Source organism: Papaver somniferum, chromosome 6 (genome assembly GCF_003573695.1).
Source record: "Papaver somniferum cultivar HN1 chromosome 6, ASM357369v1, whole genome shotgun sequence".
In the NCBI taxonomy this organism is placed as follows: domain Eukaryota; kingdom Viridiplantae; phylum Streptophyta; class Magnoliopsida; order Ranunculales; family Papaveraceae; genus Papaver; species Papaver somniferum.
This window is the reverse complement of record NC_039363.1, coordinates 117,857,087-117,929,175: the sequence shown is the minus strand read 5'-3', so window position 1 is coordinate 117,929,175 and position 72,089 is coordinate 117,857,087. Positions and strand designations below refer to the sequence as shown.

General features: G+C 36.0%; 3 protein-coding genes across 5 annotated transcripts; all 3 read left to right on the top strand.

Annotated features, from left to right (window-relative positions):
- Positions 1-23,464: 23,464 nt before the first annotated feature.
- On the top strand, positions 23,465-24,052 carry LOC113291371 (ribonuclease H-like). Its single transcript, XM_026540909.1, has one exon. The coding sequence runs from the start codon at positions 23,465-23,467 to the stop codon at positions 24,050-24,052; it is 588 nt and encodes a 195-aa protein (XP_026396694.1).
- Positions 24,053-29,820: 5,768 nt separating this feature from the next.
- Positions 29,821-43,361, top strand: LOC113289013 (chromatin modification-related protein EAF1 B-like). Of its 3 annotated transcripts, XR_003330804.1 has the most exons (23): positions 29,821-30,110; positions 31,786-32,001; positions 32,089-32,143; positions 32,254-32,339; positions 32,437-33,856; positions 33,952-34,071; positions 34,290-34,565; positions 35,104-35,289; positions 35,764-35,844; positions 36,172-36,232; positions 36,313-36,887; positions 36,960-37,013; positions 37,598-37,652; positions 37,760-37,956; positions 38,485-38,538; positions 38,624-38,704; positions 38,871-39,008; positions 39,151-39,267; positions 39,721-39,821; positions 39,964-40,182; positions 40,277-40,652; positions 40,944-42,693; positions 42,889-43,361. XR_003330804.1 is itself a non-coding variant. In XM_026538173.1 (22 exons), exons 2-22 carry the CDS (start codon positions 31,859-31,861, stop codon positions 42,612-42,614), a joined length of 6,054 nt encoding a protein of 2,017 aa, XP_026393958.1. In that variant the 5' UTR covers positions 29,821-30,110; positions 31,786-31,858; the 3' UTR covers positions 42,615-43,361. The 3 variants fall into 3 exon arrangements, 2 of the variants coding, with proteins under 2 accessions (XP_026393958.1, XP_026393957.1); XM_026538173.1 differs by having other exon boundaries at positions 39,733-39,821; positions 40,944-43,361; XM_026538172.1 differs by having other exon boundaries at positions 40,944-43,361.
- A 330-nt stretch (positions 43,362-43,691) lies between these two features.
- LOC113289014 lies at positions 43,692-47,385 on the top strand. The gene is made up of 7 exons (XM_026538174.1): positions 43,692-44,109; positions 44,190-44,372; positions 44,712-44,783; positions 44,878-45,074; positions 45,484-45,899; positions 46,283-46,467; positions 46,771-47,385. Exons 1-7 carry the CDS (start codon positions 44,025-44,027, stop codon positions 47,142-47,144), a joined length of 1,512 nt encoding a protein of 503 aa, XP_026393959.1. The 5' UTR covers positions 43,692-44,024; the 3' UTR covers positions 47,145-47,385.
- The last annotated feature ends 24,704 nt before the right edge of the window (positions 47,386-72,089 follow it).

The following is a 72,089-nucleotide window of genomic DNA, read 5'->3' as shown; positions in this document are numbered from 1 at the left end:
ACCTTGATCGGTTACACATGACAATGTTTCCGTATCCATGGTTTATCCATTTTCGAATCCGGATCCATATCCAAATACAATATGGGTTTGGTGATAAAAATAAAGAAGGATATTCTCTCTTCTTTTTCTACCTTCTTCGGTTCCAAAAGAACCCCGACAGTTCAAGAGGGTTCGAAATCTCTCTTCTTCTAATTTTTGCATGTTTGATTCAAAGGGTGAAACGTAATTCAATCCACTCCTCAACTCAAAAGGAAACAAGGGTCGTTCTTAATTCGGTCGATTTCATCCCAAGGAAGAAGATTCAATACTCAACAAGTCATATCAATTGTAAGCGGTTCTTTACTTTGCTTGTTGATTCAATGGAGAATAGAACTGGAAGAAGTAGAAATTTTGTTAGAGGAGAAGGCTCAAATAGTAACTCCATGCTTTATTCCACTTTGAACATCAATCATGAAAATATGCCTAGCCTAGTTTATGATGTTAGTTCTCAAAACTATTTTGTGAATGATGAGTGTGCTAGGAAATTCGGTTCGATCAAAGAACCCATCATGGAAATGTTGTTTGTTGATGCTTCGGAAAAACATTATGTGAACTTTGTGAACCAACGTAAATGGGGTATCATTCATGAAAGTTCCTTTAGGGCAACACCGGACCTTGTCAAACTTTTCTTTGCTAGTATGCATGAGATGAATTTTGAAGGTTGCAGTTTTCGTACTATGATCGGTACAACATCGTTTGAAGTCAACAAACAAGTAATTTCATAACCAATTCTCTATCCTTACATGAATACCTTCTTACCATGTTCGGATGAAAGGTTTAGAGTTAAGAATGATATTATTTCATCGAAAATTGGAGGAGTATGGACAGGTAATTCATTACTCCTTCACAATGTTGAATTTCATCTAAAAGTATTTGGAAAACTTGCTACTGAAAATTTGTGTCCTAGTAACATGCATAAAACCAAGTGGACTAGAGATGCTGAACTTGTATATCATCTTGTCAATGGAGTCAAAAACTTTGACTTCTGTGGTCTAATGATTAGACAAATGATTACTATCCGAAAAGGTAGAAGAAGAACTCCTGGGTTTGCCCGTTTGATCACAAGAATATGCAGCTCCTTTGGAATTGTGTGGCCAAACGCCAGAGTGAAAGTACCAAAGAAACTAGGAGAAAGAATACTCAATCAAATGAGGGGACAAGTCTTCCATGCTCCTCCTCCTATCAGAATGGAAGGAGATCCTCAATCTCTCAGAAGAAAACTAGAGAGGAAGAAAAACTGCATTATCGACCCGACTGATCGTGCAACAGAAATACATCCAGATCTTACCTATGCTCTGAATGCTATCTCTAACAGTTACAAAGACACCTCCTCTGAAGAAGAAGCAGAAGATACTGATTTGGACATCTCTGACTAATGTCCAAAACTGAATATGTAATATTATGTACATTATTGAATAACGTGTGTAAGACCTATTTTTTTTCCTCGCATGTTTAAGTATTGTAGAACTTATGTATGTTTATGGGATGTTTTATTTCAGTTTCACTACCTTAATATTCGATCTCATAATATTATAAACCCTTGTGGTTTGGGTGAATTTTTGATTTAGCATGATTAAGTTCTATCCCATGTTGGTAGGCTTTATCAAAGAATCATGAGGGGTTCTGGTAGAAAAAATATGTGAAAAAGTCACAATATGTTGAATCGGTTTTGGTTTAGTATAAAAGCATATATGTTTCGACGGTTTTCAACTTTTGCTTGCAATGGTTAAAATCGATTTTCAACCTTTCTCTGGTAAAGGTTGGTTGTTGTTATTCTTTTGTTTTTTCATAAGAATGACAACATGATGAAGCGGATGCGAAATTTGAGGTAACAATCTTGTTAGTTAATTGTTTTCCTGTTTAAGAAAAGCCTAAGGTTTATATCATATATATTTATTGCTTTTGCTTAACAAAATTTCGGTTCAATTGATGTTTTATTCCATGATGTGTGTATGGATGTGTGTGATTCAATTGGTTCCGGTTAAAAAAAACTATTATTATCTTGCTTTATTGTGTGGTATCAATTGTTTAGGCTTACAAAATTCCGGTGCAATTGCAGTGTTTTAATGCTTATGTTGTTTCAATTGCTTCCGGTTGAGGTGAATAATTATGCAAGTTGATTTATGTTGGTTCGTATGAATTATTTATGGCTTAAAGAAATAAAAGGATTACGGGATGAGTTATTTAGTCCAATTCGATTCCGGATAAGAGAAACTAAGTTAATTCTGATCTTAGTTAGACTTATCGAAGTGAGGTTTCGGTTATTCAAGTCTAATCGAATGCCTTAACAAGAAATGCTAGTTTACTAACCTAGTACTTGTCTTGTTTAAAATTGAAAGGTCTAAATTTGTGGATAATTAGAACCTGATGAGAAAAATAGAGTTATCTTTATTTTGGTCTTGTCGAATTAAGCGGTTGTTTTTGAACAATCGGTTTAGCAAAGGGACTAAGGTGTTTAGTTGATTTTTGTTTTGCTAAACTAAATTGGAAAAATTGTTTCCGACAATTATTTCCTTAGTAACATATCAAAACAAAACTACTTGTAGTTTCGGTTTTGATATTGGTTATCAGAACATGATGTGTGGAACCCTCGTGCCTAACTCTACATATTGCAAGTCTTTTTTGAGATTTGTAAGATTCTTTTCGTGTTGTCCTTTATTTTTTCGTTTCTTTGTCATTTTGTGACAAAAAGGGGGATAAATATGGAGTAAACAAGTGATACTGTCATTAATTTTATATTGATTGGTATCGCTAAGGAAAAGAACATTGGTGCTTAAACATTTTATCTAAACGAAAGAGTGAAAGCACAGACTAAGGGGGAGTAACATGTCATATGAATTGGTATAACAAAGATGTGCGGATTGAATATCTACCTATCTTCCTTAGGGAGAGTATTTGCTTTGTTAATATAATGTTAACAACGACATTTTCAAGGATTGAATGTAAGCAGTTTACTGTGCTGTTGAATCGGGAATAAGGCGTATGTGTAATGAATTCTTGTAATTTATTTATCCATATGATGTAAGAGTTTTGTCACTAAAATTGAAAAAGGGGGAGATTGTTAGAGCATTGCTCGTTTGAACCCACCAAGCGTTGGTATGTCAAGTTTGGTTGTCATATTTTAGTGAATCAAAACTCATGTTAAGAGTCGCTTGATTATGTACTAGAGTCAACTTCGTATAGGTTAGCTTGAAAGTATTAGGATAATGAGACATTACAAGTATTGCGAAGACTTGAAGATGTGAAGAAGAAATGAGCTACAACGACAACAATCATCCTTCCACTTGAGGTTAGTGATATTTGACTTGTACTGTTTCATTCCCTAACGTATCTTTCAAGTCGTGCATATTGAAAAGAAAACTGCGAAGCATATTTGAACTCTAGATAGACATAGTATTAAGGAATACAATACGAGGTTTATTGCTTAACCATTAAATTTTATAGATAAGACATCACCATAATCATTTGAATGCTATTGTTATTATGTATGGGTATGAGGTGAGGATTTCATCCTAGGGAATAATGTTTTACATGTGTTCTAAGGAAGTAAGTTCGTAAACTTGTTTGTGAACCGAAAAGGAAATTGCCATGTGTTATTGTTTTTGTTATTCATTGCATATCTTATGAACAACTAATATGTGTGATTGAGTATAACCGTTCACGACTTGTTTATGTTCTTGGTATAAGAATTCACAAAGGCCTGACTTATGTATTGGTATGACTTTTATTAGTGAAACTGATCTTAAGTAATCACCTGATATGGTATGATCAGGTTTGTGATTTTATGTCTGACCAAATATGGGAAAGGAGAACCGATCCTAGTAAGAGGTGCAGTACATCACAAAGGGGAACCAATCCTATGAACATGTGAAACACGTTTTTAGGCAAAGGGGAACGATCCTATGGACATGTGCAACACATATAAGTTAGATACCATATATATGTGGGGAACTGATCCTAGTACCTAGTCAACCGAATTTTGGAAAGCTAGTGTGACTATGCACAATACTCACATGGAAGGTAGAACCGAAACTTGTTTTGGTAGAACCGTTTAGCCCACGATTGTGATTGAATGTTATTTGATCAATCGCATAGTTCTTGAAAGTCAGATGAACCAATTCTAAACTTGTTTGGAAGTGTGGCAAATCGGTTTCAAGGTTGTAAGTGTGAAAGAGAACTTACAAACTAAGGATGTCTACATACTTTGAACACGTGTTGTGAATGTTTATCTCTTTAATTGTTCAAAGTTATTCCTTAATAGCTAAGGGAAGAGAATCCCGGGATCGAAACATAAATAAGTTAAGAATCTTTTAGTTAAGGTGATTAATTTCATTTTGTAGGGAAATAAGAATTAGTAATGTGCATTTACTAATTAGAGATTTTCCGAGAGATTTCGATCATTATTTTTGGACAGAGCATTTCCAGGAATTATGAAAACCGAATCTGTGCTTTAATGAATATCTTGAGAATATTTTCGGTTTTGGAAATTCCTTGGTGTCCAATCTTCCTTGTCTATAATACTTGAAGTTTGTCTTTCTAGCCAACTAGTCCTTCGTAACAACAAGCTTCCTCTTTGTTGTGTTGTTACTGGTGTAGCCGCCTATTCGGAGAGGAGAGTAATCTAATTAGGCGAAATCTCTTACGGATGCTCAGTTTAAAGTCTTCTTTGGGATTGAGAAGCTCTGCCGTGTACCGTTAGTGGGAAACTAGATAATTGTCGTTTATCTTTTGTTTTCATTGATTTGATTGACTAACGGTGGTTGAACTTTGATTGCACCTAGTTTGTTTATGCTTGAGAATCTTCTCTTCTGATATAATATTCACTCAAACTAGTTCAGAGTTTCGATAGGGATCTTTAGACTGTTGTTAGTTCTAAAGACGATCTTGTGATAATTCATTGTTAACAGACTTCGTGCTGTGCGTGATTAATCACAAGAGATTCAAGTGATTGTGTGCAGGTTATTATTGAATATCTAAGAAGATTTGACGACAAAGAAGATATTGAAGATTTCTGATTTGTGGGTTCATAATCTTTGGTGTGCACAATACTTGTTTCCGTAAAACAGGATCCAATTAATAATCGGTTTATCCTTGTGATAGATTGGATTGATTAATTGAGTAGATCGGCATCAACACAATTCTTTGGATTGATAGTGCTGTTGGCTTAATCTTAAACGATTACTTCGGTAATTGAACATAAGATAGATCTAAGGACCTGACGAAGGAGTTTATGTTAAGATAAACAGAAGAGCCTTTGTCTGACTCATATCACTTGGATGAAGAGAGTTGATACCAAACATATTTGTTGTTCCTTTACTGTTTGGAATACGAACCAAAGGAATTTTTCCAAGTACGTGACTTATTTATAAGTTGGAGGCGTGGGAATACAGACGGAACTAGGTGAACTATAGGTTTAGTTGCTTGGTCTCAACTATACGAAGTTAGGTGTAATTTTTTGTAGCGGCTTAGTCCTAAGAGTATTCAATTCTGGACAAGGTCCCGGGATTTTTCTGCATTTGCGGTTTCCTCGTTAACAAAATCTTGCTGTGTCATTTACTTTATATTTCCGCATTATAATTGTTTTATTATAATTAAAGTAAATTACACAAACGTTAATTCTTATTTACTTGATAAGTGAATCTTATTGTGTTTGGTTAAGTCCGAACCTTTTTATCAAGTAACATACTTCGTTGTTGTATTGTTTCGATCTCATATCCATAGACGATCACTTGAAGTATGAACCGATTAGTTGTATTGTCTCGACTCAGTCCATAAACAATCACTTTCGGAGAAAGGACTTATAGGTAGTAAAAGTTTTAGGTTGAGGTATATTTGGGTACCACCGCCTTTTCACCAATGCATCTTGCATGCATCACTGGCTTTGCCTCAACGTAGGAAATTCAGTGAAGCTGACCAACCGTCAAACTGCCGAGTCTTGTCAAGGCAAAATTCATGCCTTGGGCTTACGCATAGGCCATTGCAGGACTCATGTCGTACTTTCCTTAGGCTTATGCAAGCTCCGCTAACTTGCATATCGATGTAGCTTACTTCTGCGGCCATGCCCAATGCACCATTGGTACATGCCTAAGTCGAACGCCTTGATAAGAAGTATGAGCATCCAAGGAATGAAATGCAACTTGCCTCATCAAGTCTGGCCACAATCATCTCTTGCGTCGAGCTACCAATCTTATATGGTATAAGGGTCCAACGTGCTGGACCGGCAATGCTGTAACTCATTGCGGATGCCTACATACCCTTCCCTACTCTAAAGGGATCAAGCACAGACCGTAGTTCATCGCGAAGGGACAACAACTTAAACCAACTCGTTTGCGGAGCCGTGGCTAAGCAATAATGGTAATATCCTAGTGCGTATAGGCCGTTTCTTCAAAATGCACAATGATTATGCATTATCGGTTCCGCGGCGTGGCATTATGATGCCTAAGTATCAAATGCCCTCTTGGCAAGGCTACACAACTATAAATGATTCTTTGGCATCATTTATACTCTTCCGGCTAAGCTATGAAGCTTACTTGGTATAAAGTCCGCATATGCACCTTCAACCAACTACCCCTCCCTATATATGTTAAACTTGCAATCTATAACTGGGAAAAGTGGAGCAAATTGACATGCTTGCTTCACTGTTCATTTGCAATGATTGCGAAACAGTACAATGATTGCGCATAATGATTGCGAAACAGTACAATGATTGAATGATTGCGCATAATGATTGTGCAACATTCTTTCTGGCGTATTTCACAATGGTTGTGCAATATTCTCTTGGACATCCCTCTCTGGCCTGATGCACAATGATTGTGCGATATTGGCTCTAGGTCAATGTTCCTCTTAACGCAAAAGAAGCTTGAGATGAAGCCTCATCTCATGCCATGGCGCATCCTTTTGCATGCACGATGTTAAAAACACAGGGTGTTACATTCCTATTTTGCAAACCTAACTTCCAAAATCACACAAAACTACTTATAAGTGACATCAGAAATCAGTTTTGATATGGGGATCGATCCTACAATAGATTTCTGATACGTAGGGACCGGTTCTGCTAGAGATCCCCAAGTAGGGATCGGTCTTGCTATAAATCTTCAACAGGCATCGTACCACCAATCCATTGATTTATTTTAGCTACGAAACAAGTTTCGTATGTCTACTTCCTTAAACTCATGTAAGCAAACATAGTTTTTTAGGCACGAAATCAAATCTAAGTTCATTACAAAATCTAGTAACAAGTTACAAATATTATATCTATGTTGCAATTACAAAGTTTAAAATATATGTGCTATACTTCGTAATTCAATATACACAACTTTGATATATGTTCTTCCTTGACACTTTGATCATAATAAGATGATCAAGTCTCTAATACTAGAGTTTTATATATATATATATAACTTCGCATGTTATATTTTCAATCTAAACGACTTGAAAGTAACGTAGATAGAAATGAAAACAAGTCAATTTTTGTATTACTAACCTCAAGTAGAAGGATGATGTCTTCATTGATGTCGATACATCTTCAAAATCTTCAGGTCTTCAGAGTAATACTTGTATGTATCAACCGAGCAATGCTCTAATAATATTCACAATATAATTTTGTTTATGCGTGGGTATTTTTTTTCCTCTAAAAGCAATACCACTCTTGATTGGTTGATAACCTTACCAGAAGCTCTAATAGAACTGTAAAAGGATTTCTTAAGCAAACTGTAATTCAGAGTGTGGAGCTTTAAGAAACAAAAGTGTTAGAGCATTGCTCGGTTGAACTCGCAAGCGTTGTTATCTCAAGCTTGTTTGTCAAGTTTAGTTGATCAAAACTATAGTCTTGATTTCTAGTCTACTTATAGTTATGTCTCTGATTATGATATAATGTGTAGTTGAGCTTTAGACTTCACGACGTTAATCGATTGAAGACGAAGATCTACCGAGGAGAGCTTGGAGGAACTTCATCAACAAAAGGTATGTGGAGGCTAAAACTTATCTATCACTCAGAAGTCTATTCTATTTTATCTCATAGGGAGACTAAGTCGTATAGTTATATAGACTTTTATATTATACACATTTGATATTTCGAGCCGAGTTTATCTTGCTTAGTTATTTCTCGAAATATGTGTTTGAAGCTTTTTTCTTTAGCTACGTTCATCATATTCTTGACGAGTTTATTTGGAAACCAAATTATTTGTTGGAAACTAAATATTAAGTCAAAAGATGATCATATGGAAATTGCCTTGAAACATCTTACATGATTTGTTGAGACAATCATTTGATGTCGACTTGGAATGGTTCGTATGATCATTCGATCACTTGAAAATTACTTGAAGCTAATAGTTTGTGGGAGACAACTATTGTCGTCTTCTAAGGATGTTTCAATGATTGAAATGAGAGTTTAGAACAAAAACCTTTATCTGGATACAACACAGTATGCGTACCTAGTATACAAACTGTTTTGGTATGATTCAGGTATGGGAACCTTGTTTGCATACCTAGTATGCGAACAGTTTAACCGTAAAGTCCAAAAAACCGTGTTTGCATACCAGTATGCGAACGGTTCTAGCTGAGTTAGTTCTGGGACGGCTGTTTGCATACCCATTTGGATACGGCTGGATAAGACTAAAATCCGGAAGCTATAATTTGTGTACCTGTTTGCAAACTTAGTGGTTAAAGTTATAAAATCGGTTAAGTATGATTTTTATACTCATGAACAAATATATTTATGAATTAAGGAATGCAATCTTTGCAAACCATGGCTTAATGTTCATGAATTGATTCTTACGAATCAATCCGATTTTGTTTCGATTGGATCATATATATTTATATGAGATAGTGAACAATTGAACAACTCTATTTGAAACACAATTTGATTCATTTGATCATCTTTCACGATTGATTGATCATCATAGTTGATCTAGATGTGTTAGATGAATGTTGTTAAGACAAGATTGTTCAAATGGCTAACTTCGATTAACTGTTATTGACCCAACTCAATATACACGTTTAGGTACGGTTACCCATATTTAAACGAAGGTATATTTCATTTGTGTGTAACAATCTAAGACTGTCTAATGGTGGAGATATATTGCTTTGGTTTTAAGCAAACTTAGCTTGAATCTTAAATCAGGTTTTCATCTGACGGTGAATACTTAGTGCTTTGTTACTGAGTTATCTTAGCTTTGATTGAAAGAAAATCCTGACTTGAAAGACTATATAAGGGAGAACTCTAGCACCTAGTAAACCTAATCTCGGAATTTCATGTGTCCTAGTTGTGACAAGAGTCGATTCTCCTTTAACATAGGTTTTTCCAAAACCATTATAGGTTACGAATTGAAGACTTTATTTGGGATCCGTAAATCCAGATCCAACTATTTTCTTTGTAGTTGCGTATTCTGATCTTACTTGTTATATCTTATTGAGTATTATCTTCTCTAAGACTTGCTCGAGATTTATTTCTGATAGGTAAGATATAAAAAGTAATCACAAAGCTGTTCGTCTCGTTCTTTGTGATTCCATAATAACTTCTTCTACTACCATATAGTTAAGTTATTGTGAGGTGATTGATATTTATAGACTGCTCATCGGGAGTATAATACCGGGTTATCAATTGGTTCTTGTTCACCTTGATTTATCAAAAGACGGAACAAAAACTTCGTAGGTACTTCTATGGGAGACATATTTATCTATCAGAATAGATTTATCTGTGGGAGACAGATTTTTTTATACGTCTTCTACTTTGGGTCGTATCAACTCTTAGTTGTGGGTGAATCAACTAATGGAATCAAAGTGCAGAGTCCGACGTGGTTTTAGAGGTATAAGGAACGCGACCGTAGTTAATTGGTGTGGGACTTGGTTAGGGCTCAACTACATTCTAGTCCAAAGTTAACTTGTAGTAGGCTAGTGTCTGTAGCGGCTTAATATAGTGTGGTGTTCAAATCTGGACTAGGTCCCAAGGTTTTTCTGCATTTGCGGTTTCCTCGTTAACAAAATTTCTGGTGTATGTGTTATTTCTTTTTCGCATTATGTTTTTATACAATTGAAATATCACAGGTTGTCCGTAGTTCAATCAATTGGTAAATCCGACCTTGATTGTTGGATAAGAATTGATTGGCTTTTGGGTATTGGTATTTAGTACCGTCCAAGGTATTTCTCATAACAATCGAGCTCACGGGTTTCTATCTGTTCGATTAAAGATTATATTGAGAAATTGAGATATAACTCTTTGATATCTTTCCTGGTTGATCTCGCTTTACAAGCTGGTGCTCCCAGAATTATATTGGAGTTAGTCCATACAGATTTCTGAACGAATTATTGGGTGTGGTTGTTATACCCCCGTTTTTTCAAAAAGAACATCATATGCGAAGAACAAATGCTTAAACAGAGCCAGTTACAACTTGCTTCATCCCATGTATTCATTTATGAGATTCAACGTGAAGTAAAAGCTTAAACAAAGCATCCATATACAAACTGAAGAAATATGGAGATAAATCATCTCCCTGTCTTAATCCTCTAGAAGGAGCAAAAAAACGACAAGGTGATCCATTTAATAAAGGGAAATAGTTGGAGTACTAATGCTGTAGTGAATCATTCTGCACTATTGATCAACAAATCCAAGTTGCTTTAAAACATTATAAACCAAAAAAAAAAACTTGATGTGATCAAACGCTTTAGACATGTCTAACTTAATTGCTATGTCACCAACCCTACATTTTGTTTTTCTTCATATTATCTAGCAACTAATATGATATGATAATGTTATCTTGAATACATCTAACCAGCGTAAAATCTTCTTGACAGGGGGAAATGATCTTAGATATAATTTTTAATTCCCTCAGCCCGACCTTCTGGTTATTATATGTGTACCGACAATATGAAAATCTAGGGATCCACAAATAACGATCTGCAGTCTAATAACAGCTTCAGAAAGCCATTTTCCGTAGGAAAACCTTAATTATAAGGATGACATCAAGCATCCAAAGATTGTTCCAAATTTTTATTTGTATATTAGAATTATTAATTTTCAGAGGATTAACATCTAGTTAATTGTAAAGAGTCTTGATTGAGAAGTCAAAGCCATTCTCGTTCTTATATGCATCAGAACAAACATAAATATATTATATTTTTCTTTATATAAGCATATACCCCTACATAACGGTCTCACATGGTTCATTAAGTTATAAAATGCACCACCTAATTTTAAAATAAGTAAATTGTCCAATGACCTTTGTCTTGAGACGTGATTTGAAGTTAACCGTTAGATCTTTGGAAACCAATCAAATTAGTGTTATATACAATAGTCGTCTAACTCTAATGTTCTGTAAGAAATATGTTCCATATAATCCTAGATGAGAGATAAAATCAATGAAACCTAAATCTAAAATTTTTATCTATTTTTTTGACTCCGCCTCTGTCAAATCCCCTCTGACTCGTATTTTCAAAAGATTTTTTCTAACTCGTTGTAATTCGAGTAAGTTGTTGAAGTTTTACTTCAGTTATGTATTTTTTTATTATTTTCGGTTTGATTATTACTATTGGTAACATTTAGCTGGTCGTAAAGAGTCTTGATTAAGAACTTAGAACCCTTTGTTGGACTCCATTTTAGTTTATCTTTTGTTGTTCAATTTATAAATATTTTATTGATGATTGGAACCATCTCATTAGATAAACAATCTCTTAGTTTCGATATGTCTCAGCTGATGGAGTTTTTTCTCCATCAAATATTTTACCTTAATATAGTAAGCAACATTTATTGCTCTTTTCGAAACAGAAAGAGATAAAGGTTATCCTTTAATACAGTTATGAGGCCAAAATATCAACATCGGAACCATTATTATTTCCTAAGTCTCATAGTTTCTTATGTTTTCAAAACCCTCAAAAATATCTTACCGTAGCCAAGAGTCGGTAACTTTGGTTTTGAAATCCGGATAAAGAATGTTTTTAGCTTGGCAGTATTTCAGCTTCAAAATATTTGCCAAAAGGGTATCCGAGAATATCATGTTTAGTTTTGTAATTAACATTGTACTGTAATTTTTTGATCTTGACAAATGAACAAATGTGCAATAATAATGTGTAGTGGTGATAAATCAATATGTTAAGTTGTAGTTTTTTCCGTTGATCACGATTCGATGTGTTAAAATATGCTCGTTGTTAATTTATTGTTTTTTTTTCGTTGAAAGTGGTTGAAATGTTACTTTTTTTTTAATGATTTTAGTCGTGTGTGTTATATTGATATTATTATATCCTCATAGAATTGTGCTATCTTGATTTCTTACTTGTTCTTGCATTTGAATTTTGCTTTTCATAATGAATATTTTGTTTAAAAACAACCGTTGAACTTTTATTTTCTGTCCTTGTTGATGCATAGGGCACTTTGATGATCAGATGGTTGATCATCCGAATTAAATTCTCCAATCTTGTACTCAAATAAGGTGATATACTTCTGTTTCTTAAGTTGCATCTATTTCTTTATTATCTGTCAGTTTAAGATTTTGGTCCATGAACAAACAATACAAAGTGGTAATTGTAAGAGTTGAAATTCTTTTTCCCCCTATTGCATTGATTGTTATTTGGTTATCTATTAAGTTTGGGGTATTGCGAATTTATGTTAGTAGTGGAAGCGAAGAAGAGCACCAAGGAGTTATAATTTTTAGTCGTGATAAAGTATCTTAGACGTTAACAGTGGATTGCATATTTTGCGTTTTCCCATTTTTATTTCAGGAGTATTTTGTCCGTACTAGTTCATCATTCAAAGGATGATACCGCTTCTGAGGGGTCATCATGTATTATGTTTTATTGATGTAGATGAATCAAGTCTCTATGATGTATTAGTTTATTACCAACTTAAATATTTATGTTTGTTCCCTTGCAAAGTAGGTGAGATAGGTGTGGATTCCATACCAATGGAAGTTTTTGATGATGATACGAAAGGTTTCGCATATATGTAGTGGAGACTTACGAGAAAGTTTCAACTTTGTTGGTAGCGATACAAAGTATAAGAGATTCTCTAAATTCATCAAGCATAAACTTGACATGCATCGACTATATAAGAAAACTTGTCTTCTCTTACAGTGTTTACATTAATGGTCATTGCATTTCAATTGTGTGCTTCAATAACAATCAATATATTAACACGTCACTTTTAAACAAAAAAAAAATTCACAATATATATTATTTATTTGATAGTGCGATCCACTGGTAATCAAGATATTAACTTGTTGGTTTCTTTGTCATGACTAATATATGCTATCAAATTATTTCCTTGTCAATAATTAATGACCACAAATGTGATGGCGGTGTATTTTTTTAATTCTAATATTAATTCGTTGTCTTTTTTTCATTATGCTTAAATGTATCTTTGTTTAATGATAATCAAAATGTTGACAACAATAAACATAAATGTCCTCAACTTAAGACCCTATTTACAAAAAGTTTCCCATATTTTTTTTCTTTTTTAAAATATGTTCCTCCATCCGTTACAACATTCATGAATAATTATACCGATAAATTGATATTTAAAAATTCAAAATATCATAAAACAAGGAGAAATTTAAGGGTTATTTGACGTTCATACCCTTTGATGTCCTAATTGTCTAATTGTGTACTGTTCGAACAACAATTTCACCACTTTTCTTTTCTCTCCCTCCCTTTATAACTCATATTTTGAGAAGATTCGAAAAACTCTAAAACTCTCAGGTGTTTTTTGACAAAGATTAAGCTAATGCACTGAATACACAAGCTATCTTGAGCATGGACATAACTTATAAGTTAAGTGTTCTGGTATATATGTTGTAGTGATATACACTACAAATGAGTAATCAAGGAATCAAGTATAAGATCTACACTATAAAGATAAAGAAAACCTCACAAAGGCAAACACTAGCAACTGGTAAATTAGATTCAAGAAAATACACACACAAAACTAAATATAGCAAGATCTACATAACATGTATCAATCATACATGGAGACTACAAAATAATAATTATGGCCAAGGTTGCCTTTAACACAATGAGTGCCCTCAACTACTAAAAGAGACATGACATGTCTTCGGAAAAAAAGTTTCGTAAACTAAAATCCTAACTCAATATTTATGTATTATAAATTTTAATGCTGATAAATAGTATATTTTTAAGGTTGTATTATTATGGTTGATGGTTATGTGTTGTTCGTAATTGTTATAGTCTTTATTTATTGTTTCTTGTAGGAATTTAGTGAAGTATATATCCGCAAAGGAACATTAGGGTAAAAGTTGATAGGTCTAGGGAGTGTCTTGTATACAAGAATTTTGGTGCTAATAGAATTCATACTGATTCGAAAATTCATACTGATTCATGCTAATTACAGTTATGTGTTGATAAATCCTTAGAAGATTCATAGTGATTCGAAGCTAAATAAAAGATCAAGCAGTTAATTTAGTATGGTGGATAGATGAGAACAGGCCATGTAATCTAATACATGACAAAGACTTTTTAAAATGTGGATGATGCTATTAGTTGGTAATGAGTTTGGTATTGTATTTGGGTTATTATATGGGAAATCCTCATATTTTAGGACCGGTGCCTAAAAAAAGTTCATGAAACCTAAGAGTATAATACTATCTCTTTCATCAACATATGACAAATAATCATGCTAAGTAGAACGAACCCGACCGCTGCGAGCAGCTTCACAAAACATCCTCCAACAAATCTCGGAATACCATAAAGGAGCATGATGATGAATAATTTTGGCAAGCACCTCGAACCGAAAAAATATCGTTTGGATCGTAAAGGGGCAGGCGAATACCAACTTCCAATTAACCTTCACAGATAACATTCCTACCACCTTTCATAGGCCAGCTTCTCAGTCATTGATGCTTTGGAATCCTTATGGAGAGCATACGAGACCTTGAAGCACGAACATGATAAATATCAATGATGAAATTAAGATGCTGAGCCTCATAGTCAGGAGCGGCAGATATGACAAACGCATAAAAAGAAACTAAAGAAAAAATAAAATAAAAATCAAAAGAAATCAACAACAAAGAAAAAAACAATAAAGAAAATGTGAAGGTACAAACCTTGTTGAATAAGAATGAGCTTATTGATAATACATTAATTAGGAGAATAAGGAAAAGAAACAAAAGTATAAATGGCGGCGAGGATGAAGGTACCTCTCGGCTAAATCATATTTGTAAAACTGCTATTGAAAGGGAAGAAATTTTTTAAGAAGTGTTGGAATAGACAACTAACCGCACCACTTGTAGGGAAATCTAACTAGAATTAACCCATAAGACACCAAATTTTTGGATACTAGATGAAACATAAACAATGCAAACACATACGAAGCAATAAGTAAAGCACACAATATTATGTTGTTCGTCAATAAGCCTATATCAACAAAACGATTACGACGTCTTCTTTATTATGGAACCACTAAGTAAGAATTACACACTTAATAAATGATGAATCAATCAACAACTATGATCCAACATTGTGTTGATCATAAACCATGAAATAACTCTCATGAACAAAACGCTCCATAAATCACAGAATAATCTCAACCCAATAAGATAGTACTTATCTCACATAACGAGTTGATCTCCTTCTCAAATATGTCTCTTCCAACACCAATGATGATCTTCCACCATTAACGAACAAGGCAATCTTCTCTTCACTAAATGATGTCTTCCACATCTCCCTCAAAACCATAATGATGTACTTTATCAACACCAACAATGTTTCTTATAACACCCGATAATTGCCTCTCTATTCTCTAAACTCCACCCCAAGAGGTGGAATGGAATCTCTAGAAACCTTAGAGAGCTACATTGTGTATTCTCTAACTCTCTATAAAACTATTAAACTCCATGTATAATTATCACCATATAGCCTCCTTATATAGTATTCATAACTTGATTCCCAAGTATTAGTCTTATTGGAAAAGGAAACCCTATAGGAAACTTAATGTGAACTACGGAACCCATCTTAATATAGAAATCAACCTAAACTAGGAAACTTTATGTTTTCTTAAATAAAGAATTATAGTGCGTTCTGGAACTTTCCAGAACGTCCCAAAATACCGACATTTACCAACATCAAGAACCCATAGACGAATAGCAAAAATTGGAGAAGAAAAATATGATTGAAAATCCTATGGAGGATCCACATAAAGGGAACAAAATGGGAGTAATAACTATGTGCCGACTAAAAGCGAAGACTCAAGGACGTGGTAATGGTTTTAAGGTAACTTGTGGAGTTGTTTTTTCCCATCGAACCCTCGAAAAGTTGAAAATAAAAGTAGCAAATTGTGAGGGTAAAATATCCAACTTCAACATAGAGTAATCCTAAGACATCGAAGCAGCGAAATAATGACATTGAGAAACACGAATAAAGTCAAGAAAGTTATTTTTTTTCTAAATCGAGATACCTACCACCATCATCATATTAGAACACGTGGAAATCTCTTTAACAATATCAATGCCTAAGTTTGAACCAGGTGACAACACACTTAATTTAAGTATCAGGTATGCAAAAGATCGCTTTATTGGATGCAAATGGAAAATAAGAACGAAGCAGAGGCGAGCGAAGAAGCCTACCTGAATAGAAATAAATTAAGCATATACGAACGAGGTGGAGAAACCCATACAAGATCGTACAAACAAAATTTTTATATCAAAATAGATATACGAGGAGGCAGCAAAAAGTGGTGTATATACTACGTTGTCTATAAATACTGAAGTAGAGCAAAGCTAGAAGGATTAGTGATTCCTGAGTAGATTCCTTGAAAGTTTGGAGAGTTCAACTTGTAAATTTGGAACCCTTAATTAATTAACTTATTATCTTTCTCCCATGGACGTAGATAGTAATGCCGAACCACGTTATCTTTGTGTCATTTATGATATTATTTACTTATTTACTTTGATCTTTTCATATATGTTATAAATATTCAAATTTCTAGATCTATATCATATCATCGTGTAGCAAGAAATAGCTACTACTATATTAGATTCCCATGTCCAGTACAAATGAATAAAGATACAGTTCTTATAAAATAAAAAGATTTAAAATTGTGACGGATCCAGTTATTTTTCTCCTGTAAAAAACAAAAAAATAAATATTATTCCCTTCTGACCATCCATACATACCAGTATACCACAAAAGAGTTACCGTTGGAGTTACGGAGTGTACAACTTGACTTTTTTTATGGATTTTTTTTCTCGAGCGGCATCACGACCACTATTTTACATATGCTTGGTTATGAAAATACATGCACAAATATTTGTTAAATAATTTTTTTCCCAAATTAATAGATTGTTCAAAGTGGTAATTGAATATATATCCCTAGTTTTGATGGGTTTCACAATTATCCTTATCACACAATAAATATATCCCTCTCCATCTACCAATCAAGGGTACACTAACGTTTTTTCTCCTTTCCATATTTATCCTCCCTCGTTTAGATCGAATCATAGTTTTATTTCTTCTTCTTTCTCTCATTCTCTTTCAACGTCTGCAACTACCATCACCACCAACTCCTCTATCGCCGCCATCAGCACGTCCTCCACTATAATCAGTTGATCTATCACTATCAGTGGGTTAGTCCTCGAGTGATTTCGGGGGAGTTGAGTGTATTTTAAATCTCAGGGATTTTGAGAGAGTTTGAGAGAGTGTAGGGAGTTTGAGAGAGTTTTGTGTATTTGAGTTCAGGGAGTTTGGGGGAGTGTAGGGAGTTTGAGAGAGTTCACTCCTAACTCATTCTCTTTTAAGAAACAATAAACCCTTATTTGCAAATAACATTGATCTTTAATCAAAAGAAAAAAATAAATGAAAATGATCATATCTCTGTATCAATAGTATGTTATTTTGTGCAACATACAAAAAATAAATAAAGGATAAAGCATGAATTAGAACTCTGCACAAAATAGAAGAAAAAAATATCAAATTTAGTTTTCAGTAAGTAACACACACATACCTCAAAGTAATTGTTCCACATCTCGTCGGATCCAGTAATCATCTTGTTAGCATCATCCCAACCGAATCCAGAAGTACAAGATTTAAGCAAATCCTGGTATTGACCAAATCTAATCTTCAGCCATCTATGTTTCCCTTTATAGTTCTCAAAAGATTTGTCACAACCACATGCTTGGTTAAGTTTTGGAAGTATCTCCTCTTCCACTATTCTCTTAGTAAAACATCCACTAGTGTCTTTCTTCTTCTCAAGTGTAGCTTCTACCAACAGTTCCAATAATTTCTCAGTCTCTCGAGTTGTCCATTGTTTGTAATTCGTAGTCACTTCCGTTTCCGGTTCCGTATTTTTATTCTTACTAACATTATTTTTCTTCTTGTTGTTTTCAGCAGGTTGGCTGGATTTTTCCATTCTATGGTGTGACATGTTAGCTACATTAGTACTTAGACTAATACTACAACTTAACAAAGCAAGGATAGTAATAACACCAAACAGTCTAATGTAAACATGATAAAAAAATGTGATACTAGATTACACAGTACTAACACGCAGAGCTACTTAGCCAAATTGTTAATCAAAGAAAATCCCTTAGCAACTCCTTGCAACAAAAGCACCGTATGAATTAGCCAAAACACGCCAATACGGAATGAAGTACGCCACTGTATTGAACTTTGGCATATAGAATAGAAGAGAAGTATGTGTCTAAATAAGAGGACTTAACAAGTGATAGTGATTCTCAATGAAACCCATGCAAAGTATCAAGCCAATTAATGCATGATGACATAACAAATTATGAAGATAACTGTAAAGGAATTCTGTTTCACCGAAACAAAGTTTCAGATTGTCCAATCTTTGTAGTACTAATACTTACCCGATCCTCTTGAAATTTTTATGGTACACTTACAACTCAATATTCCACAACACACTCAAACATCATAGCATTCCAACGGTTCATTAAAAAGATACATTACTCAGAACCCGACTACTTTCAATACGTGCATACAAAATTCAGTTCCGGATTTCTCACACTTTGGTGTACCTAAAGTGATCAGAACTTCATGAAATTTCTACAGTAGAAAACCTTCATATATACAAACATCACACTAAAATTTCAGATTTGTCCGATAAGCGGAGAATGAGATAAATAGGAATCAGTCCCCTATTCGGGATTTAAACTCAGCAGACCATAGTCATATATTGTGCAAGTTTTCAGTAGCAAACGTGACCTGATTCGCGTGAAAATTTTACTGTACTTCTATAACAAGGTAAAATACGACATACTCAAATTTCATCATATTCCAACGGTTGAGTTTAAAGATATCATTATAACAAAAGCACCGTATGAATTGGCTAAAACACGCCAATACGGAATGAAGTACGCCACTGTATTGAACTTTGGCATATAGAATAGAAGAGAAGTATGTGTCTAAATAATATGACTTAACAAGTGATAGTGATTCTCAATGACACCCATGCAAAGCAGCAAGCCAATTAATGCATGATGACATAACAAATTATGAAGATAGCTGTAAAGGAATTCTGTTTCACCGAAATACAGTTTCAGATTGTCCAATTTTTGCAGTACTAATACTTACCTGATCCTCTTTAAATTTTTATGGTACACTTACAACTAAATATTCCACAACACACTCAAAAATCATAGCATTCCAACGGTTCATTAAAAAGATACATTACTCAGAACCCGACTACTTTCAATACGTGCATACAGAATTCAGTTCCGGATCTCTCACACTTTGGTGTACCTAAAGTGATCAGAACTTCATGAAATTTCTACAGTAGGAAACCTTCATATATACAAACATCATACTAAAATTTCAGCTTTGTCGATAAGCGGAGAATGAGATAAATAGGAATCAGTCCCCTATTCGAGATTTAAACTCAGCAGACCATAGTCATATATTGTGCAAGCTTTGCATTAGCAAACGTGACCTGATCCGCGTGAAAAGTTTACTGTACTTCTATAACAAGGTAAATTACGACATATTCAAATTTCATCATATTCCAACGGTTGAATTTAAAGATGTCATTATAACAAAAGCACCGTATGAATTGGCTAAAACACGCCAATACGGAATGAAGTACGCCACTGTATTGAAATTTGGCATATAGAATAGAAGATAATTATGTGTCTAAATAAGATGACTTAACAAGTGATAGTGATTCTCAATGACACCCATGCAAAGTAGCAAGCCAATTAATGCATGATGACATAACAAATTATGAAGATAGCTGTAAAGGAATTCTGTTTCACCGAAATACAGTTTCAGATTGTCCAATCTTTGCAGTACTAATACATACCCGATTCTCTTGAAATTTTCACGGTACACTTACAACTCAATATTCCACAACACACTCAAACATCATAGCATTCCAACGGTTCATTAAAAAGATACATTACTCAGAACCCGACTACTTTCTATACGTGCATACAGAATTCAGTTCCGGATTTCTCACACTTTGGTGTACCTAAAGTGATCAGAACTTCATGAAATTTCTACAGTAGGAAACCTTCATATATACAAACATCATATTAAAATTTCAGCTTTGTCCGATAAGCGGAGAATGAGATAAATAGGAATCAGTCCCCTATTCGGGATTTAAACTCAGCAGACCATAGTCATATATTGTGCAAGCTTTGCAGTAGAAAACGTGACCTGATTCGCGTGAAAATTTTACTGTACTTCTATAACAAGGTCAAATTTCATCATATTCCAACGGTTGAATTTAAAGATATCATTATAACAAAAGCACCGTATGAATTGGCTAAAACACGCCAATACGGAATGAAGTACGCCACTGTATTGAACTTTGGCATATAGAATAGAAGAGAAGTATGTGTCTAAATAAGATGACTTAACAAGTGATAGTGATTCTCAATGACACCCATGCAAAGTAGCAAGCCAATTAATGCATGATGACATAACAAATTATGAAGATAGCTGTAAAGGAATTCTGTTTCACCGAAATACAGTTTCAGATTGTCCAATCTTTGTAGTACTAATACTTACCTGATCCTCTTTAAATTTTTATGGGTACACTTACAACTCAATATTCCACAACACACTTAAAAATCATAGCATTCCAACGGTTCATTAAAAAGATACATTACTCAGAACCCGACTACTTTCAATACGTGCATACAGAATTCAGTTCCGGGTTTCTCATACTTTGGCGTACCTAAAGTGATCAGAACTTCATAAAATTTCTACAGTAGGTAACCTTCATATATACAAACATCATACTAAAATTCCAGCTTTGTCCGATAAGCGGAGAATGAGATAAATATGAATCATTCCCCTATTCGGGATTTAAACTCAGCAGACCATAGACATATATTGTGCAAGCTTTGCAGTAGCAAACATGACCTGTCCGCGTGAAAATTTTACTGTACTTCTATAACAAGGTAAACTACGACATACTCAAATTGCATCATATTCCAACGGTTGAATTTAAAGATATCATTATAATCAAATCATGCAATTTCTTACCAAGATCTTTTGAACCACAAATTAGGGTTTTGACAGAGAGAGAGTACCCACAAAAAAAACTATACACACAATCAAAATAAACAATCATGGAGATCAAAGATATGAAAAACAATCAAAATAGTACATAAATCAAACTATTATAAACAATCATGGTGATCAAAGAAGAAAAAAAACATACCTGGAAAAAAACGTTTCCTCTTCTTTCTCCTATGGTTTTCTACGCACCAAACTCCTTCCCAAATCTCTACTCATTTGAGAGATTTGTTGTGAGACCAAAATACACTAAAAACTCCTTCGAACTCCCCAAAGCAACTAACTCCCTAGTATTGTAGGGTTTTATGACTAACAGGGAGTTCAAGAGCTTTTTTTAAACTCCCCAGCGACTAACATGTGTTTTCTAGAGAGTTTATGAGACTCCTCTAAACTCCCCCACGACTAACGGAGATTTGGAGATACTCCCTCAAACTCCCTCAGGACTAACAGGAGAAAACCTAAATACATTAAAATCTCTCGAACTCTCCCACGACTAACCCCCTGTATGTTTATGTTCGATTTCAAAACATGTGATGAAGGTCGGGTTTTAAATTATCCCTCATATTGTTATGTTGTTGTTGGAAGGTCGGGGTTCCGCTGTTGATTCGATGGGGTTTAGGTTGATTAAGGTGCTGATGATCATGGGTATGTGTTGAAATTGAATTACAGTGAGAGGAATTCGATATTTTGAGCCGACAAAGTTGCACAGATATGTTTGAATCCAGATTTGGGATGAATCTGCTGATATTGATTGATTTTGAGATGAAGGTGCTATGAAGATGAGAAAATCAGGGAGAAAAATTGAAGTTCGGGTTTGAATGAGTTCATGGAAGAAATGGGTTTCAATTACAAATAAGGAAGAAGAGATTAGATGGGAATTCGATGGACTTGGTGTTGAGATGTTGTTGGTCTCAGAGATTATTGAGCAGAATAAGAAGAACAACTAGTTGCTGCCATGAATTAAACGGGTTTTTGGTTTGAAATGAGAGTAGAGCTGGGGTGACTGAAATGGTGAGATTGAGCTGAAACAATTGAATGAGTCGGGCACAATTGCAGATAGATCATTTGTTGCAGTTGCAGGTAATGGCAATGCAATGGTGGTGAGAAACAACTGCAGTTTGGTGAAGAATACAGGAAATGTATGATGTTGCAGTCAATCTTCAATATAGCCAGGTTTGAAGTGGGCTACAAATGATGTTCTTCAGCATAATAGATGTCCATTGGGAGATGGGAAAAATATTTCAGTATGGAAGGATAAATGGATCAAAGACAAGGCTTTAATAGATCAATATCCTGACAATCATTTTTTGAACTCTTTCCCAGATATGAAAGTATCTGATTTATTGCTAGAAGGAGAATGGGTAATTCCAATTGAAATGCTTGAGATGATTGAAACTAGAGAACTCCTTGTGGCAGACTATCAACAAGATAGAAGAATCTGGAGTGGCACTCTAACTGGTGAATTCTCAGTAGCTTCGGCAGTGGAAAATATAAGGAGAAAATATCCAAAACTCAAATGGACTAAACATGTATGGAATTCTTCAATTGATCCTGCCATATCTAGTAATGTATGGAAATTAATGAGGAATATATGTTCAACAGATGAAAATATGAAGAGGAGAAATTCAGTACGGCATCAAGATGTCCCTTTTGCAAAAATTCTGAGGAAGATTTAGAACACATACTATGGTCTTGTAACTATAGTGAACTTATCTGGAAGTGGTTGGGTGATATGTTATGCTTTAAGAATCCAAAATCTTTTGATGATATCTTCAATTTTGCAAAAACTAAGAGCCCTGTTGTGAAGGAAATATGGAGCACTCCATCTTTTATCACAGTAAAAGAACTTTGGTTTTTGAGAAACAAATGTGTTTATGAAGATTAAAGATGCTTTGGAGAAAACCTCAAGTTGAGAATACTGAAGTTCACTACTGAATGTGATGTTAGAATGAAAGCTCCTATGTGGAATTCAACATATGATCTTCAGATTCTTAAAAGTTTTGGATTACAATGTAGAAGGTCAAAAGCTTCAAGAGTTCAAGAAATATTTTTCCATTTACCAAGCAACAACCAGATTCTTCTATGTTGTGATGGTGCTTCAAAAGGTAATCCAGGTGTATCTGGATATGGATTCATAGGTAGAAATGAAACTGGAGATTGCATTGTTGCTCAGGCAGGTGGTTTGGGGATAGCAACAAATTTCTATGCAGAGGTGATGGCAGTCCTATGTGCAGGAGAATGGGCTATAAGGAATGATCACCTGAAAGTTATCTTCAGATCAGACTCACAGGCAGCCATTACAGCTTTTATGACAGGTCATATTCCTTGGTTTGGAATCACAAGATGGAGGATAATCTGTCAGAAATTGATATCTATGAGCTTTATTCAAAGCTTCAGAGAAATAAATTTCTCTGCAGATTCATTAGCAAAAAAAGGAGCATCTTTGTCAAGAGGAGAAATTATTTACTTTACACACAGACCTTCCTTCCTACAGAGCATTGAAACTGAAGATCAACCTTACTATAGATTCAACTAGAGTTTTTCTTTAGTAACATGAAAAATTTGTAATTTTTATGCTTTCGGTTATGTTTTTTGAACACTGACTTTGACTGTTTTTTGTAACTTCTTTTGTTATTAATAAAATATATTTTTAAGCAAAAAAAAAGTATGATGTTGCAGTCTTGTTATGGCTTAAAAACTAGAAGATTGTAGATGGCTTTGGTCTAAAATTGTTGTTGTTGCTTTGAGCTACAAGTTACAAGAAGAGGTGCAACTAAATGGAAGCTGCAGATGGAGTTATTTGCCAGGGAAATTGTGGTGTGATATGAGTCAGTGATGAATGGAATAGCAGGCATGGGTGTACAAGGAAATGGATTGCAGCTGCAGTTTGTTACTTGCAGCTTATGAATAAAGTTGCAGCTGGAGGTGGAATTGATAATGAAGGTGGTGTTGTGTCACAATGGATAGGTTCGCAATGAAGGGTTGGCTTTGATGCAGTTCAAGTTGGTTATGAAGTTGCAGGTGATGCAGTTGTGTCATTAGGCAGAAACTGTATATTGAGTTTTTTTACGAGTAGTAGTGATTTACATTGGGTTTTTTTGTTTATTTATTTTAGCAGTTCATGATTCAGTGTACAATTTGATTGTTGAATCATGAATGTGTACGCATCACAATATGGGGGTTTACGTTTACACACTAATGCTACATCTATGGAAACAATTTCATATGCCTGTTCTATAATTTTTCTTTTGGAAGTCTGGAAAGCATTTAGAACATCCATCACTAGATTTACCAGTTTTAGGAACATATAAGGATAGGTGCTGCTATTGGTGGAGGAATTGTTTTTGTTTATATGTTTTTATGGGATCAATTGTTGTTGTTGACCCAATTTTTATGGATCAACTACGGCTGTTGATCCATTTATGGGATCAACTCTTGTTGTTGACCCAATTTCTTATGGGATCAATTACTGTTGTTGACCCAATTTTTTATGGGATCAACTACAGTTGTTGATCCTTTCAACTCCTATTGTTGACAACATTTTCTTGGATAAGTATAATCATGCTTGTAGTTTAAATCATGTAATTTTCTTCCAATGTTGAACTTGTGGTGCAATGGAAGCATGACTGACTCCATGTCAGAGGATGCGTGTTCGACTCACGCCAAGTTCACTCCATTTACATGGATCAACTTTCATTGTTGATCCAATTTAGTTGATCAACTACCATTGTTGATCCCCTAAATTGGATCAACTTCTACTGTTGATCCTTTTTTTTTGGATCAACTACCGTTGTTGATCCCCTAAATTGGATCAACTTCGACTGTTGGTTCTATATTTATTTGGATCAACTCCCGTTGTTGATACAAAAATATCTGAACCAGTGGTGGCGGCGGCGGTGGACTAGTGGTGGTGGCGGCGGCGGTGGACTAGTGGTGGTGGTGTAATGGTGGAGGTGAAGGAGTGGTGGTGGAATATTGGTGGTGGCGGCGGTTGGTAGGTGGTGCTTGTTGAACGGTGGTGGTGGAATGGTAGTTGAATGTTGGTGGTGGTGGTGCTAGTTGTGGTGGTGAAGTGGTAGAGGAAGAAGTTTGTTGCATTTTGAAATAAAGAAAAATATTATATGAGTGAGGGTATTAAGGGAATCTAATTTTAAATGGATAAGGTTATTAAAAAGTAGGGACATAATTATTGTTGTATAAGGATATATTTATTGGGTGTCAAAAGCAGGGACATATAAATAATGTACCCTTGTTCAAATGGTTGGTTGTGTGATGCTGTTAGATAAAAAATGCTTCAGCAGTGCGTAAGCAAAGAACCCTGATTTTGGGCATACCAAAATCTTCTTAGGCATACAAAGCACTAGTCCTAACTTGGGTGACCTTATAAGGGGTACCCTATGGGGTGGTTCAATTACCTATATGCCCTTAAATCCTTTAAATTACTACTAATCTATCCCTAACCCTAATACAAAACCTATAATCAACTACACCTAAAATCAGTTTCATTCACCTTCTTCTTCTTCCTCTCCACAGCCGAACTCATTCACCCTTCCCTTTCTTTTTTTTTTTTCATCGTGGAAATTTAATCGTCGATTCGTGAAAATTTATTCGACGATTAAACTCATCTATATAATGGGTCGTCGTAAGCCAGTATCTCTTTCAAATCGATCGACTCAACAACCCATTGAAGAAGAAGAAGATTTAGAGAGTGAAGAACAAACTCAAAATCAACCACAAAATCAACCGGTAGAAGAGATTGAAGAAGAACTAACTCCGGAAATGAGAATAAGAAGGTTAGTTCTACAAAACCATCTAGTATTTGATGTTTTAGATTGGTTTGGTCGATTTAATTCGTCAAAATCATGTTTCTGCGGCGGTTACAGGGTATGATTCGGCGCAAAACAAATCTTAGATGTGCGCCGATCTGTTCTTGAAACTGAACCCTGAAAGTGCATATGAACGGCTCGGCGTATATCTGAAATCCGTTTTGAGCCGAACTTAGTGACACAGAGACTTATATTTAGGATCGGATTATTCGATGGTGTTAGTTTTGTGCCGAATATGTTTTGTGAATTTCAGAAATTTTGCATGTGCGTAGGATCGGCTTGTATGGTAGTATTAGTTTTGTGCCGAATAATTGTTGTTTGAATTTCAGATTTTTTGCATGTGCTTAGGATCGGCTTGTATGGTTGTATTAGTTTTGCGCCGAATAAAGGTTTCAATTCATAAGTCTAGATTCGGCTTATTCGATAGTATTAGGGTTGCGCCGAATATCATTGTTAAAATTTCATAAATTTTACAAGTGTATAGGATCGTCTTATTTATATGATATCATGTTGCGCCGAACACATGTTTGAGTTCATAATCATAGACTCGGCTTATTTGACGGTATCGGTTGTGAGCGGAATATATAGGATCGGCTTATAATTGTTTTGTGGTATGAGCCGATCCACTCTCTGTGTAAGCTAATAAAAATTTCAAGACATGATTCGGCTCATATGTGTTATTTCGGGTAAGCCGAGCCTTCTTATTTTCTTACAAGTTTTTGGCTTTCCAAATCTCTTTGTTGTTCGAATTAGTCTTATAACTTTCATACTTGTGTCAGGACCAATGCAGCTACAAAGAGGAAGAAGATGGAGGTAACACCTTCTACTTCTAAAACTCCCGATCCTAGAGGAGGAGGTAAGAAAAAATTGGGAGCGGGAGGTAGAGGAGGAATTTTAGAAGAAGAAGCTGAACAAGTAAGAATTGAAAGACAAGAAGAAGGAATAGCTGAAGATGAAGAAGTTGATGATAATCAAGAAGTTCATCAAGAAACACAACCCCAAGGAAAACCCAAGAAAGACAAGAAAGGTAAGAAGGTGGCAGAACCCGAGAAAGAGGTTGGTGGCAAGTTTGAGAGAGACGTTAGACCGTCTTGGTGTTGATGATGTCAATTTTCAACCATATGAGAAGGAAGATGAAGTTGTTGAAGATGAGGATATGCCGGTAGGTATGTATCATGTGCCATTGTGGTATCCCGGTGGTTATGTTATATACGATCCTAGGCGAGTACTCCGTCAATTAGGATGCGTCCAAAAGGTTCCTTTGTTTGACGAGAAATACAGGTTGTTACCAAAGAGTGGTAAGGGAACTAAAAGCACCAACAAGTCTACTTCCGAAGATGTAGTCAAGGCTTTCAAGATTATGGTAAGAATGACTTCACTTTATACTATTTTCATATATTAGTTATGGTAAAAATGTCTTCAACCTCATGGTTATAAGTTGTTGACAAATGAAAAAATAGGTTGCCGCGGGTAGGGAGATGTTGAAAAAAATGAAGGCCAAACTTGGTTGCAAAACACCAATGACCGTGGAAGAACAAAAATACCTCATCAACAAGTGAGATGCAATCATCAACAAAGGACAAGGACCCGAGGAACCCGAACAAAGGCCTACCACTAAGAGGTCTCGACAAGTTGGTGAAGGTACAAGCCAAGGTGGTGCTACCGTCCAACCCGGTAATGATGCGTCGGAAGATGAAGACCAAGGTGGAAGAAGAGGTGGTCGTGCAACTAAGAAGAGGGGTCGTGGTTAAATGCCCTTTTATGTACACTTTTATGGTACACTTTTTCTTAAGTTTTAAGTACACTTTTATGGTGTTGCAAACACCTTTGCTTTTAGGTGCTGAACTTTGTTTTTAATGGTGCTGGGATTGGGTTATGGACACCTTCAATTTCATGTTTTAATGAATAGCTTAACAGTTATGCGCCGAATTTATAGAGTTCGGCTTATCCTCTAATGTTAGTTACGCGCCGAATCACTTGTCCTTCAGGTTCGGCTTTTTCTATAATTTGAGTTATAAGCCGAACCTTAAAAATCATTATTGGTGTAACCCAGTATTGGTGTTCCTCAAGCACGATCAGGTTGATGTTCCTCAATTTCATGTTTTAGTGATCCTTGGTATCCTCGTGAATTATGTCTACTGGATCAGGTTGATTTTCCATGGGTCCAAGCACGATCTACAAAGAATATCACAAGGTTAAACACTAGAAAGGGAATATAATAACAAGGTTCGGCGCATTCGATAATCACATTATGTGCCGAACTATAGACATTTATAGGTTTCGGCTTATACGATATCCTCAATATGTGCCGAACCACGAACAATAGTTTAACCCAAAAATTAACAAATTCATGTTCGGCTCAGACGATAATCATATTATGTGCCGAACCTTGAACATAAGAGGTTTCGGCTGATACGATATTCTCCATATGTGCCGAACCAGTAACAATATTTCAACCCAGAAATTAAAAAATTATGTTCGGCACATACGATTTTGGATATGTAAGCCGAATTAGTAATGATTTTATTCCGGGCTATTCAGGATGTTGTTCGGCTTACTATGAAACTTTCATATAAGCCGAACTAGTGTCTAGCAAAAGGGTTGGAATTGGAAATTATAGGTTCGGCGCATACAATAAACAGATTCAGTAAGCCGAACCGTTCATCAATTGGTAGATTCGGCTCATAGATGTGAGCCGAACCTCAACCTGTTTCGCCGAACCATGATTCAAAAAACCTAACTTTTGATAATTGAGAGCTATAGAAGTGAGATTAAGTATAGGATATAAGTGTACCTGTGTATTAGAAGCATTGGGTTCCTCATCAACGTCTTCATCATCAGGATTTGGCTCATAAAAATCATCATCTTGAGTTTGTGTTTGAGTTTGAGTTTGAGTGGGTGTAAAATCATTCTCATAATCTAAGAAATCAGCCATTTCTGGATCATTGTTGCAGTTGATATGTATTTTCCTAGGTTTTTTAGATGAATGATGACCCTCCTCATCCTCCATTGAATCAAGAATTAGAATTTTCTCACTTTCTCCTTCTCTTTCTCTCCTTCTTAACCAAACCAAAACTTTGATTTTTTTTTCCTCAAAATTTTCATCTAAACAACTCTTATAATTCTGAAAGTTATTTTAATCACTAAACAAAATATTTAATAACTAATCAAGATTATTAACACTAATACGTAAAGGGCAGATTTGCCATTAAAAAAAATTGGGTTAAGGGGTTATCTGGTTTTGCTATTTCACAACCTTTTTTGTCTTCATTCAGTATGCCTTGGAAGATTTTGGTATGCCCAAAATTATAGTTCTAAGCAAATTGGTTTGGTTTTTTTACTGGGTTGTACGATCTAAATCATAAGATACCAAGCCCATACAAAGATTCTTGGGCTACTAATATTCCTTACAATCTGGGCTAGGGTCTAAACCAGCCTCTGAACATAGTCCTATCAACAAACTCCTCCTTCCCGTATCGAGCTAGGGCATCGAAGAGAAGTTAATTTTCCCCATTCCCTCCCTCGTTCTCTCTGGTTTGTTTTTCCCGCATTGAATCTTCTTCACGAACCCTGAATCAATTACTTCCTTCAAACACCTACAACTTCTTATAATCTATTTCTTATGTAAGAAAACATTTATTCAAACACCTCGTTCCCAATTTCTTCTCCACATTATTTTCTTTCTTCTTTTCATTGTTTCGTTTATCCATTGTGATCACCAAATTTTCATCTTCTTCAACATAGAAAGCTCAATAAAGGTCAACCAAGGTCAGTTTTTCAAACACTAGATATATTCATTTGCCTAACAAAAACTTTGCCCCTTCTCGTACTGCTCAAATATGAACCAAATTTTGATCACAACCAAACCCTAGAATTTGAAATTTGGGAATTTTCTCAAATTTTGCTTTGTTTTGATTTAATTGTGGTTGAATTTTACTTCCATGTGGTCTGCAAGGTTAATAATACATGTAGGGGCTTTTTTGTGTTAGGTTATTCGAGGCAATGCTGGAAATTTACAAATCATTTACCTAACCCTAGACCTAGTTATCATTTTTCATTTTTAATTTTTTTTTGGGGCGGGTATGTGGTAGTGAAGTAAGAGTGCATGAAACCCTAACTAAGTAAGCTACATTTAGTTCACGTGCTTAGTGTTATGTGTTGATAATAGCATTTCAGTTTAGGTCTTTTAACTATGTTTCAACACTTCATTCCAGGTTCTTTAGCTCTTAGACTGGGGAAGTGTATACTGGCAACATGGGAACTAGAAATTCTACTTAGATTATGATTTGATACAGCGAGTGATGAAAATTTTATTTTTCATCTTCTCTGTTTCAATTTTAACAAGTCGAAGTAAAGTTTTTAGCCACGACTTTGACCTTCTTTATTTCTCAGTTTATAAGTAGTTTCTTTGTTTCTAACCTAGGTTGAACTTTGAAACAAATGATTCTTCTGGACTCTGGACTATTGTGTTCTTTAACTTAAGCTTTTTCTTACTCCAGCCATCATTATCTTTGTTGTAAGATATATTTTCTTTAGCTGCATGTACTGGTGGTTGGTTCTTCATGGGACCCTAGTTCTGTTTTAAGATCTGGATTGGTGTGGATCTTGAAATTCCTTCACCATTGAATTCAGGATAGGTGGCAGAACTAGGGCCTTCACCCTTTCTCAGTAGTTTCTGCAAGTATCTCCATTCTCATTTTTGTTTTCCCCTTTTAGCGACCATAGGTTAATCATGTAAAAGCTAGGATTGTCTGACGAAACCTGTTCTCATTTAGGGAGTTGCTTGGGCGTTGAAGTACTAGTTTTGATTTGAATAACAACAAGTATTTAATCAATGAATTGACGCAACCCTTTTTTAGTAAGATCAATGCATTTTCTATTTTTGTTTTTCAAACTTGGCTGCAAGTATTTCCTAACTCTGTTTGTTTAAGTGGAGTCTAGGGAGGTAATTTTATGAGTCACACCACATTTGACCAGATTTAAGGCTGAACAGCAGTAGACATGCACATCTAGTGTCATATTCCTCAGACCTTCCTTTTCCATTAGAACGGCGTAGATCTCTAAGTTCATCGAGCTTCTTATAGTTAATGCTTCCTTTTCCATTTTCAATTCATTTTTACTGTTTTATAATGCACAGTTGTGACAAAATGGCATCCAGTCCCTGGTCACATCATTCATTTGTGCCCCCTGAAGCTCATTTTTAGCTGTTTGTGCAAATTCTGAAACCTTTAATGTATTTATACACACACATATAATATCATTAAAGTTTATGGGAATGTGAGATTGAGTAACAGAACTACTTGTATCCCCATAATGTTCTTTCTACATAATATTACTTCTATCTCCCTTCATTTAAATCAAACCGAAAATGATTTTTCAAACTATTTCTTTTTCTTGCTTTCTGTGCTTCTCGATTCTCATGTAGTATTTCTTATGACTTTAGGAGCTTGATGAAACCCTGTAATCTATGGCATGGAAAGAACTACTTTAGAGATTGACTGGCTGGGTTAAAAGGAATGCATGGGGACAGCGTGGAATCTGCTCTTCTAGGAAATGCAGAGGTTGATTCCATGGGAGGGGTCATTGATGGTGGAGTTGGAATGGATACCAAAGCCTCTCCACGCCGAGCAGCAATTGAAAAGGCTCAGGCAGAATTGAGGTAAGCTGTTAATCTGGTGTCCTTCTATGCGCTTTTTTGTGGTTGCTAAAAGCTGAACAAAATAATTTATTACCTTTTTGGTTTCAGGCAAGAATACGATGTTCGTGAAGAACGTAGAAGAGAGCTAGAGTTTCTTGAGAAAGTATGAAATTCTTTGCTCTGGTTATTTCACTTTATGACTGAACTGCTGTCAATTTCTCTTTTTTTTTTGTTCAATCAACCTGAAGGATTGATGTTATGTTTGACTCGCAGGGGGGTAATCCTTTGGATTTTAAGCTTGGGCCTGCAGCTTCTATCAGCTTTCAGTCAACTTCTTTCACCGATCAGATCGTGACAAGGTATCACTGTTCATGCTCAATGTAGGTTGTGAGTTCAGGATATGTGTGAGTGTCATAATTTTATAGTTGTTTAATTTTTCTTTTTTGGGTCTTCCAGTGAAGCAAAAGGGAGCTTTGCATTGACAGCCTCACCTCCGGGAGATTCTGTTGAAAGCAGTGGTAGACCTGGGGCTACCACTGGTCGTGAAACCAACACTGCTGACAATCTCTTGCTTTTTGATACTGAAAATGATATAGTTGAAGGAGACAGAAATTCCGAAAGGCCTAATAGAAGTGCCCTTCCTCCTTCAGAACAGTCTTCCCAACTGGACGGCACCCATAACGCCAAAGAGTCAGAAGACCTGGCTATCCGCCTTGCAGTAAAAGGTCAAGCTTATGCTCGGAGGAATAGGCCCAGAACTAGTCGTGATGGAGCTCGAGCGTCCACCACTGAATTAACTCTTGCCGGGGATGGCAAGGGTACTTCTGTGTTATCTTCTTCTCGCCACGGTTCAAGGAATGTGAAGGGGTCGTTGTCTGAAGTGATCATTAAGAAAGAACACCCTGTAGCTTCTATTAGTAACTCAAAACATAGAATTCTCAATGGAGACGTGGTTCCAAAGAATGTTGGTTCTGGCAATCAAATGGATATGGAGTTGGATGCTCCACAGGCTCCTGGTAAAGATATCAGTTTCGAAAAAGATGGTACAGTTGAAGCCAAGTCTGATGCTACCACATCAAAAAATTTGAAAGAAATACAGGTTTATGAACCTAATCAAAATCCTATACCTGACACTGATCCAGTACCTAATACTCTCAAAATTGTCTCACTTGTGATGGCTGGAGAGACAGCAGATATTCCATTGGGTCCTGATTTTAGTAAGAAGGAGAACCTGGGCACAGATAAAGAAGAAATGGTGAATGAAGGTCTAAATAAGATTACAGCCAGTGACAAGAATTACGTCGACTCTGAGTCATCTCTCATGCAGATAGGAGATACTTCTAATGCCCAGTGTCCGACCATAAGGAAAAGCAGCATTTGTTTGAACCCCAAAGAACCGGTATCGGTGATTGAAGAGTCCCCTCATATAGCAGTTGCCGGGGACAAAAAGAGCAGTGGGACAAAAGACGTTAGGCCAGTTGCCAGTGATAACTGCATTCCTGTTCATCAAAATCTCATTGGGCCCCTCGTTAAAGTTAAGGAGGAAATCTTTGACAATAGATCTGGTTTGAAAGATGAGATGGAACCTGCTGGTACTATGCAGCGGATGGAGAGTACTGTCTATTCATTTCCAAAGGCAGAGAAAGAGTTAGGCAATTCTCTGGTTGGTGATTCAAGTACTGAAAGGATAGCTTCATGTCCTCAAGGTAGACCTCTAAGTACTTTCATTTCTTCCCAATGCGATAAACCAGATGCTAGGTTTTCTGGGAGGGGTCCAGAAGTTGCTCCTGAGCTCAAATCCTCTACAGGCAGCAATATTAAGATGACGAACAAAGCGCATGAAGATTCAGTTTTGGAGGAAGCACGGATTATAGAGGTAATCAATTTAAAGATTTTTCTTTGTTGAATATGGAGGAATTTATGGTACACCACTTTGAATTGGACTCCGAACTTACATATTTTCACAAACAGGCTAAACGTAAGAGGATAGCGGAGCTCTCTGCGGGTACTTTCCCTTTGGATAGCAGGCGGAAATCACATTGGGATTTCGTTCTCGAGGAGATGGCATGGTTAGCAAATGATTTCATGCAGGTGGGTTTAAATAGTTGTCCCAGATAGTTTACAGCAATTCTTTTGATTGTCTAACCTTTTAACTCCTATTATTATGTGTATCTGATTCTATGTATTTCACCTCCAATATAGAGAGGACACTTTTCTGTTCTGGTTTGAGATTCAGCTCAACTCCAGTAAATTCTTTATCAAGAGTAATTTTAATTCTTTACTTCCAATTTTTCTGTGACTATTAACAGGAGCGTTTGTGGAAGACAACTGTTGCAGCCCAAATGTGTCATATGGTTGCATTTCAAGGTCGGTTAAGGTTTGAGAAGCAAAATCTCTGTCAATTGCAACGGAAAGTAGCTCATACACTGGCAAATGCTATCAAGCAGTTTTGGCATACAGCTGAGGTTCTTGCTACTAGTGATGACCAGAGCAGTGGCCACAAAGATTCCAGCTTAGCTTTAGTCGGATCAGCAATGGTTAACGTAGGTGAAGCTGCTGGGAACAAGACCGGGGAAGCAAATATGGTGCTTAATTCATTTTCTTCAATGTTTCTTTTTATTGATACAAGTACAATATGATTTCCTTTTTACGATGATATTATTGTGTTTGGTTATGTCAATGAGCATAGGTACACCTGTTTACATTTCGTGATTTTTTTGCTTCAATCTTTTATAATCCATTTGATTGGCTTTGTCTAAATCAATTAGTTTCCAGATAGAAAAGGTTGGGTTGGACACAGTCGATATGGCTTTGATAGATCAAACTACTGTCATACATTTTCTATTTGAATGAATTCGGAAATTAATTATCATGTTATCTGTATGAATGGTCGTAAAACATATACTTCCCCATGATATGTTATTTTATAATTTTTTTCTAAACTGTGAGATTGTTGTGTCCTTGCATGTTTTTAGCAAATGCTGCCAGGAAAAGATCTAAGTATTACATTTAGGTTTCTGTTTAAACTTACTGCTCTAACACAAAAAATCATCAAGTGATCTTGCCAGTTTTGCTTCTTGCTCACTTTCGACTTTGTTTAAGTATATTTGGTTTGTGATGCAGGAGACAAGCAAATCAGAGGGAGATAATCCTGTAAAAGGTGTTCAGCTTTCAGTTCAGGGATATGCAGTTCGATTCTTGAAGTACACTAATATTGTGGTTGACCATCCTGCTCAAGCTGAAGCACCACCGACTCCCGACAGGATATCAGATTTGGGTATTACGGAATGGGAGGATCAGTTGTCTGAAGTACGGCTAAGTTGTCTCCATTTTAATTACTCAGTAATTTTTAATCATAGTTTGCTTATCTGCATTTTAGGGTTTATACTATCATGCATTTTTGGTTGTTTGGCATGATCATCCTTTCCACTTTTTTTTTTTTTAGTTTTCCAATACTGAAACCAATGGATGTGTATTTCGTTTGTTCAAAAACATTAAGGTACAACTTGTTTTTAAACAAATTATTGAGAATGTTGCACTTCATCACTTGAACATCTGCACTTTTTGCTGTACTGGCATTTGGTTTTTATTGGTTTACTTGAAACCAATATATCTGTATTTCGTTTGTCCAAATACATTTAGGTACACTTGTATTTAAACAAATTATTGAGAATGTTGTACTTCATTACTTGAACATCTGCACTTTTTGCTGTACTGACATTTGGTTTATATTTGATTTTGCCTGCATAAAAAGCTTAATGTACCAATATTTTTCCTTGGTAGGAGATACTCTTCTATACAGTTCCTGCCGGTGCAATGGAGGACTACAGGAAATCTGTTGAACTACACTGGTCACAATATCAGGTGACTGACAATTTCTATTCTTCTGAACTTCGTAATGGGGAAAGCTTTTTTCTTTTCATCATACTTTTTTTTGGGCAGACAGGTTTGTGGTTTTTGTTTTATTGACTATATGCATGTAGTGGTTCAATAAGTTTTGGATTAAGATAGGGCCTTGTAATTTCATGTTAATACCACCGGTCATGGATCACAGAGAAAGATCAGAAGATCTTGAATTTTCCATAGCAACTCAGCCTTTGTTTTTCAACATTTTCTGTTTCTTTTGTGCTCGACATCTACCCATGTTTCGTCATGTTAGTCTGCTAATTTTTTGAAATACATTATTTTCAGAAATCTGCAAGCAACACGAACCAAGAAGAGGTTGACACATGTATGTTTGATGCAGTATCAGGTATTGTTGGCACTATCTTTGACTATTGACATGAACCCGTTGGTTGAGTATGCCATATTTTTGACAAGGCTTACTTGCAGATTTTGGATCCAGAGAAAATGCATATGGGGAATATGAAGGAGAAACAAGAATGCACTACATTGCTGGACCGTTAGAGGGTAGTAAGTCGTCAAATTTTGCTCAGAAGAAAAAGAAAAACTCATCCAATTCATTCTCTGGGAGGTCATATGAAGTGGGTGGAGATCTGTCTTATGGCCATTATGTGGAAAACAAATTGGGGCCTCATCCTTCCTTTTTAATGGAAAAAAGGCCTTCCAATAACTCAAATGTTGGTTCCATTCCCATAAGGCGTGTACGAACTGCTTCAAGGCAGCGATTTCCTATAAGTGCAGGAGCTGTTGGGGCCGTACAGATTTCGAACAAAACTGATGCTTCAAGTGGAGATACTAGTTCCTTTCAGGATGACCAGAGTACTGCGCAAGGTGGGTCTCAGATGAGAATAGGTATGGAGCTTGAGTCAACTGGGGAGTTTGGAAAACACTTGAGGCCTGATTGTACAGAAATATCAGTGAAACCTAAAAAGAAGAAGATTAAACACTCACTTCATAGGAATCAATTGAACACGCCGAACACCGTGGGCTTCGTGATGGGAAAAGTATGAACTCCTTCTTGTTTGTTGTGTATGTGTCACCTACTGTCTAGTTGCTGAAACCTGTTTCTTTTGCAGGGCTCTGCATACGAACAGAGATGGTCGCTTGATTCCATGGGTCAACATGAACAGGTAAATTTTGTTGTGCACATTGAAGATAAGATGCCTGAAACGGAAAGCATGTGTCTATACTTGGTATGCTGCTATGCATTGTTGTCTCTTACGTGAAGATGACATTGGTGGTCCACATGATAACTTTTCTCATGTGCGGCTGAAGAAAGATTGGAAGCATAGAGTTGTTAGTCTCATCTCTTCCCTCATATAGTATTGTAGAGTGCGTCAAATATAAGTTTTTAAAGGAATTGAATTTGAATCCAGAAATATTGTTATCAGGAGGACATGTCCTGTGATGAATTGGGAACATCTTTTGCTTATAATATACATGTTTATTGGTACACGGGTAACGTTAGGTCCTCATATTAAGCAGATTACTGGCTACAGGGTTGCATATAACAGTTAAAAAATATCAATGGAATAAAACATAGACTTAATGTGTTATTGGAAAACCAAATAAGTGACTTGGAAAGTGAGTGATAAGTATGTTCTGTAAACATAGATATACTTTAATTGTTCTTTAGCGTTCAGAGAGTGTATACCGGGTGTTGTTTTCTCTTATACTAATAGTCCTCATATTTTCCTTGTTTTAATTACCATAGAAGGATACCAAAAAGAGAATGGAAAGTCATGCTTTTGAAACTAACGGAAACAGTGGTAATGAATCTATATCATCTTCTTTTATTCGTGATAGCCAATTTAATGATGTGTTAAATCTGGTTGTCAATTCTCACTTGTATGAGTTTTGTTTAATGTTTCTACAGGTATTGGTGGCCAACATGTTTCGAAGAAGCCTAAGATGACAAAACATTATCCTGATACCTCTGCTGAAAATCTTAATCCTCTAATTGGGTCAATTCCTTCTCCAGTAGCTTCCCAAGTGAGTAATTTGACGAATCCAAATAAGCACCTCAAAATGCACTTAGCGCAGAATCGTGGAAGGAAGCCCAAGGGCGTGAAGGTATGCTACTCCGTAGTGATTGTCTCTCTGTACACAAGATACCTAATTGCTACCGGTGGTGGTTGGATAAGAAAATATAGACTTTTACTCAGTTTATTGTTATTGGTTTTTGACTGCATATGCAAAGGTTTTCTTTTAGGTCTATTCATATGAAGAATGTCTTTCATCTTGCATCATCATAAAAGGATGGTAGCCATTTTGTTACTGACATTGACAACATTTTTGATTTCGTGGAGATTATTTTCTATTATTCACATTGGCCAAGATTTTTTATGAATGTTAACTCGGACACACGTTTCCACACTATTGCATGCTAATTTTTCCTTTACTTGTATGGATTCTGTATCACTGTATGTAGTATCTGTTCTTTTAAGCGTATTGTTTCCGGTCAGCTGTTTTTTCTGTCTGTAAATTTTTAGAACTTTATCTTATAGTCTTCGCTGCTCAGGGTTTATATTAGCCTGTGATTGATTGTGACTGATAATGTGTGAGATATAATATGGATTTGGACACTTATCATGTTTGCAGATGACATCCGGGCCATTTGGATCAGGAAGTTCATGGACGCAATTTGAAGACCAGGTTAATACTTCTTCTATATTATTATACCCTTTTGATTGTTATTGGGTCTGGGAAGAAGTCTGAATGTTATATTTTTGTAACTCAGGCCCTTGTTGTCCTCGTACACGATATGGGTCCAAACTGGGAGCTGGTCAGTGATGTTATCAACAGTACTCTGCAGTTTAAGGTGACTATATTGTGAACTTCTCTTTTTACGTTTTCATGTGAATTTTAAGTCGTCCAAGTTCTTTTGCAATATTGTATAACCAATTTGCAAACTTTTTTACTGCTAACAGTATTATGTTCAAAAGGTTTCCGATGCTAATGTGTGAATGATCCATTTGTACATCCAGTGCATTTTTCGTAAACCTAAAGATTGCAAGGAGCGCCACAAATTTTTAATGGACAAGAGTGCTGGTGATGGGGCTGATAGTGCTGATGATTCCGGATCTTCCCAACCCTATCCGTCGACTTTACCTGGAATCCCAAAGGTATGATGCTTTTCGCTCCTCGATAGTATGATTTTTTACATTTTTTCTCCCCCCCTTCAAATACTTTGTTCAATGTAAATTCATGGAGTTACCATCATATTTTTACCAATGTTGTTTTTCTTGGTGCTTCTTTCTACACCAGGGTAGTGCAAGGCAGTTGTTTCAGCGTTTGAGGGGTCCAATGGAAGAGGATACCCTTAAGGCTCATTTTGAGAAAATCATTTCCATTGGGCACCACCAACATTCTCGTAAAATTCAGGTTTGTTACTTTTTTGCATCGTGGAGTTTACTCTTTACTGTCGTTATCGAGTGTGTGCTGCGTCAAATGCTATGTTGGAAAGTACAAGCTTAGGATAAACTTGGTCACTAAGCTGGTATAGTTTCTTTTATTCTCTGGAGTCACCAGCTGAAGCGTCTTAATTTCCAAGGGAAAATATCTTTTAGTCTTTAATACTCCACTAAACCACTTGCCTTGATAGCTACTAATACTCTGCAACTTTGGCGTTTGAGCTCTCCTAGTTTATTGCATTACACTTTTTATATTGGCCGGATAAAATTAGTTTATCTTTCACGGAGTCTTTATTTTCGATCTTTGGCGGCGTCTGCTAGTGCTCAAAGGAAGCTGCAAAGTTTAATGTTCCTTCGCATTTTTTTCTATATGAAGTTTAGTAATATGATTGTTTCTTTTCTCCTTTAATTTGTTTTCACGAAGAATGATAATCAGGATCAGAAACAAACAGCGTCAGTCCACAACTCTCATGTTCTTGCTCTCTCCCAAGTCTGTCCAAATAACCTTACTGGGGGTCCTCTAACGTAAGTTCTGATTAACACATTTTAATAATTCAATAACTATTTGTATCATTTTTCTCATTGCGCTGCTTTTCTCCAATACTTGGATTGTGTGCTTGTATATCATAAATTTAGTACATTAAGTTGTCCCTGTTTGACAATGAAGGCCTCTTGATCTCTGGGATGCTGGAAGTCCTGATCTTTCCCATGGATATCAAGGATCTCATAGTAGTAGCTTAGGAATTGCAAATCAAGGTTCTGTTGCTCCAGCTCTTCCCACCTCTGGTTCTGGTTCTGGTTCTAATTCCATGCTACAAGGATCTTCTGGTATGGCTCTTGGTAATAGCTTGCCATCTCCATCTGCTGCACATAATGCCTCAACTAGGTTTGCACGATATACTTCTGATGTTTATTATGTTAGCTCATATTTAGCATGATTAAATGTATGACCGTGGATGGTTCTTCTCGGATGGCCACAGATATGGTGGTCAAAGACCAACTTTACCAATGGATGAACAACAAAGAATGCATTATAATCACATGCTGTCTGGTAGAAATCTCCAGCACCCTGGTTTGTCGGTGCCTGGGTCTTTGGCTGGAGGTGATCGTGGAGTTCGTGTGGTACCTGGTTCAAATAGTATGGGAATGATGCCTGGGATGAACAGAGGCACACCAATGCCTCGCCCAGGATTTCAGGGAGTTGGTCCACCATCAATGTTAAATATGGTTTCCTCTGGAAGTATGCATCCTGCCACTGCAGTGGGCATGCCAAACTCTGTAAATATGCACAATGGATCTGTTTCTGGTCAGGGAACTTCTATGATGAGACCTCGTGATACGATGCATATGATGCGGGTGAGCTTTTCTGAAACTTTTACTGCAATTTCTTTCCATCATTCTTCTGGGTGTAGTAAATAATAAATAGTGTACCTGGAAAGATATCGCTTACGAGTTGCGTTGTTTTGTAGAAATCTTTCATTTGGTAAGTTCTTTATATTGTTATAAAAAAGGTCGTGCCTATTTTCTCTCCCAAATTCAAGCAGTCTGTATTTTAAAATTATTATACGAGTATGCAGTAATTTTTTTTTCTGAAGCTCTTTTGTCGGTATTATTTCGTGACGGTGCTTCTTTTGTGCTGTGTCATAGCCTGGTCAAAATCCAGATGATCAAAGGCAAATGATGATGCAAGAGCTTCAGATGCAACAGGTGTCTCAAGGAAATAGTCAAGGTCTTCCTGCTTTCAATGGGTTGAGCAGTGGTTTTTCAAATCAGACGGCCCCTCCACCTGGTCAAACATTTCCAGCCCAACACCTTCAACAGCAGCAGCAACAACAATCTCATGTCCCCTCCATCCACCCACAGCAACCTCATCACCCTCATATTCAAGGCAGCAACCCGTTTGTGCTCCGGATTCCTAAAGATAGGCAAGTCCAGCAGCAACGCTTCATGCATCAGCAGCAACAACAACAATTTTCTCCCACCAATACCGCGCTGTCTCATGGCCAACCACAGTCCTCCCAGCATCCAATATCAACTTCACTACAAAAATCCTCTCAGGTTCACCAGCAGGCATCTTCACTGCCTTCACCAAACTCTCAGTTGCCCCTAACGTCATCTTCATCCATGAGCCCTGTAACTTCGCAGTCCCAATCTAAACATCACCTTCCTCCTCATGGTCTTGGTCGGAGCCATAGTACTGCTGGTACCTTACCTACTCAGATCCTAAAACAGCGGCAGCGCCAGCAGCAACAACAGCAACAGAATTTTCAACCGACTGGTAGGCATCTTACTCCACAGAGGCAACAGTCTCAATCCCATCAACAACCTAAATACATTAAGGGAATGGGCAGAGGGAGCCCTTCAGTAATGCATCAGAACCACTCTGCTGATCCGTCCTCTCACATAAATGGGCTTGCTTCAACTCCAGGAAATCAAGTACATGAGAAGGGTGAGCAGGCCATGCATCATATGATGCAAAACCAGGGTTTATTTTCTGGTTCAAACTCAATTCAGTCAAACAATTCGCTGGTGCCTCCTCAATCAACAACTCAATCCTTGTCTCAGCAAAAGCTGTTTTCTCGTTCACCACCCTCCTCTTTGTCGAAGCAACTCCCACAGGTTTCGTCTCATTCTGATCTGATGAATAACCAAGGCCAGCCCCCAGCAGTTACTTCTGTGCATAACACGCTTCCTCCAGTGGCAATGGGATCTGGTCAGCAGCAGCGGCAAAATATGCATAGAATGCTTCAACCACATAATCGTCAAATGAATTCTGATCCACATACGCAATCCACGGTCGAGCAGCAGCCTTCAAACAGCAGGCCGCATATAGGGGGTACTGAATCTTCCACCAATTGCATGCCCGTTCTTTCATCAGCAAGTAATGCTGCTACTCAGTTGAAAGGAACATCGGAGTATAATTCAGGAATGACAAAGTCAATCAATCACTTGCCTGGCGTTGGAAATCCATCACCTCTGACTAGCACAACAGAAACTGAGCTTTCAACTCCCTCATCGTCTGGCCTAGATTTAATCCATGAGCAGTTCTCTGGAAGTACTACTGCTCAGACCAACAGTGCTGGGACCCAGTGGCAGCCGCACTTGCAGCAGCAACAACGTCAACCATCAGGCCAACAGCCTACAGCACCATCGCCACCACAACCTCCATCACCACCACCACCACCACTACCTCTGCTGCTGCAAAAGCAACAACCACCTCAGCAACCTCAATCCCAATCCCAACCACAGCCACAACAACAGCTGCAAGCTGGGCAGAGTGGACTGTATGCCAAACCAAGTAATTCTGGACCAGGGTGAATTTTATAAGCTGGTCTGCAGGTGTTGGAAAATGGATCAGTCTGATTAGTCTTGCATGCGCTGTTGCAGCAGTGTACAGGTTAGTTGATGCACCGTAATTTATTCCGGCCAAGCATAACAATTCAAATCAAGTCAAAACAGATGCAGATGTAGGCATGGACGTGCCGTCCCATCTATATCTACTACTCTGTATCTTTTTGGGTGGTCAGACCTGTTATTATATTTTGAATTGACGGGGACAAACAGATGTGATACTAATGGGGGTTCCATGCAGATGATGGAAGCTTGTGACTCTGAGACTGCATTACCAGAAATGGGAAGTGGTTTGGAGTGTTTTGTGCAGATCCACTATAGTTGGTGACTGACCTATGGGGAAATAGTATCTTTTGTACCTTGTTGTTTCTCGTCCTCAATCAAATACCTATCTCCTACCCAAGTCATTTGGCAGTGAGAGATGCAGAGAGGAAAAGAGAGATATAATGGGTCCTTATTAGATTATTTTGTACAGGGGTTTGATCTCTTCTCCCCCTCCGCCTTTTGTTTTAAACTTTAGCGGGCTCCCTTCAAATGTTTTGTATAGTTAGACAGAAGGGAGAAATGGAGAAAGGGTGTCTGTCTTTTTGTTCATTCCCCTTTAATTTTTGTTCTTCTTTCATTCCACCCCCATAGATAGTCCAGTGTATTATTAAGTTATGGATTATGCTGATAATGTAAAAATGAAAAAAAAAAAAAAGCTTGTCATTCTAATCTTGCGTTTGTTTCCATGTCTATGTTCCTTTTCTTGTCTCCAGTTTTTTTGTTGTTATTATTACTTTCACCATTATTCATGTTAGCTCGAAATCGACCAATAAACTATGATCTAACTTCCAGAGATCCAGAAGTTTGAACCCAAATTGATAAAATCGTACAATATAACGAAGTTATTGCTCACAGGAACAACAACTGTGTAAGGTGCATATCCACTTCCTGCTACTATGTCGGTGTAAGCAACATCTTGAATAGAACCATGTACATTCTTGTTTCCTCTTGTCTTTTAACTTGAGCCAGTGTGAAGTTGTGAAATCTGAAAGTTACTTGCTGAGTTGTTGCCATTATAAAGTGCACTTATCAAGGGTATTTTCGTCTAAACATTCTGTGTCCATCTTCTTCAAGAGCGTGACTGAAATCTATAAACTTTTCTTAAATTCGTTTCATTCCGCTTCGGGGAGACGAATCGCGATCCTTGTTCCTTACATTCTTCAATATTTATCAAGATCCCTCCAAATAGTTTCATCTTGTTTGAACTCAATCCCGAAATTCGACTCCTTTTTCACAGTTTTGAGGAATACCAGTTCCTGGCTTCGTGATTTCTTCAAGGTATCTTGTTTAATTATCTGAAATTCTTGATATGGGAAGTGATAGAGAGTAGTAATGGATAGTGAAGCTCATCGTTCTGTATCTTTACGGGCAACCCGTAGAGCAGACCGGAATAATACTCAATCACACATAGATAAAGGTAATCAATTCATTTCAACCAGTTTATGTTTTTGAATGTCTTTTAAATGAGTTAATTCTTATATGATGGAATGAATGCAGATGTTGAAAGTGGTCCATTTTCACCATTAGTGAGGACACCACAAGATTACCCATTCAAGATAGTATGGAAGAAGGGTTTTATTCGATTAGTTCTTGTTGCGGGGATCTTATGGATGTTAATCATTCTTACTGTCTTAATGTTTCATGTCTGGTCTTGCCAAACTTCCATTACTTTCCTTTCAGGTATTCTCATATATCCGCCCATCTTATTCTGATGTTTCCATTGGAGACCCAGATTGTGAATGGATCCCTACACTAGTTCTAATTGTTCAAGATGAAATTTTAAAATCCAAGATCTATTACTTGCATGTTCACGTCACTTAACTAGCAAACTTCACATCTCTAAGTTGTTTTTAGGGAATGCCTAAGTTCCGATTGGGTTCAGTGAGTGCTTTTTCTTATAAGAAACCTGTGGATAACTAGTGATCGACTCTTACATTTACTGAACACATTCGGGTGCTATCTGTGCCTTTTTCTTTTATGTATCGACTTAAGTTTATTCTTTGTTACCTAACTGTGCAGCAATATGTAATAGAGAAGGCAAGTTTATGTTAGTGTTGAACTCGTTGGGATTTAAACCAAAGCCTTTACACCGTAAGATTTCAGCACCTTAATTGGCTTTTTTGTTCAACTTTTTGGTTTTGACTGTAGGCTCTCGTTAAATGTTTATATCTGATTACACATTCAGGTTGTACAATTCCTGTTCTGGATGATCCGGATTCTGTAGTCATACCAGAGAAAAGAACCCCAGACAAGTTCATTGAGAATTTGTCATATATTTTGGAGGATGATGATCCTTCAAATAGTGGGTCTCAGCCGCTTTTTGGTGGACATGAGAGTTGGGCACAGCGAGAAGAAAGTTTTAAATTAAATTCAACTAAGAAGGTAATAAACACCATAATGATAGTTATCATAGTTTAATTTTGAATATTTTGGTCTTACCCTATTGCGGACCTCATTTCTTGGAATGTCGGTCCACACCCAACAGCCCCGACAATAGCAGACATAGCCGAAACTCATACTGAGTTGCTAACTTCATGAAGCTGATTACTGATAGGTTAACATTGGTTCATCCATCTCTGGCCGTGATTGAAGGACTAATAATAGTAGGCATTCATAGTTGAAAGTTAGCAAAGAAAGTTATTTCTGCTTGTGTTGGATTATTTTACTAAACTCTGTTTCAGTCCTGTTTGCAGACTCATTAGATGTGAAATTCTAGCTTTAGTGTAATGTTTTGTCCATGCTTGCTGAGAGACCTGAGTGACCGCTGGGATCTGTATTTGGTGGTTTTCAGGTGCACTGTGGTTTCATACCAAATGGAGGTGCTGAAATGGAACCAGCAGATGTTAAACATGTTAAGAAATGCAGGTTTGTGGTTGCATCGGGCATTTTCGATGGGTATGATACACCTCATCAACCAACAAATATAAGCAGGCGATCCAAAAAGCTCTTTTGCTTTCTCATGGCCGTAGACCAACAATCTCTTGATTTCATCAAGGAAAATGTTACAGTCAGAGATGATGGTCGCGGAGGGAAGTGGGTTGGTATTTGGCGCCTTGTACTTTTAAAAACTCCACCCTATGATGAGCCAAGAAGGAATGGAAAGGTTCCCAAGATATTAACCCACAGGCTATATCCCCAAGCAGAATACAGCATCTGGATTGATGGAAAAATGGAACTTATAGTTGACCCATTGCTTATGTTAGAAAGGTGGGTTTGATGAGATTTTTTTATTTGAGTAAAATTTATCAGGTTCTATAAGCTCTATATATGTGATGCTCAGATATCTGCGTTGTCAGTCCATTTATCATTACAATCTGATCACCTTGAGTTTTTAACTTGTAATTCTGCTTTGGCGTGGTTAGAAGTGTCCAGTCGTCAACATAGTGAAGAGAATCTCCTCTCACGCGCACATAAACAGTATAAGAGCACTAGGAAATATCATGTCTGACCTGTTCTGTAGTACATAACAGTTGATCTTGCACTCAAAAAGTGTGTTCCCTGAGCTTATATTTCACTTAAATGGCATTTTGATTACCACTTGATCACTGTTTCTATTGTAATTTATAACCAACCATCTATTAATTTTGCAGATATTTATGGCGTGATAAGAATACATTTGCCATTGCTCGTCATAAGCACCACCAGAGTATATATGAAGAAGCTGATGCAAATAAGCGTAGGAAGAGATATGCTCGACCTCTTATTGATCTCCACGTAAAAATATACTTCTACGAGGGAATGGAGCCATGGAGCGCGAAGAAAGACACAGTTAGTGGTAAGAAAAAGCTCCTTGTAATACTAGGTTCTGATAATGCATAATTCTAGGAAGGAAATCTTTCGTGTGCTAGCCGATGACCCGGTGGGTTGTACATAAAACATCTTTGTTTCCACTGATTTCACCATCTTTTTGGCGGGTCTGTAAAGTCAGTTACCTATATCTAGGATAGTTATGTTTTTCTAGCTTGTGAAATAAAAACACGGCCATGGTTTACCTTGATGATGAGATGCGATGTATGTTGCTATACGTATGAGTTCTTTCACTAAAACTTACACTCTGAAAAATGATACGATAATGTAGATGTGCCGGAGGGAGCCATCATTATACGCGAACACACTGCACTGAACAACTTGTTTAGCTGCCTTTGGTTCAACGAGGTCAACTTATTCACACCAAGGGACCAGCTGAGCTTCGGTTACGTTGTTTACAGATTAGGGTCAGCATTCAAGTTTTTTATGTTCCCTAACTGTGAGTATAACTCACTGTTTGTGTTGCATAGTCACACCAGGGAACATTCTTCTCCTGTAGAGTGGGTTAAATCTCTGGATGAGTTCAAACGTAATAGTACTGGACTGAAAGAGAGTAGAGGTGGATTAGGCTTGTGGATGCCTTACCCCGGGGACCTTGATTCGGTTTCCCTTCCACATGTAACAAGAACATCACAGGCAGGCTGAGGTTAGTTAGCAATTTAATTGCAACGGGTTTTCCTAATTCTTGGAATCCTCTTATTTGTCAGTTTTCTACTATTTATGATCTGGCAGAAGTATGGAAGTACAAGGAAAAGGAAACACCACAATCATGTAACTTTTATTTATGTAGTAAAATCCTTGATTTTGTCATATGTTTATTTCTTAATTTAGGGTGGTAAAATTGCTGCTTTTTAAGTTTTTAATACACCCGAAGTCTTGTAAATTTTGCAAACTCTTCTTTGACCTTTAAGGCTATTAAAAAGAGGTCTATGTCCAAAATATTAGTTCAGTTTCTTTAGACGTGTGTGATAGGGTTAGCCATGGCGATAAAAAGGAAGAGTGTAACCTTGGAACAATTTATTCAGATGTGTATGGATGAAGCGCAGAAGAAGAAGAAGCAAAAAGGAAAGGATGCTGCTGATTCTTCTTCGTATCTTCCCGAGGAATTGATCATCGAAAATAGTCACCAGATTACCAGCTCGGGATCTAGCTCAGTACTCTTGCGTCAGTAAGTTATGGTATAATTCAATTATCAATGATACACGATTTGCTGCGTTATATTTGTCTCATCAGAGACAAAAGAAGGAATTAAATATATTCTTTAGTCTCACTAATGTAACCATAGGTGATGATCAGCTAAATTGCTTTTTCAATTTACAAAAGAAAACTAGCAGCCATAATCAAAATAGGCGTAGTAGTAATGATGAATATCTCGACTTAAAACTTTTAAGCAAAATTAATTACGCAGATTTTATTGAACCAGTAGGCTGTTGCAATGGCTCAACTTGTTTTAAAGCAACCAGTATACCTGGCGAGGAAGAATCATGCTTAGTAGTTGTTTTCAATCCGGTTACGGGTGAAGCACTTCACATCCCCAGTGATTCTACTGCTACAATTGAGGGATGGGGGTCACTAAAATATTTGTGTTCTGGTTTTGGTTTTGATTTAGGGATATTTAGATTTTGGGTCTCAACTTTGTGACCAGCTTTGAGTTTGGGTCCTGTGAAAATTTTAATTAGAGTTTGGGTCTCAGGACTGTCATTGACCGCGTTGACAGTTATGAAACTGGTTAAAAGAGGAAAAGACCAACTAAATATAACGTTTCTTTTTATTTACTAACTATACCTACCGTTTACACGTGTGTGGAGGAGAACTGCCCAAGAATCGACGGTTCAAGATAATTTTTTTTTTTGACCTAACTATATATCGAAGAGAATAGTAAAACTTACCATTTTTCTAGGGTTTTTTTGCTACGCTCAACACGGACATTTTTCGTCTGAAAAATGGTGATTTACTAAAATCGACCACAGAAATGTGTTTAAGCCTGATTTGAGTTGAGTGTGGTCTTATTATTGTCGTTGTACAAGATTTCTGCAGTTGATTCATTGTTTGATTAATCTGATTTGAGGTAAGTTAAAAAGTTTCATTTTTGGGGTTTTGTAGACCCATTGATTTGGGTTTTTTTCTGGGTTGTTCTGATTGATGTCTATGAATTTTAGGACAGGAATACTAATTTAAACGATGAATTTTGTTTTTCACTTTGTCTTTTAGGGTTTTGTTCTGTTCAAGTATTTCTTTAGATTTTCCTTTTGATTATTTTTCTGCTTTTGTCGAGTGATGTTTAAATAAAGAAAGGGTACATGGAATAGTTAATTCACTGATGGAAGAGTTTTATTGTGGTCCTTGTTTTGCCTTTAATAATTTCTGTGAACTGTAAAGAAAGGAAAAGGATTTTTTCCTGTGTTGTTGTACTGTGGTTGTTTATCAATTACTGAAAATTGACTTCACGGTAGAAAGAAAAAAAATTGTTCCAGTAACAGGGCTAAACTAAAGGACAAAATAAGTAGAGAAATGAAGTAATTTTATGGTTTGCTGAATAAATTGGTTGTTTTCTTGATTTTGTATAGGTTCCATAGAAATGAGGTCACCTGGGGTAGTGTATGAAGACTACTCCAGTGGGTGGAAACTTCACTCCCACTTCTTAGAACTATTCATGTTAAACATTCCGGTCATATATAGTAGCTTATACCGAGGTGGCATTACTGTATAAATGGTGCTCACGCAGAAAATAAGATCATGTACTCGGTTATATTGATACTATTTTGACATTTGAGGTGGCATTATTGTGTTCTATGTTGTTGTACTCCAAGTACCGTGGTTGTGATTTTTTTTTTTTTTTTTGGATCAACTATTGTGGTTGTAGTTATTGTGTGTTGTTGAGTCATTGTTGGGTAACTAATGCAAGTATGTGTGGGTATTAAAATGCAGGTACCATGGATGACTTGTTTAGATATTATCCCACTAGAGGTGGATATCTTGTTGGAAAATATAAAAGAGCCGAGCATCCTAATTTGGAGAAAATGCCTGACTATAGACCAGAAGAGGACTTGGACTTCCTTCCTATTTTGTACCCCAGTAAAACTGCAACACAAGGCAGCTGTCAAGTTGAGTCAAGCACAACTGGAACAAGATATACCTGATGAATACTACGATAGTGAAGATGTGGAACTCTTACATGAACCAGAGATAAATGATGATGAAGAGATTGATCTCACTGGTAAAATTCAAGAAACGTTAAATTCAACCCTTGACTGTGTATGCTCTGAATTACTTTGAATTTGGCTTATGATCAAAATGCCTTGTGATGGGATTGTTTTTGCAGCTCCAACCACCTTCACAGGTCCTCATGTGAGGCCCAATCCAGCATTTAGGCCACCTCCACCAACACCAGCTACTGCATCAAATTATGCATCAAATTCAACTACGACATCAGCTCGAGGTGGTGGTACCAGAAAGAGGAGAGGTGGTGCAACAACATCAGCTCCAACATCAACTACTGTTGCACCTTCTTCAGTTGTCACTGCATCAACTTCAACTACACTAGCAGAACAAGGTCATGCAAAAAGAGGAAGAGGTGGTAGGGGTAGCAGAGGCGGAAGAGGAGTTTCTACTGCACCAGTTGAACCTGTTGTTCAAGTTCAAGCATCTACAACTGTTGCCTTTGGAAGAGGAGTTGCTACTACCAATGCAAGAGGTGGTATACCAAGAGGAAGGGGATCTAGATCCAATGCAAGGGTAAGGCTTGTGCATAGAAGACATGGCGAGATTGTTGGTTTTGGTATATTACAAGCTGAACCGCCAACACTAGCTCAGGTAACATTTAGGCTCAATTTATTCCCGTTTGTCATTCTTTACAACTTGTAGTTTCTTGTTGCTTGTCATTTTTTTGTAATTTACAATTTCTTGTTACTCAATGTTTTAGGTATTCAATACTGGCAGAGGGGGTGGCAGAGTGGGTCGCGGAGGAGGTGGCCTAGTGACAAGGGGTGGAGGTATATTTTCATCATCATATGGAAGGGGAAGTAGGAGGTTCATAGACTGGTTTGGCACACCAGAGCAGTGTTCCAATGATGAAAACTAAATGCATCAGGCTTGTTTAAGCTCTTCGTAGTCTTTTATTTAGCATACAAGTTAGTTTCTTTTGCAGACATCTTACTATGGGATAAAGGCGAAACATTGTCATCTTTCTTTTGAGAATATGAACAAGTTGTAGTGACAAACAAGTTGGGTACTATTGAATCTGATAACTCTTGGTTTATGAATGCAACTTACCTCTGGTTCTTGTATTCATGTGTTCTTCATTTTATATTTGTGGACATATATGTTGATGTGTGAAATTGTGAGCTTAAATCTGTCCGCAGGTGTAAAGTTGATGTGTGAAAAATGGTTGAAACCTGGTTTGTGCAGAGGTTTGAGGTTTGGTGCAACAGTCAGGTAACAGATGAATAATCCAGACCGTTGGTGTACATCTATTCTGCACCGTCAGATGCGTTTCAGGAGATACTAAATAACACGTGTGTTTCACATGTTTGACGGCAACTTACGCCGTTAAGTAAATATAAATTAATTTTAATTATAATAATTTTCTTAACTGTCAAGACGGTCAATGACGGTCCTGAGACCCAAACTCTAATTAAAATTTTCACAAGACCCAAACTCAAAGTTGGTCACAAAGTTGAGACCCAAAGTCTAATTGTCCCTTTGATTTATTATCAAAAGAATATAAAGTTGTACTTATTTTCACTAGTTCAACAACAACGGGTGATGAAGTGGTTATTTCCAAGGTTGTTACATTGGGTACCAATTCATGGAGAAAGATTGTTACTACTACTTCTGAAATCACACCGCCACCAGGCTGGTCTCCTTTTCCTACTCCATTAGTAACAAGAGCTTGGAAGCGTAGTCATAAACCAGCCACCCTTTGTGGGGGTAATCTTGTTTGGAGGGTAACTAATAGTAGTAGTAATGGTTATGAGGTCGAAATGCTGCTCTCGTTTGACGTTCATAACGAGAATATTCACTTTATTCAACTCCCACCTGAATGTTCTACTCTGACTCCCCTGTCCATGAATGATGAGCATCAATTTTCAGAAGTGGGTCATCATCTTCTGGAGTTTAAAGGATATCCTTGTGTTGCCCGTTCCGAAAAGATAATGATAAGAAACAGAGATCATAACCATCATAGTCGCCGTCATTGTAAACACCAGAGTGGTTTTTGTTGTTATCGTTTTAGGGTTCATCTGTATATATTGAAGGACAAGGTAAAACAAATATGGATCAAGGAGGAGAGTTTCGATGTTCGAATGAAGGAGGATGACTTGGTACCAGATCCCTTGTGTTGTTTCTTTGACACTGCCACTAGTAATGCATCTCCTACACGTATGTTTGGTTTCTCCGATCAGGTGTTGTTGTATTGGTTTGATGGGGAATGTCTTATCTTCTACAATTTGCAAATGAAACATCTCAAGGTGGTAAAATGCTCCATCTCCGCAATCGCGATATTTTTGTGGCTAAGATGAAACGGATGCCATCGCAAGAGGATGGGAATATTTGTTGCCCATACATTGATTATCAGCTTCATGCTCAAGTGGAAAACATCATTTCTTCTGAAAACCTTCCTTCCTAAAGGTGAAGTTTATGAATTTTACGGCGGTGCTGAATTACAACAGCTCATGGACTATAAAAAGGTCACATGGTTGGCTAGATTAGGAAAATTTCCACCTTATCTTGCCACCTTTTGATTTTTTTTTTCTTCTTTTTTGTTTTCTCGTTTTGGAACACCGTTTAATTTGTTTGTGTATTGTTTTAAGACTTTTTTTTTTCCGAATACTTAAGTTTTATTAAGCCTATTCATATGCACCATGTTAAAAGCTTCTATTTGGGATATTAGGTGGCGGCAGTGTAATTTCCATCGCTCGATGGAAACTAGGTCGTTCAAGGGATATTTCCCCTATTTCATTTCTATACATACGCCGCTTCACTTCATCAAATTATATGTTTTACGTATTTCTTTTCCTATATTCTCAATTTTTAATTTCATAATTAACAATGAGGAGACCCAATGAAGGGAGAAATGCAATCACAAATCAATTTAAACTAAAGCGACAAATGCATAAAGAGAGGTTGCAACAACTTGATGATGAGGAAGTTGAAGATAAAGAATTAATCGACACTCTGATGCTCGTACATTCGGGTCAAATACCTAGAGTTCCAGAGCAAAAAGGGATATTCAAAAAGAAGATATATTTATCGAGAGAGGGAATTATACCACCAAAAGCTGATGCACGATTATTTTATTCCCAATTCTGTGTACTCTTATCACTAAAATATTTGTGTTCTGGTTTTGGTTTTGATTTATTATCACAAGAATATAAGGTTGTACTTATTTTTTACTAGTTCTACCACAGCCGGTGGTCAAATGTTTATTTCCAAGGTTGTTACGTTGGGTACCAATTCATGGAGAAAGATAGTTACTAATACTTACTGAAATCACACCACCACCAGTACTTCTGAAATGTTGCTCTCGTTTGACATTCATAACGAGAGTATTCACTTTATTCGCTTCCCACGTGAATGTGCTTTTATGACTCCCCCGTCAACGAATGTTTTGCATCAATATTATGAAGTGGGTGATCATCTTCTGGAGTTCAAAGGATATCCTTGTCAAGAAAGATGGTATTTTAGGTTTCAAGGATATACACAAATCTTTTTGCTGACGGTTGTCAAGAAAGATGGTATTTTAGGCTCTTTTGAGGTCACAGAGATAGATGAGGTAAATCAGGCCGTGGAAAAAGCGTCATTTTATAATCAAAATGCAATTGATTATAGCGTAGCAGTGGAGGAGGTAAGCCTAAAACCTAATGCTTTCAATAATGGCTCGCTAAATGAACTGTTTGATAAACAGAATACAATTGATTATAACGCAGCAGTGGAGGAGGTAAGCCTAAAGCCTAATGCTTTTAATAATTGCTCGCTGAATGAATGTCGACTAGTTTTTCTTATGGACAACCTCAAGCATGAAAATTATGAAAACATTATAGGAATATACAGTGGGATGATTATATGTATTGTGTTGCTGTTTAACATGATTACGGAACAACATTCCTGTAAGCATGTCAACATTTTGAGAACACATGATAGAAACCAATTGTTTGAACTTAAGTTTTATTCAGTGTTCTTCTGTTTGATCGAAAGCATGAATAGTGTGAGCATCATTTTTGGTCGCATAGTATTAGTAGATTTTTGTTATCCAGAAATTTTTTACTTTTGGCAGTTTATAATTATGATTTCATGGAATTGCCAAGGACTAGGAAAATTTGAAACAAAGAATAGTTTGCTTGACATTTTGAATAAAGAAAACCCAGAAATTTTATTCCTCTCAGAAACAAATTAACAGAGCAAAGAAATGGAACATATTATGAAACAAGTAAATGTCCAAAATTACTTCCTAGTTCCTCCTAGAGGGATTGCTGGAGGCCTTTGTCTCATTTGGAAAATAAATATTAAGCTGCAAATAGAGGATTTTGCCCATAAACACATAAATGCATCTGTCACAAATCATCATAATGATAATAGTTGGACCCTTACCTGTTTTTATGGGAGTCCCTATAGAAGATTTAAATTACAGTCTTGGAACATTATAAGCCAAATGGCAGAAACCATAAATAAACCCTGGATAATCATAGGGGACTTAAACGTTGTTCTTCATGAAGAAAAAAAAGAGTAGATACCCTTTTAAAAGGAATGAAACTAGAATTTTCAACAACTCGATAAATGATTGCAATCTAATGGACCTAGGTTTCACGGGTTATACTTACACATGGAATAACCAAAGACAAGAAAATCATAATATTGAACATAGATTAGATAGAGCCTTAACAAATGATAAATGGAATATAAATTTTCCTAACTCTAGCATCACTCACTTAGGACCTCTCACTTCTGACCATGTTCCGATAAAATTGAATACACACAACCAGTGGGATGATGGACCGACACCATTTAGATACTTTGGGGAATGGATCAAGCATGAGGAATGTAAACCCTTAATTCAGGAGAGTGGGAATAAAAATATAAAAGGCTCTGCAGCTCATAAAGTAAATAAGAAGCTAGTGAATCTCAAACATACCCTAAAACATTGGAATAAAACAAGTTTTGGAGACAATAGCAGTAATATTAAGAACATAAAAAAGGAAATGGATCAGATAAATAGTATGACAAACTACCCAAATAAGACTATTGTTCTTGCAAATCTGAGAAGAGACCTAGCCAAATGGTACACTATTAAAGAGAAATTCTGGAAAGATAAGTGTAGGGATCAGAACATTGCTTTAAGGGACCGAAACACGAAATTTTTCCATAACAAAGCTAAACAAAGGTTTAGAAGAAATAGAATCGAAACTCTTAAAGATGAAGACAACAACTGGCTTAACACTAAAGAGGAAATTTCAGAGTGCATTATAAACCATTTTCAAAACATTGTTGTCAAGCCTGTCATTGATCAGAATTTAATTAATCTTGTCCCCAATACTGTTAATCTTGAGGATAATGAAATGTTGTGTGCCACACCTCTAGAAATTGAAATTAGGAAAACTCTGTTCTCTATGGAACCGGATAAAAGCCCGGGACCAGATGGATTTCCACCCAATTTTTTTCAACAAAATTGGGAGATCATCAAAACAGATTTAATTAATGTGGTACAATTTTTTTTATCACTGGTCACATATCTAAAGAGATGAATGCCTCATTCATCTCTTTAATTCCTAAAAAATTAAACCTTGTGACTCCTGTGGAGTTCAGACCGATTGCACTTGCAAACACCTGCTATAAAATAATTTCAAAACTGATGGCAGGTAGAATGAACGGTCTACTGGAAAAACTTGTCTCTCCAAACCAATCTGCCTTTATCCCAAGAAGGCAGATTTCTGAAAATATTACATTAGCGCATGAGATCATACATAAAATGAAAAACTCAAAATCAATAAAAGGTTTTATGTGGTTGAAAATTGATATGTCAAAAGCTTTCGACAGAGTCGAATGGGATTTCTTAATGCAGATTATGTCTAAAATGGGATTCAATGATAAATGGTATAACTTGGTACACCCAATGTATGTCAACTACAACCTTAGCAATCCTACTTAATGGGTCTCCCACTAAATTCTTTAAACCCACTATAGGATTAAGACAGGGAAACCCAATCTTCCCTTATCTTTTCTTGATCTGTATGGAAGCTTTATCTCGTACTATTTCTCAAGCTGGAAATTTGGGTCTGATTAAAGGAATAAAACTGGTTCATAAGGCACCCACCATAAGTCACTTACTCTTCGCTGATGATTTTTTTCTTTTTTGTAAAGTTAGCGAGAAAACTTATGAAAGTTTAGTTCAACTGTTTAAATATTTTGGCCTTGCATCGGGACAACTGATAAACTTAAACAAATCAGGAGTTTTATTTAGCTCTAAGACAGATACTAATATCAGAAGAAAGGTTAAAGAGATTTTAGGAGTATCCGCAATACCTTTGACAGATAAATACCTAGGATCTTCTCTATTCACAAATAGATCTAAAGTAGAATGCTTTGAACCATTGGTGGATAAAATGAGAACTAGGGTAATAGGATGGAATAATAGCAATATAAATAATGCTGGGAAAATAGTTATGATAAAGAATGTTAGCTCCTCTTTATACTTTTACCAAATGAATTGCTTTTAAAATTCCAGTCAAAATTTGTAACAATATAACAAAACTGCAGAGGGATTTTTGGTGGGAAAAAAATGAGAAAGGCTTAAATGAAAATGGAAAAAAAGGAGTGTGTTTAAAAAATTGGAATGCTATCTGTAAAACTCTTGAAGAAGGAGGGTTGGGGATAAAAAATGTAAGAAAGTTTAACATTGCTATGACTGCAAAGATGGGCTGGAATTTAAAACAAAAACCAAATTCTCTGTATGCTAAAATCCTAAAAGAAAAGTATTATCCCAACTGTGATATTCTACACATAAATAGCAAACCAAAAAAAAAAGACATCTGGATTTGGAAAGGCATGCTTAGTGGTATAGACCAAATTAAGAAATGTTGCTTTTGGGAACTAGGTAATGGAAATGATATTGATATTTGGGATGACTTATGGATCCCAGATACAAAAATACCTATGCATAAACCGATTACAAACAATGATAACCTCAAAAAAGTCAGAGATTTGATGACTGATCATAAAAATTGGGATTCAGATAAACTAGCTAGATGCTTTGACAGTCAAACTACAGGAAAAATAATGAAAATAATAATACCTGTGGAAGACAAGCGGGATTCACCAAGATGGACCTTAAATGAGAAAGGTGTTTTCAGTTAAATCTCTTTATAATCATCTAAACTCAAGTGGTAATGCTGATAACAAATGGGGAATGATATGGAATATGAAAACCAGCCCTGCTGCCAAGCATTTTATATGGAAAGCAGCTAATTCTATTCTTCCTAATAGTATGCGCATATCTTCCATTCTACCTGATACTGAAACAACTAGTAAATTGTGTAATGAAAACCAAGAAACACTTAATCATCTGTTCTTGCATTATAACTTCGCCTCTCAGGTATGGATGCATTTTAATTTTGATATGGATTACATTAGAAATGGTACTGCCTCTTTTCATGAATGACTTTCTGATTGTTTTGCTAATCCTCAAAGAGGTGAGTATGATATTGACTGGCAAGTGCTGTGTTGTACAATAATTTGGTTTACATGGAAAGCTAAGTGCAAAGTTGTTTTTAAACAGAGAAGGAAGAATAGTGCAGTAACAACAAATAACATAATTCAATTCATCAATAGCTACAATGCCACAAATAAACCAGGCCATAGTATAATGAATGATTTTTATTATAACCCAAAATATGATGAAACTCTGCAGATTCCAACTAACCTTAGAAGTTGGACTTCACAGCCAAATGCTATAAAGGAGAAAGGAAATCTGTCAATTACAATAAATATTGCTTTGGTGATGTTAGATAGTACTGCAAAAATGGGAATTAGACTGACTTTAAGTGACTACAGGCACAGTTAGAGAAGCCAGGGGATCCTATGCAGATTGTAGAACCCGAGAGGAATTAGAAAAAGCGGGAGCTGATGCGGCTTTCCAATGGAAAACACACTGGAGTGGACACATAATTTCTTTTAGGAGCGATTCCGAACCAACCTTGTTGTTTCTAATAGGAATGTATGCAAAAGCCCATAAACAGAGATATAAAATCAGTGATGACTTTGGTAATCAAAACAAGTTTGATATAAACCTTATAGCTCAAGATTTTACTTTGGTAACGAAGGAAAATGTAATATGGGCTGTAAAACTAGCAGTTTTTTGTAACAAGTATATGATCACTCATAGCTGGGTTGATTACAGCCTATGGGCTCTCTTAACCTACCTGAATATCCAAACTTCGAATGAAAATGTAATGAATTATCGAAGCCCTGACCAGGGAAACAATGTTACTTTATTATCAATATATTGAGGTATGCTTTTGGAAAAAAGAATAAGAGGATATCCTTGTCTTGCTCGTTCTGAAAAGATAATGATAAGCAATAGAGATCATAACCATCATAGTCGCCGTCATTGTAAACACCAGAGTGGTTTTTGTTGTTATCACTTTAAGGTTTATCTGTATATATTGAAGGACAAGCTAAAGCAGATATGGATCAAGGAGGAAAGTTTCGATGTTCGAATGAAGGAGGAGGACTTGGTACCAGATCCTTTATGTTGTTTCTTTGACATTACCACTAGTAATGCGCCTCCTACACGTATGTTTGGTTTCTCCGATCAGGTGTTATTATATTGGTTTGATGGGGAATGTCTTATCTTCTACAATTTTAAAATGAAACATCTTAAGGTGGTAAAATGCTCCAGCTCCCGTAATCGCGATATTTTTGTGGCTAAGATGAAACGGATTCCGCCGCAAGACCATGTTATTTGTTGCCCATACAATGATTATCAGCTTCATGCTAAAGTGGAGAACATCATTTACCTAAAAACCTTCCTTCCTAAAGGTGAAGTTTATGAATTTTACCGCGATGCTAAATTACAACAGATCATGGACTATAAAAAGGTCACATGGTTGACTAGATTACGAAAATTTCCAGCTTATCTTGCCACCCTTTGATTTGTTGTATTTTATTGTTTCAACTAAGGACTCTATTTGGTAATGGTTGTTGGGATTTTTAAGTTTTATTGATGAGTTATTATATAAATTATTCATGTAAGATATTTGTTTACAATGAATAGGACAACAATATCCTTAAACAGGTTTTGAATCTGCTTGCTTTTATTATGAAAACAATTACAATGTTTTATTTTATGGATATCGCACCATTGAATTCTTGATCTTTCCGCTGGAAGAATCATGTTTCACTTGGTTACTTATTCCTTGCTTTAAAATATGTATTGATTACTTATTAGTATTCGGATTAAGAAATTGAACATTGACCTTGGTCAGGAAATTTTGACCATTGTCAAGGAAATTAGGTGTTCTCTAGAGCAGCCATGACTGCTAATTCTTCACCAAATCCAAGTATCACTTTTGAGAATAATTCTTTCCCCTCTCCTCCTACCTTCCGTGAATGTTTCTAGCTCGATTTCTAAGAGTAATATCCATATTTTTCATTCTAAAAATAGTTCACCCAAATTTAAGCAACATGTCTCCTTTGATGGTGGATGGCGAGCTTAGATCCACTATCAATGATCCTGATATATCTGCTCATGTAAATGGCTGTGAGAAATTGGTTGTAGGAGGATTTGTTGGTCATAGATTTCCTTTTATGCTAGTGAAGAATACCATCGAAAGAGCTCGGAACATCGAGAGGTCCTTAACAATGACAATTTGTGAAGATAAGGCTTTTATCTTGATTTTCACTTTCGAAGAAGATCAATTGACTTCTCTAGAACATGGTATGTGTTTATATCAACAAGTCCTTTTTTTGTTAGAGATTGGGTACTTTTTGTAGAACAAGAGCTATATAGTATTCAATATGTTCCACTTTGATTGAAGTTAATGAAGGTTTCCGCCAGGGACGGAGCCATCCCATTGCAAAGGTGTGCACTTGCACCCCTGCCGAGCTGGCTCCAAAGCCCATTTTGGGTCTTCTGAGTATCATCTCTAGTGTTATAGGGACATCTCTTCTCTTGGATAGTCCAACAGCTGCTAAAACAAGAATGGTAGGTAGTGTATGGTTTATGTTGAATATGCTTGGAAACCCCCTCCGTACTCTATGTGCTCGAAATTTTTTTAACGTGAGAGTAAGTGTTCGAAAAATATCAAGCTAATTCCGGTACTGCAATGGGATATCACCAGACTCATGTTGATGATATTATGCATATGGATTCTGGAGTCGAGAAGGAATGAACTCCTGTCACCCACAAGAAGAAAACAACGAAGATTAGTGCCGAGGTGAATGTGATGGAGTCATAACATGGTTCTCATACTACACCCACTTACCCCCTAACTTTGAGATATCGAGTGTGCAAAATACTATAGGACAAATGACTTCAATAACTCCTATGAAGAACATATTTTCTCCTCTAGTTGAGGATGTTGCCGATGGCTCTGTGGAGGACCTGGATGAAGTAGGATACTTTGTTGTTAAGGAAATGACAAACACTCATGTTGGTGAGTCTTCTAGCACATACTTTCCTAGTGAAGCAGTTTGCAAAGTACCAAGTGATGGAGGAACTAAATCCTCAGCTAGTAAAGCCATCTTTTTCAAATGGATTTAAGAAAATCTGACCTTAAGAAGACAGGTCGGATAAGCCAGTCTCATTCCAGATTTTCCATTTATGAATAATATATGTTGTTGGATACTGGAGGTCTCAATGACCCTCTGAAGGAAGTGGAGTTAAGGAATCTAATTAATAGTAATAATATATGGCTTAGTTGAAACTCGCATGCAGGATTCTAATAAGGTTAATATTAGGAATAATATTCAACCTTCTTGGAAGTATCCAGATAATTACTCTTTTCCTGCTTTGGTTAGAATTTGGTTGCTTCGAGACCTTGTGCTTGTTAAGGTTAATCATCTTTTTTAGCTCTGATAAGTATTTTTTTCCCGGAGTGTCCATCTAGAATGGTCATTTGTTTATTCTTACTATTTTTTATGGCCATAACTCAGAAGATTTAAGAGGCGACCTTTGGAGTAAAATTTCTAGCTTTGCTTGTGATAATAATATCCCATGGTGCCTCCTAGGGGATTCTAATACTTGTTTTCTCATGAGAAGGAGGGAGGTACCCATATCACTCCAGCTAATCTCTCTAGCTTTCAAGTATGTGTGCAGAATGCTCAATTATTTGATTGTCCTTTGTGGGGAGTTTTTATACTTGGTCTAATAAGCAAGATGTTGAAGATGAGATCACTTGCAAGTTATACAAAGTTCTTATTAACAAGGTATGGTTGGATTCTTTTCTTAATTCAATAACTGATTTCCTGAGCAGTGGTATTTATCTCTTATAGTCACCATCATTTTTTCTGAAAGAGGTAACGACCCTAAGTCATACATATACTATAATACTTGGGTTGCAGAAGATGATTTCCTTGGTATGGTTGCAGCTGCTTCGAACATTCATGTCTAAAAAAATCTTATATGTTTATTTTTGTTACCATGTTAAAGAATGTTAAGAACCATCTTATTGCTTGGAAGAAGAAAAGATTCTTCAATTTTAACGCTTAGGTGGGAGAGGTCAAAGCTCGTCTTGTTACTGTTCAAAAGGCTCTTCAATCAAATCCTTTATGTGATGTTACTGTAAACTCTCAAATGGAGCCTCTTAGAGATTTTTCCAAGAAAGCTAGGTATGAGGAATCTATGAAAAGACAACAATCCAAAGTGAAATAGATGCAACTAGGAGATAATAATACTATTTTTTTTCTTCCATAGTCCTATATACGAGAAGAGAGATAACAAAATACTTGTCCTTTTTGATTCTGTTGGTAATAAGCTCACTTCTGATCAACCTATTGATACTGAATGTATACCTCCTTTATAATGAGTTGTTTGGTCAGAATCCTAATATTCCTTTTGATGTTAAAGCCTGAGAAAAGATTGATCTTCTCCACCATGTCTCTGATAAGAATGCAAATCTGCTGACTTTTCCAATCACCAATGATGATATCATCTTTGCCTCTTCCTCCATAGACTCTAACAAAGCTACTGGGCATGATGAGTTTTTGTCTCATTTTTTTCAAAAATTATTGGAGAATCATTGCTCATGAATTCCTTAAAGTTGTGAAGAGCTTCTTCTTCTTTAGTACCAAACGTTTGGGGGAGGTAAATGCAATTCTTTTTTCCCATGTTTCAAAGAATTCTGCCGCCTCTTCCTTAAATGTTTTTAGGTCAATTGTTTGTTTTAATATCATGTACAAGTCTATCACTAAGATCTTGACTATTAGACTTAAGCATGTTGTGAAGAAGTTGGTTAGCCCTTGCCAATATGCCTTTATTTACGGGAGATCTATCCAAGAAAACATCATGCTATCTCATGAGGTGCTACTGAATTATCATAGGAACAGTGATGTCCCCAGGTACGCTCTTAAGATAGACTTAAAGAAAGCTTATCTCTGCATTAAGTGGGATGTAAAAAGGAGAGGGTACCAAGTATACCACCAAATTTTTCATTATGCGACCTGTATAGACAAAACCTAATACAATTGCAAGTAGACCAACTTAATGATCCTTGACAATATGTATATAGAGTTTATATCTCTATCCTTTCTCAATCAGAAAGTCTAGAAAATAGAGCTTGTGAACCTGATTGTTAAGAAGATTACTTGGACTATCCCAAAAATCAATATTCAAGATCAATCTAATCATATCTGAATAATCCAATCAAGTATGAAGTTTGTTATCCATCTTTCAAGATACGAGTTCTACAAGAACGAGTCTCTTAATCGATTACAATTAATTTGGACGTATCTACTAAGATTGAATACGTAATACTTGTGAAAATCCTATTATGAAGATAACAATATAATGCGGAAAGGGAAAACCACAAGAAACCAGAATTTTTGTTAACGAGGAAACCACAGTAGCATAAAAACCAGGATCAGAATGTAGTTGAGATCCAATCCACTCTCCAGGCGATCCAATTAAACTTGCACTCCTTACGTGTCTTGAACCTCGCAAGGCTCTATGCAATTGATTCTCTTAACTGACGTCCTTTACAACCTAAGAATTGCTTCAACCTAAGTGACAACTTTTGATACCAATCTTCCTCTAACAGATTAGATCAAATATCAAAGCTTGGAAATCTATTTGTAATAGACTAAACTAGCAAACCTCATAATCCGGAACACTTACACTCAGTTAGCCGAGAATCCCGGATCTTTAACCACCTCTCAAGAAGAATATTGAACTAATCAATTAAGAGAAGTTTTCAGATATCTATTTTGAGGAATCACAAATTCCGAGACAAAGAAAACTTTTCGATTACTATCTATTTTCCTGAAAGAGTTTACGAAAACCTCGATAACAGAACATCAAGCTCATGATACACGAACTGTTCAATATAAAAGATAGTCAGACCTGAATTCACGAATCCACAAGCAAAGTCTTTTAGTCACAGACCTAATTATGTTTCTTAGAGGAAATCTAGGTCAATAGAATACGACTCTAGCTAAAAACTAGGATATAAAATATTAGGGATTGAATTTCCCAGTTGAAAGAGCATCTCTATTTATAGATGTTCAAGACTGAGGGTTTCTTAGAATTCAAGGTAAGATAACTTGAGATTCAAGTAAACACTTTCTCTGTTTAGAGGAAACTCTAATTAGGGTTTCAATTAAGAATGTGACAATAAGTCTTGAAATCACATAGAAGATACACAATGGTCCGGGTATGTGAACCGTGTATGATGATAGTTCTTTAGCAAATATACCTTATGAACTAATAAGAAAATTGATGTTCATTTAGACACTTAAAAATTTAATCATGATGCACACGCAAGTGTTTTAGCGATCAATGATGTCTTAGAGGTGTTTATGTGAGTCATAGCAATGCTAAACATATTGTTGAGAAAATAAGTTTTTAAGCATTTGATTAAGTTTTACTGGGACCGTTGGTAAAACGGTTCGTGAATAGTAAAGCATAGTTCACGAGTCAGGGTGCAATGGTTCGTGAACCGTGTTCGTTAAACCTACTCGGCTCGAGAACTCAGATGGACAAGGTTCGTGAACCAGGTTCGCTGATTGTTAGCCTTTTTCACAAATATTGAAAAATTCAAATCACAATGGTTTGTTAACCGGGTTTCTGAATTATCTTTTTCTTAACTTAAAGTTTGCGAACTGGTTTGCCAACCTTCCTGTATTCCATAAACTAAGATATCCATGGTTTGGGAACCTACCCTGAGTCGAGATTGCAGAAGTTCTAAATTTATCTCTTTTGATATTTGAAACATTCCCAATCGAAAAATCACTGCTTGGGAAATTTTTAAGTGATCCACAAATTAATTTTTGAACAATAAATTGTTTCGAGCTAATATTGTTAAGAATCTTTGAACATCAAATGCTTGAATCATAGTTCGAGATGTTTAACAAGAAAAGCTTGACTCAAAATTTCTTCTTTGCAATAAATCTACTAGAAGTCATACAACATAGTTTCATAAATATGGAATGGTAAGATAGTGAGTAAAATAGAATGCATCAGTCTTCACATACCTTATTGATGAAGTTATCCAAATGTATTCGCCGATCTTCAGTTTTCGAAGGTGATGTCTGATACTCAACTACCAAATTCTATACCTAGTACGAGACTTGACTTAGTAGACTATAAAGTAAGATATTATTTTATTCAACTAACATTGACAACAAGCTTCAGATAACAAAACTTGTGGGTTCAACCGAGCATTTCTATAGGATGCTCTTCTTATCACCTTTAAGAATCTCAAGATTCCCGAGAAATTTATCAATTGGATAAGCTTGTGTGTCACTTATCCCAAGTTATCCATCGTGTCAACGACTCTGTGTATGGTTATATTGAAGGCAAAAGAGACATATGGCAGTGAGGCCCTTCCCCTCCCTATATTTTTGTTCTTCTTATGTAGCTCTTCAAATCTTTGATGCTCAAGCAAGTTGATTTGTTTTTTTTTTCTACACCCAAGGTGCAAGGATCCTGTTGTCACACTTATAGTTATCCAAAGTACCTTGATTTATTATCAATTGATTATGCTTTCTTTGCTATTTTTCTTGTAAATTAGTGTATATTACGCTTTGTTTGTATTTTGCATGTATATTGGAGTCATGTGACGTGAAAACAAGTAAATTATAAGCTTAATGCATTGATTTGACAACCTTGGTTGTTGATTACTCAAAACGTAGCGAGGAACCGAGGCTTTGAAGCAGCTACACACAACAACTTGGGAAACCAATTGTATTCTAAAGAAGAATTACTGAAGCATCAGGGCACCAGTACTCAGGGATGCCAATGGAATCCTTTTGATAATTGCTAAGGACACACCTAATTCTGCTAAGGGAAAGATGATTCTCTTTTATAACCAAAACTTCATACTAGGTTGAATGTTATACACATTTCAGACCAAGGTTCTTCTTGGTGAACCAAGAAGACGTTGCTGCAAGCTCCTCCCTGCCGGCTAGCTATAAGTGCAATGGTTCGTTGCCAAGGGTTAACACAAGTTCTAGAGTTGGGTTCTTCTCTGGCTTGAGTTTTAATGCCGATAAAACATAACATGATAATCTTGTTGCTGCCACTGAGATGGTGATGAGCAAAATCGATTCGAGGAATGAGTGAGAGTCTGTTTAGCTTAGAAAACTTGGGTTCGATCTGAATTTACCTATGACAACAAAGTGGTTCACTGATTTCGTTTAAAATGCAATTTTGGTGGAGTTTTAGAACTTGAAATACTAGGAGAAGACAAGATGTTTGCTGCCGTTGATTTGTTAATCATGGCTGTGATTGATAATGGTTTGAGAGTCCTGTTAGTATTAAGATGTATGATTTGCAGGGAAGGAGATGTAATGGTTTAAATATCAACAACAAAGGAATTTCTATGGCTCACCCGTTCTGGCACATAACCTAGATCTAATGACCAGGTGAACGGTTCAGCTGATAACTTGTCAGCCGAACCTATATTTTCTGAAAATATGCCTAGGTTTGGCTGACAAGTTACCAGTCGAACCTTTGAGTTATCAACCGAACCTAGGTATATTTTCAAAAAACATTGGTTCGGCTGAAAATTTATTAGCCGAACTTCACTCTGTAACTGACAAATTTAGGTTTGGCTGATTCGAATAAAAAATTAAACAGCCGAACTAAGTGTGTTTTTTAACAAAGTGAAGTTCAGCTATCATTTTCATGTTTAATTATCAGCCGAACTGTTCTTCTGAAACATGAAAAAAAAAGAAGAACAACGATTTGGGTTCCAATATGCGGATCTGATGCCAAATCTCTTTCTGCAACGCTTCACATGACTCATTTTAATCAATGATCAAAGATTTATGAATCAACAATCGCCGACGAAAAATAAAATCAAAACTGTTTGTCATGATTAAATTAGGTTAGGAATGAAAATGATTTTTTATTTTTAAAATAATTTTGGATTTTAGTTAATTTAGATGAATGGTGTTTAAGTAATTTAAAACAATTAAGGGTAACTTAGTAATCTACTCACTGTTAGGATACCCCCTATAAACCCTCGCTAGATAGGAAAATGATTGTGTATGCCTCAAAACATGTTTCAAATTAAATGCTATTAGGATTTGCTAAAAAACAGAGGCTTAATAACTTTTACCTATTACTGTATGATTTAATCTAAGGATTTGTATCTTTATGGTACTCGTCCAGCTTATACTACACGGTTTTTTTCGATTATTTCAGTTACTAAACAACAAGGTAAGAAGAACATAACAACACTGAAGAAAAAGTCAAAAACTATTAACTGCTTCCAACTAGTTAGATTTTTATAACATACTATAAATAACTCATGCCATAATGGCAATGGTTTGATAGTATTTTTTTCGCGTTAAAGAAAATATTTGTCGTGCAACCACCTAATAATGAGACCGTTACATTTTGTATCATGCATATATAATGTCCATATATACAACGCCTCTACATGGCTGATAAATAGACAACATGGTCCTTAACATATATATATATATATAAGATTTGTGAAGTTATACAAATTACAATTGACCAAAGAAACTTAGGTGAAAAATCCCCGACAATACCAAGAACTATCTAATTTATTTCATGATCGGATTACTTCCAAATCGACCGGGAACTCACTTAAAACACCAACATCCATAAAATATAATGCAATCCTGATAAATTAGCCCAATATATGCCACAAAAAATAGGCAAAGTTAATACAATGCAATTATTACAGCCCCTAAGATGTATAACAACACAAAGGGTTGATAGAGTCTGACGCATAATCCAAGTTGTCAGCAAAGGGAGATGGATGCTAAAATGAAAAGAAACCAATGGAAATAAAATACACATAATTCATTTTTCAAAATAATAGGAGATAACTATCTAAAACTTTGTATCTTCATTTATATTTACTCTGTATATGATCAACATAGTAGACAATGATATTCAAATCATATGAAATCAAATCTTGGTATTATTGATCGAGAAAATCAAAAAAGAAGTTGGTCTTATTTCGATTTAATTAAGAACACACTTTCATTAATAATACTTAGAGAAAATGATTACCTAAAAATCTATCAACAAAACTAATATGCTTCGGAAAAAAAAAACTAACAAATAAAAAAGAAGAAACTCCTTTTTGCAGTTCTTGTAATATAGTTTAATGCAAAGAGACTGGTAAATGAAAGTTTCACCATTGTTTTTGGATCGTTCCACAAAAAGATTGTAATTTCTTGGAACCTGCAAATATATGAGCAATCCAATCAAACTTAGCAGATTATACATATAGGAAGGAAATAAGAGAGCTTTAATTAACCGGAATAAATGGAAAATATACAGTATGAAGAAAAGCAAAAATTGTACATGAAACTGATTTCTCTCTTAATTAGGGTTAAGTCTTGCATTAGCCTTAAACACAAATACCTAATTTTTTTTTTCTTCAAAACCTTACTCCATAACACAACCTAAACAATATCTTTACACAACTTGTGAGAAATGAATTATAAACAAGATACAATGCGTCAAATGTCTGAGAAAGCTACCTACCCGGATAAAAAAGTCATTAAAGAAAGAAAAACATAAAAAAGAACCCGGTAATAGAGAATTCTACCAAATACAGTCATGAATGAAGAAACACAAATCTCCATTTGCAATAGGCAACAAAAAAATAGTTGTATCGCATACTTCAAATCAATTCAAAATTATAATTACACATATAAACCCCTGACTCAATCAATAATGCCCGTCACTCTATTTTATTCATTATCAAAACCCGAGGAAAAATCTTTACCGGATATTAATGGATTGGAATCTTTACTGGGATAAGTGGATTAAGATTTCTATAGATTTTTAAAGATAACTACATTGTGATCATAACAGCCTATCACTGAGAGCAAAAAAAGTCACATATAAATATATACTATCAAATGAATCAATAACACGAATCCCTCAAGTTGACTTCTATAAAACTTCAAATTGTCAAAAGCTTCCTGATTTGATGCATACGAATAGAAGATGTTCTCATAACATTTTGATGAAAGAGATGTGTCTTGGATATTTATGGTAGATTTTCTCATTTATATTCGAAGACTCTTCATGATTTGCACACAAAAAAATACGTTTTGCTGGTTTTTGTCTTGTTGACCAAGCTATTAAAAATATAATTGTTTTTATGCCCAATTCTTTAATTTGTTGGAGTGTAATATTATTTTAATTTTTTTATATCATTGTTGAAGATTAATAGATAAAGTCTCCGAGATTGATTTTTTTTTTTGCAGGATTTAAAAGTTTTTTTTTCACTTCATTGATGAAGATTTTTTTTACAAACATATACATCATGCTTGTAACTCCGGATTCATAAAAGCAGTGAATAGTCTTTAATTTTTTGTATCACTTTTTACCATTAATTTTTTGTAACACTTTTTACTCTTTTTCCAAGAGTAAAGCCTCCTAGGGGATTTATAACTCCGAACCCTTTGAGGCTTTAATCTTGGAAGATGATCAAGTTCAGACAACTTTGACTGTAATTTTTTCAGTCACCAGAACACTTCTCATCAGTCAAAACATGTCCAAGCGCATCCAAATAAAATGGAGAACTGCACTCTTTTGCGTTTAAGCCCATAGGAGACTCGGGTTGTTGATTATGGTGACCATTTAACTCGGGAGCTGGCTTAGCTTCCCATCTAGATACCATATCCGATGGACTAACCAGGGTGAGTTTATCATTTATCTCAGAATATCTTGAAGAAGGAACTTTTTCATCGACACCAACAACCCAAGAATTTGGAACATCTTGATCACTATTATTATCACCACACATTTGATTAATCCCACATACATTAATGGATTCACCAAACTTATAAGAATGAATTCCACCAATTGTGGATTGAGGCATTGGATTATTCAGGTTTGGTGATGTTGCGGTACCAACACCAATTAAGAGAGTTTAGTTATTTTAGAAAGTAGTGTATGTTTTCTTATTTATTGTTTTCAGTTCCATTAGTTTTCCCCATCAAAGTGAGATTATAATGATGCTTTGTCATCAAAGTTTCAGTTAGTACCAGAAGATCCCTGGGATAGATTTCCCCATGTTGTTGGTCGATCATAACCACCACGACCTGATGAAGGTGTTGTAACTCTAAAATAAAAATAAAATAATAATAATTTGAAATTAAATCTTTGGAACTATTTTTTTTTTGAAATTAAATCTTTCGTAGATATAATTAAATAAACCGAAAATAACATATAAAATCACTGATAAAAGATCTAGAGTAAAGATTGAATTCTTAACAAATACTAATCAAAAGTGATAAGAATTAGGGTTCAAGAAAGGGCACTAACGTTGCTCCGGGAGCTGAAGGAACATGACGGCCATAAAGAAGGATTGAATTGTCATGAATATCTGTGATGATCTTCTGCTTATTTAATATTTTGTTTTTCTTCCTTCTGTAACTCTCGCGCTCTTTTGTTTCTCTAACTTTACTTTTAGTGCCTCTCTCCGCAACTCTCCCGCTCCTTCTTTATCTAACTTTTCTTCGAGTTTTTGTTTCTAACAAGGCGGTGGAAAAACCTAGGTTAAAAGGAAAATCGACCCTAGTACGCAAGTAGTATCACACAGAAGTGTGGAAATTAGGTTATCCAGTTGCTAGAGTTCTCCCTTATAGTCTTCAAATCAGGGTTTGATAGCTTAGAAACAAAGCAATCAATATTCACCATTAGATGAACACCTGATTTAAGATTCAAGCTAAGTTTGCTTAAAACTAAAGAAATGTCTCTCCACTATTAGATGGTATTAGCTTGTTACACACAAACGAAATATACCTTCATTTACATATGGGTGACCGTACCTAAACAGGTATATTGAGTTGGCTCAACAATAATTAAAGGAAGTTATCCATATGAACACTTTTGTATTAACCACATTCATCTAGCATTTCTAGATCAAATTATAATCAAATGAATCTAATTGTGTTACTCATAGAGTTGTTCAATTGTTTATATTCTCATAGAAGTATACAAGACACTGAAGCAAAATCGGATTTGATTTATGATTGTACAAAGTACTTATTCAAGAATCAATTCATGAACATTAAGCCACGGTTTCCAAAGATTGCATTCCTTAATTTATAAATGTATTTATTCATGAGTATGCAATCATACTTAACCGATTTTAGAACTTTAACCAACTCATTTTGCAAACGGGTACACAAACTTAAGTCCCGGAGTTTGGTAATGTCCGACAGTTAGCAACCGGTATGCATACTGTCGTTCCGGACCTAACTCAGATGGAACCGTTTGCATACTGGTACGCAAACTTGGTTCCCGGACCTAAATCATACCACAACAGTATGCATACTGTACTATATCCAGACAATGGTTAATTGTTCTAAACTCCCATTTCAATCACTGAAACATCCTTAGAAGACGACAATAGCTGTCTCACACAAATTATTATCTTATAAGTACTTTTCAAGTGATCGAATGATCAATACGAAATATTCCGAGTCTATATCAAATGATTGTCTCACACAAATCATGTAAGATGTTTCAACGCAATTTCACATGATCATCTTTTGACTTATTATTTAGTTTCCAACAAATAAATTTTTTCCACCTAAACTCGTCAAGAATAATGATGAACGTAGTTAAAGCAAAAAGCTTCCAACACATATTTCGAGAAATATATAAACGAGTTAAAATCAACTCGAAAAATCAAATGTGTATACTATAAAAGTCTATATATTTATACGACCTAGTCTCAATAGGAGATATAATAGAATAGACTTCTGTGACAGATAAGATTTAGTCTCCACATACCTTTTGTTGATGAAGTTTCTCTAAGCTCTCCTCAGTAGATCTTCGTCTTCAATCGATGAACACCGTGAAGTATAAATCTCAATTACACGTTCTATCCCAATCCGAGACATAGCTATAAGTAGACTAGAAATCAATACTTATAGTTTTGATCACCTAAACTTGAGAAACAAGCTTGAGATAAAAACACTTGCGAGTTCGACCGAGCAGTGCTCTAACAGTCTCCCCCTTTGTCAATTTTGGTGATAAAACTATCAATACATATGGATTACAAAATAAATAAACTTTGTAGCTTCTCATCCAACATACTTGATTTCCTTGGTTCTTCAACATTTCTTGAATTCTTCGTCACTCCAAGTACTCCAGTGATTCTGAACGTGTTCAACTATGAATCATTGTTGTTGAAGATCCATAGCTATAACAATAAGAAAACAGATGTTCTCAATTATTGTTATACAATGTCATAGTATTATGACACATCATCAAAGTTCAATTGCATCACAACTTTGACAATAATATGACGGTGACATGTATCACTCCCCCTTAGTCAATACTTCATCTCACAATGAAAACCATTCCTCCTTACATAATGATCCGTAAACCATATGTATGTAGTGTGAACTACAAAATAATTCTCCCCCTTTTTGTCAATATAAATTGGCAAAGGTACGACAACTAACGGGATCATAATGAAACTCTCAAAGAGATTGTTCATGACTAAAAGAGAATATATCAACTTTGTTTCGATGATTTCACTTAGTCGAAACTTAGTGTATTCATCAAGGAGTTAATAAAGATACAAGATAACTTCTATAATATTCCACAGCCGCACTCCCCACAAAGATTTGGCAATTAAGCACAAGTTCAATTAAGAACTCTCCCCTATAAAATGTCATTCCCGAAATAACAACAAGAGCGACCTTACTTTTACGATAAAAGAAGGATTTCTTTGGAAATTAACAAATTACATGAAACATGAATTTGTATCCAGAAAACTCGAAATTAACCACAAATAGACCTTAATGATTAATTTAATCGGAAATGCTCAACATAATAAAACTTACAGAGCCATACAGTACTTTCACAAAGAAGTGGATCAGGGAAAGATCAATACTGTGGAATATTCAATAGTTCATTCTATATTT

Bases quoted from the DNA above. Each gene is read 5' to 3' on its own strand.
- LOC113291371 (XM_026540909.1), top strand. From the start codon at position 23,465: ATGAAAGCTCCTATGTGGAATTCAACATATGATCTTCAGATTCTTAAA.
- LOC113289013 (XM_026538172.1), top strand. From the start codon at position 31,859: ATGCATGGGGACAGCGTGGAATCTGCTCTTCTAGGAAATGCAGAGGTT. The intron at 38,539-38,623 runs GTTAATACTTCT...TTTGTAACTCAG, and splicing joins GGACGCAATTTGAAGACCAG to GCCCTTGTTGTCCTCGTACA. The intron at 38,705-38,870 runs GTGACTATATTG...TTGTACATCCAG, and splicing joins ACAGTACTCTGCAGTTTAAG to TGCATTTTTCGTAAACCTAA.
- LOC113289014 (XM_026538174.1), top strand. From the start codon at position 44,025: ATGGATAGTGAAGCTCATCGTTCTGTATCTTTACGGGCAACCCGTAGA. The intron at 44,373-44,711 runs GTATTCTCATAT...CTAACTGTGCAG, and splicing joins TTCCATTACTTTCCTTTCAG to CAATATGTAATAGAGAAGGC. The intron at 46,468-46,770 runs GTAAGAAAAAGC...ACGATAATGTAG, and splicing joins GAAGAAAGACACAGTTAGTG to ATGTGCCGGAGGGAGCCATC.